The 71545-nt window shown below is 42.8% G+C and overlaps 2 protein-coding genes across 18 annotated transcripts; one reads left to right on the forward strand and one right to left on the reverse strand.

Annotated features, from left to right (window-relative positions):
• Positions 1-6123: 6123 nt before the first annotated feature.
• On the reverse strand, positions 6124-26392 carry ZNF26 (zinc finger protein 26). Of its 4 annotated transcripts, XM_043902244.1 has the most exons (7): positions 26181-26392; positions 25940-25992; positions 25255-25499; positions 13338-13484; positions 10409-10535; positions 10080-10175; positions 6124-8174 (listed from the first exon to the last, which is right to left on the reverse strand). In XM_043902244.1, the coding sequence occupies exons 4-7, from the start codon at positions 13389-13391 to the stop codon at positions 6823-6825; spliced, it is 1629 nt and encodes a 542-aa protein (XP_043758179.1). In that variant the 5' UTR covers positions 13392-13484; positions 25255-25499; positions 25940-25992; positions 26181-26392; the 3' UTR covers positions 6124-6822. The 4 variants fall into 4 exon arrangements, with proteins under 4 accessions (XP_043758179.1, XP_043758181.1, XP_043758182.1 ...); XM_043902246.1 differs by lacking the exons at positions 13338-13484; positions 25255-25499; XM_043902247.1 differs by lacking the exon at positions 13338-13484 and having other exon boundaries at positions 25940-26392.
• Positions 26393-34291: 7899 nt separating this feature from the next.
• On the forward strand, positions 34292-58570 carry ZNF605 (zinc finger protein 605). 14 transcript variants are annotated; one of them, XM_043902262.1, is made up of 9 exons: positions 34400-34579; positions 37260-37292; positions 38890-38964; positions 39066-39187; positions 41077-41241; positions 41342-41444; positions 49740-49860; positions 50098-50190; positions 53533-58570. In XM_043902262.1, exons 7-9 carry the CDS (start codon positions 49827-49829, stop codon positions 55326-55328), a joined length of 1923 nt encoding a protein of 640 aa, XP_043758197.1. In that variant the 5' UTR covers positions 34400-34579; positions 37260-37292; positions 38890-38964; positions 39066-39187; positions 41077-41241; positions 41342-41444; positions 49740-49826; the 3' UTR covers positions 55329-58570. The 14 variants fall into 14 exon arrangements, with proteins under 14 accessions (XP_043758196.1, XP_043758185.1, XP_043758191.1 ...); XM_043902250.1 differs by lacking the exons at positions 34400-34579; positions 41342-41444 and adding an exon at positions 34343-34393; XM_043902251.1 differs by lacking the exon at positions 41342-41444 and having other exon boundaries at positions 34400-34587.
• The last annotated feature ends 12975 nt before the right edge of the window (positions 58571-71545 follow it).

Genomic DNA, 71545 nt, shown 5'->3' on the forward strand with positions numbered 1-71545 from the left:
TTTAATTGAAAATTTTATTGAGATAATTGCAAATTCACCTGCTGTGTAAAAAACAAAAAGAGAGCTCTTATATAATTTCCCAGTTTACTCCAGTGTTAACATTTTGCAAAACTATAGTATAACATCACAGCCAGAGTGTTGACAGTGATACAATCCACAAGACTTAACTGTTTTCCCCAGTTTTACTTAACACTCATTTGTGTGTGTATTAAGTTCTATTTTATCACCTGTGTGCTTATGTAGGGCTTCACAGGGGGCATGAGTGATAAAGAATCCACCTGCAAGACGCAGGAGATGCAGGTTTGATCTCTGAGTTGGGAAAATCCCCTGAAGTAGGAAATGTTTATGTATTAATGACTACAGTCAAGATACAGAGCAGCTCCAACACTGCAAAACTTATTTTGTATTCTGATACTTTTGAAAATTAATTCACTTTATTAAATCCTATTTTATGAAAGTTTTGTGGTGTGTAGAAGTATTAATAGAATTGACTTGGATAATCTGATGTGACATCCAAAGACCTTGCTAAAATCATTCTAACTGTATCATTTACAAATAATTTCATGCTATTAAAAAGTTGAATAAATGCTACAGAAACACAGAATTTAAAAAATGGTAAAGAATTCCTAAATACCTTTTATCTATATTTACCCAGTATTTACATTTGACTGCATCTGCTTTCTCTATGCACGCATGCATGCTAAGTTGCTTCAGTCGTGACCAACTCTGTGCGACTCCATGGAGAGCAGCCCACCAGGTTCCTCTGGCCATAGGACTCTCCAGGCAAGAATACTGGAGTGGGTTGCCATGTCCTTCTCCAGCTTTCTCTATAAAAGAACATATTTTTCTTGAACGGTACTAGCATGAGTTGCAGGTGTGAGTCCTCTGCACTTCCCAAAACTTCAGTGAGTGTCTTCAACAAGGTCGTTCTATTATCTAATGACAGGAAAGTTATAAAATTGAGGAAATTAATGCAAACACAGTACTATTATCTAACCTACAAAACTTATCCAGCTTCCATCAGTTGCCCAGAAAATGTCAAAGAAACAATGTGGGTTCAGTGTGCAGCACCTTTAACTGTTTAAACTGGAGAAGCCTTTCAGTCCCTGTCTTTTACATCCTCAATATTTAAAAAATTGCATGTCATTGTCATGGTAAATGGCCCAAACTTAGTGTTGGCTAGATATTTCCTCATAATTTAGATTGAGGTTATGCATTTTGGGCTGGAATGATGTATAAATGCTGTTGTGCCCTCCTCTGAGAATCACAGCAACCAGTTCCCTGATATTTGATTGTACCAAAAGTTGCAATATTAGCTTTGTTTAATTAAGGTGGTAAATGCCAGATTTCTTGTTTTCCAAATATAAGCAGTAAGCATTTTGTGTAAAGATGTTCTGAAACTAATGAAACTATCTGTCACCTAGTTTTAACATTCATGGATGACTCTTGCCTTAAAGAATCACTGTGCTGGCTACCAAGCTGTGAGTTTCTAATATGTCATTTCCTTTTGTATGTATTGATACTCAACTTTAAAAAAAAGTTTTCCCTTCTTTCCTAGTTGTTTATACATATACAAATATATATCAATACAGATGCAGAGTACATCATGAGAAACGCTGGGCTGGAGGAAGCACAAGCTGGAATCAAGATTGCCAGGAGAAATATCAATAACCTCAGATATACAGATAACACCACCCTTATGATAGAAAGTGAAGAACTAGAGAGCCTCTTGATGTAAGTGAAAGAGGAGAGTGAAAAAGTTGGCTTAAAGCTCAACATTCAGAAAACTAATACCATGGCATCTGGTCCCATCACTTCATGGCAAATAGATGGGGAAACAGTGTCAGACTTTATTTTCTTGGGCTCCAAAATCACTGCAGATGGTGATTGCAGTCATTAAATTAAAAGACACTTACTCCTTGGAGGGAAAGTTATGACCCACCTAGATAGCATATTAAAAAACAGAGACATACTTTGTCAACAAAGGTCCATCTAGTCAAGGCTATGGTTTTTCCAGTGGTCATGTATGGATGTGAGAGTTGGACTATAAAGAAAGCTGAACACCGAAGAATCGATGCTTTTGAACTGTGGTGTTGGAGAAGACTCTTGAGAGCCCCTTGGACTGCAAGGAGATCCAACCAGTCCATCCTAAAGGAGATCAGTCCTGAGTGTTCATTGGAAGGACTGATGTTGAAGCCAAAACTCCATTATTTTGGCCACCTGATGCAAAGAGCTGACTTATTTGAAAAGACCTTGATGCTGGGAAAGACTGAGGGCAGGAGGAGAAGGGGACGACAGAGGATGAGATGGTTGGATGGCATCACCGACTCAATGGACATGGGTTAGGGTAGACTCTGGGAGTTGGTGATGGACAGGGAGGCCTGGCATGCTGCGGTTCATGGGATGGCAAAGAGTTGGACATGACTGAGTGACTGAACTGGAACAGATATATGAATTCTTACTTTATTCTTTGAATTGTAACCTGTTATCATTATTTGGTCCCAGTTTTGACCAAAGCCTTAGAGCTGTTTGTGGTGTCCTTTGGGGCTTGTTCTGTGGCCTAATGTGTAATCTGTGCTGCACAATATTCCACAGTGCTTGGAGAGTATGCATTCTGCTGCAGTGGAGCAGAGTGGCTCACATGTCTGTTAGGTCCAGCTGGTTTGGAGTATTGTTCAAGTTGCCTGTTTCCTTGTGAAGTGTTATAGGTTCAGTTATTTCCCCACAAAAGAGATATGTTGGAGTCCTCACCCCCCACCTCAGAATGTGACCTTAGAGACAGGGTCTTTATAGAGATAATCAAGTTCAAATGGTCATTAGGGTGGGCTCTAAACCAATAAGACTGGTGCATGTTTGTGTGTGTTTTTGTTCAGTTGTGTCCGACTCTGCAACCCCATGGGCTGTAGCCCACCAGGCTCCTCTGTTCATGGAATTTTCCAGGCAGGATCTGGAGTGGGTTGCCATTTCCTTCTCTAATATGACTGATATCCTTATAAAGAGAAAAAATTTGAACACAAATTAGACACACATAGGAGAAAATGATGTGGAGAGACAAAGGGAGAAGATCAATATCTAGAAGTCAAAGAGAGGCCTGGAATGGATTCTTCCCTCAGAATATGCCAACTCTGTTGGCACCTTGACTTCATATTTCTGGCCCCCAGAACTATGAAATATATGAAAAATAAATTTTTGTTGCTTAAACCACTTGTTTTGCAGTACCTTGTTACAGTAGTCTAGCAAATGTATAAAGATTTTGGCTGGAGAATAGGGTGCTGCTTTAGCAAATATGTAAAAATTTGGAAGTGGCTTTGGAATTGGTAACTGATGGAAGTTTTGAGGTACTTCATAGAAAAAGCCCAGATTGCTTTGAAGGCATTACTGGTAGTAATATGAGAATGTTAAGGTACTACTGGTGAGGTGTCAGATAAAAATGAAGGACATGTTATTGGAACTCGGAGAAAAGTGGCAGATAGCTTGACTGACATGTGTTTCAGCGTTTACCAGAGGACAGAACTTGTGAGTGATAAATTGGGATATTTAGCTGGAGAGATTTCTAATCTAGGTGTTGAAGACATGACTTAATTTTTCCTTGATGCTGATATACTAAAATATGAGGACAAAGATAAACTAAGACTGTATTGTTTAGCATAAAGAACTAGATTGCAAAGGTTTGGAAGACTCTCCGCTTACTCATATTGCAAAAGCAAGAAAGCTAGCTCCAGAGACAACATCAAGCATCTGGCCAGACATTGTTTGCTCAAGAGATTATGGGTATGTGACTTATGAATCCAATCAATCATTTCGGCTGAAATGCTACCAACTTGGACTCAAGGGAACAGAGAAAGGTTAAAATGAAGGAACTTTGTCAAACCCCTGAGATTCTACAGGCAGGAAACAGGTTGATAGAGCTATCTAGCTGTGGACACGGACTGAGGGTGGGGCCGCTTTCTTAGTTCCAGAGGGTGAAGCCTCCTTTTCAATTCTAGAGAGCTGCCCCACTATTCAGGATTGAAGAGGCAGGGCCACCATCCTACTGGACTTAAGAGGACAGAGCATTTAGCCACAGAGGATTATTCTCAAACCTTAATGTCTAATGGAATTTACCCTGCTAGTTTTGGTACTTGATTGGGACTCATAATACCCCTTATCCTGACAATTTCTTCCTTTTGGAATGGGAATGTCTATCCCATGCCTATCTGATTATTGTATTTTCGTAGCAGATAACTTTTTTTGGTTTCATAGGTTCACAAATGGAGAGGAATATTGCCCCAGGATGAATCATATCTGAGATTTCACCCATATCTGATTTAGATGAGATTCTGGATTTAGAGTTGATGCTGGAGTAGATTAAGATTTGGGTCAGGGGGAATGTTGGGCAGGGATGAATGCACTTTGCACGTGAGAAGGACATGAATTTGGTGGGGTTGGGGGGAAGGAGGGCAGACTGTTATGGATTGAATTGTATCCTGTCAAAAATATGTTGAATTCCTAACCCCCAGTATCTCAGAATGTGCATTAGAGACAGGGCCTCTACAGAGATAATTAAATTAAAATTAGATCAATAGAATGAAACCTAAGTCAATATGATCAATGTCTTCATAAAAAAGAGTACATTTGGACACAGCTGGTAACTGAGGCATGGGGTACTGGAAGAATAAGCTTCCTCCTACAAAGCATGGTCCACTTTTTTCTGGGAAGGAAGGGCATCTACATCAGGAGTTAGCAGGTTCTGGGGGCAATACTGTCTGCCACAACCACTCAACTCTGCCACTGTAGTGTATAAGCAACGCACAGCCAGATTATGGCTGGCTGTGTTCCAATGAAACTCGACTGATGGACACTGAAATTTTAATTTCAAATAATTTTGTCACTTCATAAAGTAGTTTGGAGCTTTTTAAAACCATTTTAAAATGTTAAAGCTTCTTAGCTTGCCATCCATAAAAGTATCAATAATCTGTATTTGGCCTGTGGTCTGCAGTTTGCAAACATCTAGGCTGTATCCCTGAGTGACAAGCATACAAAGTGTATCATGAGTTTGCTAGGTTGAGTCCTCAGATTCTTCACAAATCTCTCTACTCAAATGATCAATTATCAAGAGACACTTTTTCTAACATGTTTATGTAAGGGATTGGTGCACATTTAAGGTAGATGACTTTGTACTTCAGCAACTGTGTCTTTGATTTCCATCATCTCAACCCTACAACTCTTGAGTAAGCAATTATTTCCACAATGTCAGAGAGCTGCTGACAACACTTCCCTGAGATGAGATTCAGGCCTTCAAGTCTGGCCTTGTGTTTAAGAGCTGACGGAACCAGAACTAGCCATTTCATCTGATGTCCCAGATTTCCTCTTAAGTTTAAAACTTTCTAGGACAATAGATCTTGAGTTTTGCCAGAATCTTACCAATAGAGTCCACAAGGTTCTTGGTGTACATAAGTAAGAACACTATTTCACACTATCAGCTAAAAAGTATCCACTTTGGAATATAAACAGGAATCTGAAAGATTTTCTTCTTGTCTTAGGAATAAACCTAAACCATACACCCCACTTTTCTTTAACAGTTTTCTATCCAACAGTTTACTAACAGTTTACTCCAGCAAAACAACTTACCAATTAAAGCCCTTCAGTTACAAGAAATAGAACTCATTCTTCTTAACATTAGCAGAAAATAATATTTTTATTGCAAATATGAGGCAGCACAGAGAACACCAGACAACCAGGTTCAGAATATCCAAAGTTATTCTGAGAAATTGAAATAGCAGGAACTAATTGATGGTCTTAGTAAAACTGTGGGACAAGAATGAATTCTGATTATTTCCCTTCTGGTTCATGTGAGACTGAATTAGAGACTCAAACTACTGGAAAAGAGGTTACTATGACTCAACCATGACAGAATGCTCACCTATGGCTGGTGGGAAGGACACCCTGAGGGACACACCACAAGGATATGCACAACATAGGAGGGGTATTTCTCCAGAGAATTCCAAGCCACTCTTATCAATCAATGGGGAGCAAACACTGAATTATTAAATACAATCAATCTTCATTACCATGAGCACTCTTGGAAAAGAGTGCTGTAATAACTGACAGACCCATTTACTGAATAAGTAAACTCATTTGGAGTAAGAACAAATCCTTTCATTTATTGAAAGTCACATTATTTTGGTTATATTGCTAAGAAATAAAGAGACAATACTGATACTTAGCATTTAATATGGAGAATATTGGAGGATGTTATTCCACAAATTATCAAATATAACAAGTTACATTTAAAAATAAAATACCAAAATTTTAAAAACTGCTATGCAGTGTTGCTCAGGAAAGTCAAACTCCATGCCCTTGAACCTTCAGAATATGTTCTTTGCTATTTTCCTATTAGTTACATACTAAAAACAAACAAACAAAACCCAACTACTTTATCCTCCACCAAGAAGGACTTTCCTCACTCCAAAACCGCATCAAATTTGGAACATGACTCCCCATGTAACACATCTTCTATGGGAAACTGCTTTCCTGATTTATTAAATTCATACAGACTTAATATGCATTCCCCAAATTAAATCTAATTATGCTACTGTTTATACCATTACTGCTCTTTACTCCTTCAACCATTCTCTTGCGAATAAAAATCTGCATGACTTACTTCTGAAAGTTTTTGCATATTCATTCCAAATATAATTGGTTCCCCTCCCACATAACTAATTTGATTAGAATGTATTTTTAGGTTTTCCTGCTTATATATCCTGCTTCCATTATCATCTGAAGTCTCCTGAGGATCAACTTCTGTGAGAATGCAACCAACATCTACTCTGTTCTGATTTCTCACTTGTGAGTTTTTCGATGTATACGAAGCCCTGAATTCCAACAGAAGGATTTCCCACACTCAGAGCATTTCCATGGTTTCTCTCCTGTATGAACTCTTTGATGTTCACTGAGAGATGACTTCTGAGTGAATGCTTTCCCACACTCACTGCATTTAAACGGCTTTTCTCCTGAATGAGTTTTCTGGTGTATCTGAAGTGATGCCTTCCTGGGATAGGCTTTTTCACATTCGCTGCATTCATAGGGCTTCTCTGTTGAGTGAGTTCTTTGATGTATAATTAGCTGTGATTTCCCACAAAAGGCTCTTTCACAAAAACTACATTCATAGGGTCTTTCTCCTGTGTGTGTTCTCCTGTGTATAACGAGGTATGATTTGCTGCTGAAAGCCTTCCCGCACTCACTGCATCCATAAGGTTTCTCTCCTGCATGCGCTCTCAGATGTGCAGTGAGCTGTTCCTTCCTGCCAAAGGCTTTCCCACATTCACTGCATTGATAAGGATTATTTCCTGTATGAATTCCCTGATGCACAACAAGTTGTGTCTTCATATTGAAGGCTTTGCCACAGTCACTGCATTGATAGGGTTTTTCTCCTGTGTGCATCCTAATGTGAACAAGGAGGTATGACTTACTCCTAAAGGCTTTCCCACATTCACTGCATTTATGGGGTTTCACTCCTGTATGAGTTCTCTGGTGCACAACGAATGGTGACTTCAAACTAAAGGCTTTCCCACATTCACTGCATTCATATGGTTTCACTCCTGTATGGCTTCTCTGGTGTAAAATCAGTTGTGATTTCCAGCTGTAGGCTTTCCCACATTCACTGCAACCGTAAGGTTTCCCTCCTGTGTGAATTTCCTGGTGGACAATGAGTTGTGACCTGAAAGAAAAGACTTTCCCACACTCAATACAGGAGTAGGGCTTTTCTCCTGTATGGACTCTCTGATGAGCATTGAGGTTTGACTTGGCACTGAAGGCTCTTTCACATTTAGTACACTCGTATGGTCTCTCTCCTGTATGAATTCTGAGATGTACAATGAGCTGTGATTTACAACGAAAAGCTTTCCCACATTCATTACATATACAGTTTTTTTCTATACTATGAGTTCTTTGATGCTTAATAAAATATGATTCTTCATACCCATGAAACTGATCAGCATTCTTTCTTAGGCAGCTTGTGGCTGAAGTTAAATTTTGTGTCAAACTTCTTCCATGTGTGTTATATTTAAGGAATCTTTGTCTTGAAGAAATGTGGCTTTTGCTCAGATGAAGTTTTCCAAATGCATTACAAGCATAGCTTCTCTCAACACTTTCAAGTTCATCATGATTTTTCTGGTACCATTCTTCCCAACCATCTAAGAAAAAAAAAAACACACTGTAACTTAAAAATCATAAATAAACCTGATACAGAGCTAAAGTGCTTTAGAACTGCTATGTAATGAGTCTTTTTATTCTGGTCCAGGCCTCTGACACTGGTTCAAAAGAAATACTGGCCAAGTGCATACACACCATATAACCAAGTGAGGGGGCAAAGGGAAGTGAATCAAACCAAAATAAATCCCTCTACAGAAATGGGTAGCTGGTTAGCAGTAATCAGAAGTGTTTTTTAAATAGAAGTTTAAAAAATTTAGCCTGCACTTATTAATAGAAGCCATTGCCAACTATTTATGCCAATTTTATAATTTCAGGAGTTTACTACAAAGGTGAATTAACAGGCACGTAAAAATGTACAACGTTTAGGATGGTACAATGAGATATTAAAACAGGGATTGAGTCATAAGAAAATTAAGGCAAAACATTTTAGACAGAAGCAAGAGAAACTCCTAGATTTGAGACTTGAGAAGCAGGAGGTACTGCTCTTTGAGACTGAAAACACTGGGAGAGAGACATGTTTGGAGAAAGACAAAGGACTTTGTTTTGGATCTTATTATACTGGAGATCTTCATTAAATATTCAAACAGAGAAACAGGTAGACAGTTACACCTAAATTCAGTGCTCAGTAAAAAGCAGGAATCAACAGCACATACAAGGTATTGAATGACATGAGGGATGAGGTCTTCCAGGGCACATGTGCGAATTAAAAGGGATGCCAAAACAGCCCTGGAGAAGGCCACATTTCAGGTCGGACAAGAGATGTAGAGAGAATGGGAAAGTCCATCTGTGAGGCCTGAACACTGTGATGATGAGAGTGATAGAAAGGCAAGGTTAAAGGAAAGCAGCAACAGCAGGGCAAGGTCTCGACAGCCCTCATCAGACACAAGCCTCAGTCACCCTAGGACATGACTGCTGTACTGGGGACCTCAGTTGCTGTCCTGCTTCCTCAGAACTGCTTGCTAAAAACATTTTCTTCCCCAAAGAAGAAAGTGGTGGGAAAACTGAAGAGGAAGAGCAATTTCAGAAGGGTCTTCCAATTTCTGCCACTAAGAAAGCAGAGGAAAGCAGAGTGGCAGACCAAGACCTCTGTCCTGAAGCATATAAAGCTGGGACCAGAGTGCAGGAAGAAGGAGATGGGGAGGTTGGCAGCTCTGCTGTTACAACACTGGGAGGGAAAAGTTTCAATTTTCAGGATGGAAGAGGTCTTCCAGAGTTACAATATAGACAAGAAGCCCAAACTTGGACAACTTGAAAGGGAAGGGAAAGAGGAGTCAGGGAAACAAATTTAAGGTGATAAAAACCACTTACGGCTAGGTTGCAGAGTTCTTTTCTGAAAAGTGCCCAAGGGACTTTCTCAGTGCCCAGGGCTTAAGACTCCATGTTTCCACTGCAGGGGGCATGGGTTCTATCCCTGGTTGAGGAACTAAGATCCCGCAAGCCATGAAGTGTGGCAAAAAAAAAAAAGAAAGAAAAGCGCCCAAGAAGGTAGCAGTTGTAGTTTCCAAATGACTAGTTGAGAAGAGTGAAGGAAGCAATGAAACTTCCTAAGACGGTCAAGAGAAGAGAAGGAAAAGACTGCAGGTAAAGTTGAGGGAATTAACTGCAGAGGCAAAAGGGAAAATAAGGCCCATGACCACAGTAAGGAATGTGTTCAAGGGAAGGAAACTAACCCAGAAAGCAACCTTTGAGCAGTGTGCAGAGAATGGCCCACCAACCTCTTGCAGTCATGGGAGGAAAGTGATAGCCCTCATTTGAGGACTCTTAGGCTCATGCCAAGCTGCTCCAATGGTGCAAGGGGTTAGAGAACAGTTCCCACACATGAAACTGCCTGAATGCCAACCCAGTTTACTCCCCACCTCCCAGCTTCATGGTATCTGCTCACCCACCTGGACAGCTCTGATGGGAAACTTTCGAGTTTATGATCCATGGCTCTTTTCCTTGCTCCAACTTGAAGATTAAATCAGGTTTGTTACCATGATACCCTGTTAAGGGAAAGTCAAAGAGGATGTAGTCAGACTGCTGGAGATTAACGAAGGGGTCAGGAGGGAAGCAGCTTGTTTGCACTTGGGGAAGACGACAGCGAGGAGCTGAGGATTAAGTAGGGGCTAAGAACATGTGATCTCCAGAGGCTTCAGGATAGATAAACAAAAGAAAAGGCAATGGTGACTTATGACTCAGGATCTGGGCTCATACAGGCTCACTAAGCTGTACTTACCTATAGCCACCAGGTTACTATAGTTTTCCAGAGTCACATCCCGGTACAGGTGTTTCTGCACAGAATCCAGCAGCTGCCACTCTTCCCAGCTGAACTGCATAGATATATCCGTGAATGACAACAACCCCTGTAACAACACACACATTACTCAACAGGCTGCAATTACAGTTGGAGACATGGAAAAGACGTAGAGGACCCAGGAAAGGAGAATATCCTCCACAGTCTGCCTCCTGTGCCCAGGCCGCCACTTCTTTTGAGAGAGAATTAAAAACATTACTAATAATTGAGCCTCCATATGCCACACATTGTTTTGGGTTCGGAAGATTTCAGGATGAGTGAAACCCATTCTGGCCTCAAGAAGGTTTTAGTTTTGTAGAGGGAAACAAACATCTACGTTAGGGCTGTGGGGGGTGGGCAGTCAACCAGCAGCCCTATTTTAAGCCTTTTACTATTTTTAAGCTTGATAAGAATAAAAATAAAATACAAAAGAACTATTAAAGTTTTTTAATTGGATAAGCATAATCAAGAAATGAGGAAAAGAAAACTATTACGACCAAGACAGGGTGCATAACTCTACGATAGAGAAGCAATCTTAAAATCTGTAAGTGATCACTATACACAGGCAGTTCTGCTGTAATGTGATATGGATTTACAAAAAAAAAAAAAAAAAAATCACCACTATGAAAAGTCTCAGGCTTATAGGAAGAACAGGGCTGGGATGTAACACCTTTATCACCACACATGAAAAAAAGAAAATAAAAAATCTTAATAAAAACAGTAGAGTTTTATACATGCTTAATGGTTAAGAAATATACAAATACCACCATAAATATGGCACTGTACCTTATAAAAGACCCAATGTTTGTGTCAGAAGCACTCTAGTTTATTATAAAATGGTGAAAAGAGGCCTGCCTGAAATCAGAAAGCTCACAGCATTCCCTAACATATTGAAACAAATTTACATTTTTAAAGCAAACATGACAGCAGAATTGTATTTATACATTTGTTCCAATAAATATGAAAACTTAGAAGAAATAGAAACTTTCCTAGGAAAATGAAAGTAGCCAAAATTTTCCCAGAAAGGATTAGGAAGACAAGATTGATTAGTCCATGATCATAAAATAGTAATGAGAGGTATACCCTCTCCATAAAGTAAACCGCCCCACACTATCTATAAAAGTAAGTTTTATCAATATCTGAGAAACAGAAAATTTCTTCAATTAGATGTAGAGCCAGGAAATGATGAGAAACTCATCATACAAACGTATAATCTCACAGAGAAGGCAGGACAGCACAACTTGCACAATTTCATTGCTTAAAAATACCTAGGGCTACTCTAGGCGACCACTGGTTAAGACTCTGCCTGCCAAAGTAGGGGACACAAGTTTGATCCCTGGTTTGGGAAGACTGACATGCTACAGGGCAACAACTACCGAACCCATACCCTAGAGTCTGTGCTCTGCAACAAGAGAAGCCACCTCAGTGAGAAGTCCAAGCACTGCAATTAAAGAATAGCCTCCAATTGCTGCAACTAGAGAAAGCCCAAGAGCAGCCATGAAGACCTAGCACAGCTAAAAATAAATGAAAAAATAAATCCTAAAAAAAAATCCAAAACCTAGCGGGGACCTCCCTGGTGATCTAGTGGTTACGACTGCACTCCCAATGCAGGGGGCCTTGGTTTGACTCCTGTTCAGGGAACTAGATCCCAGTGGTGCAGGGCTTCAGAGAACAGTTACCACACATAACACTGCCTGAGTGCCAGTGCAGTCAAATAAATAAAATGAATATTTTTAAAAAACCTAGATAAAAATACTAATGAATATTTAGATAAAAACATTAAAATGAATCCTATACGTGCATAAACAATACTCTATGAAGGAAATAGATCTAAAAAATTAAAGAACAGCCCAAATTCTTAAAAAACAAAACTGTAACAAAGAAATAAGTAACATTAGTACATTAATGGAGAACAATCATCTCTATAGATGAAACAAAGTACTATGATGAAATTTAACACTTTCAAAAATCAGAATTCAGTTTGTTACAGGTAAAAGTAATTTCCCTAAGCCTATAAAAAATATCATACTTTGTGTGAAACATTAGAAGTGTTCCCTCTAAAATCAGGAACAATTTGAAATTGTTCTTCAGAAACAAGTTGAAATCTTCGTATCAACTCTACTAGTCAGCGCTGTCCCAAAAGGCCTGGAACAGTGGGAACAAAGCAAAATACCAGTGGTAAACACTAAGCAAGGAGGAAAAACTACTCTCGTTATCTAAAAACATGTGATTTTCTGACTAAAAATCCTAAGAGAAACAGCTGGCATAACATGAGAATCAAAAAGGTTCTACAGGGCAGCAATTTTTTTTTTTTAACAAAATCAATATGCAATAGCTCTTTGATACATCAACAATAACCAACTTGAAAATGTAATAAGAAAAACCACAACACAAATTGACATAGAGTACTCAGGAATAAAGGTTAAAAATAGAGAAAAACCAAACCAAAAATACATTTGATAAAATACATAAATGTAAAGGAAAAGAAAACACAATAGGGAACAAGATAGCAGAGGAGTAGGTGGATGTGGAGTACATCTCTTTCCACAGATACATCAGGAATACACCTTCAGACACAGAAGTGCTTGCAGAACACCAGCTGAAAGTGGACAGGAGTACCTGACCACCAGAAAAGAATATAGAGAACCACGCAAAACTTGGTAGGACAAAAGAACTAGGGGGAGAAACAGGTGTATTAGTAGGATGGGACCTGCCCTCTGTGGGTGGGGGAACTGAAGCAGAGATCCAATCCCCACATCGGGGCAATTGTCTGAGTCAGAGGAGAAACATTTAAAGCTGAAAGTGAAACAGCTGATCTGCGGCAGCTTAAATGAAATGAGAATCAGACAGTCCTTGCCACATCCATACCTACCCCGGACAGGGAAACAGGTCCCCTAGAAGGCACAGTGGCTGGGAGCTGGTGCATAGGATTGTGGAGCAATCCCAGGGCAAGGGCTGCTGTTGACTGCAGAGAGACAGACTGCGGGGACGTGAGGGATGAGATTGCGGTGGGAAATACCTGTGGAAGAAAGCCAGGCAGCCATGGAAGCAAGGCGATACTGCTGAATCATGTGTAGGGGGTGGAGTCATCGCCATAGCCTCTCTCTCCCCACATGCCAGCATTGGCAGCTGAACAATAGAGAGGCTGGCCCATCAAGTGCCTGACGCACTGAACTACAGAGTAGGACCTCACCCAGGGTGCTCCTATAAGGGACTGATGCACCAAACTACAGAGTAGGACCCCAGGCAGGGGGGCCCCTCTATGTGCCTGATGTGCCCAACAACAGAGAAGGACCCCAGGCACGGGAGTCCTGTAAGTGCCTGAACAGGCAGAGCTATGGAGAAAGACTGGCCAAAGAGGCCTTCTGATCACCAGCTATCAGAGGCTCGAAAAAAGACTCTGTAGGGCCAATAACTGCTGCTGCTGAGGCAGTCCGTGTCCCTGCACACTTGGCACCACCAGGGTCCCCATGACCCAAGCAGCTGCGCCACCTTCACGTTCAACCCTCACTGGGGCAGAGCTGCCACAAGCAAAAAGAGTCTTGCATCTATGCATGTGAGATCGCTTTGGCCATGTCCAACTCTTTATGACCCTGTGGACTGTGGCCTGCCAGGCTTCTCTGTCAGAGGCAAGAATATTGGAGTGTATTGGCCAATACTGGTTGCCATACCCTTCTAGAGCACTATATTTCCTGTTGCTCTAGCCGCCAACCCCCCCTGAGTACCTGGTGCTTCCAGAACCCCTGTGACCCAAGCACCTGCACCATCTCCACATCTGGCCCTCACTGGGGCAGACCCAAGCCCCCCAGGGCAGCTTCAGGAGCAAATCCCAGTGGACAACCCACATGCAGAGGTGGAAATAAAACCACAACTGAAACCCAGGAGCAGTGTAGCTAAGGAAGAGGACCCAAACCCCTCCCATCAGCTATACAAGCTGCAGATTAAATCCACATGATCAGCTAGGCAGACACTGTGTCTATGGAATATATAAAAGGACATTGAGAGTTCCCACAAAGAAAACACACTAGTTCTGATAGCTGTGGACATTGGAGACAACAGTACACAGGAGTAGGACCAGATTAGAATCTGAGCTGCCCCCACATCAGGTCCAGAAACCAGTGCAGTGTTGGAAGGCACCCTAGTGGGGTGAGGTGGACTGTTACTCCCAGCAAGGTAAAGAATGCTGGCAGCACTGACTCAAGAAAAATATTTACTATTCTTATGTTTTGACTTGTTCTGTAGTTTCTTTTGTATTTCTTTCTTTTTTTTCCTTCTGTTGTAGCTGTCAATTTTATTAGCACTATGAAATCTAATTAAGCTTTTGAGATTTTTTTTTAATCATACTTTTTATTGTTGTTGTAAAACTGCCTTTACGTTGGTTTTTTGCAGTTCTGCGGTGCTTTCCTTTTATTCTTTTCTTCTTCTTTTTTCTCATTTTAATTTTAAAAGATTTTTAAGCCTATTATTATTTTTTCCACATTTATTCACTATTTGCTTTCCCTATTGTTCTTTTCCCCTTGCAGTTAATCTTTAATGTATATAAATCTTCCTTATCTACCCCTATTTAACTTTACATATCTATTCTTTCTTTTCTTTCCTTTTCTCTTTTCATATTTGTAAGTTTTGGTTTCATTGTTTTATTTCCTACTTGGCACCTTGCTTTAGTTTCGTTTTCAAGTTTGTGCTTTAGTTAGTTTTGCTCTTAACTGGTAGATATCATTTTTGGTTTTCTTTGTTCACTAGGTCAATCTATTGTACTTAATTTTTGTTGGATTGTTTTGATTGTGCTTATGGGTGTATAGGTATGTGTGTATATTCCATTATTTTAATTATTATTTGCCTGATTTTGTAACTGCCATTTGTCTGGGGTTCATCTTTGGTTTCTTGTTTTTGGGTATTTGTTTTAATCTCACTTAATGCCACAACAGGGCTTCTCTGGTGGCTCAGAGGTTAAAGTGTCTGCCCGCAATGCGGGAGACCTGGGTTCGATCCCTGGGTCGGGAAGATCCCCTGGAGAAGGAAATGGCAACCCACTCCAGTATTCTTGCCTGGAGAATCCCATGGACGGAGGAGCCTGGTGGGCTACAGTCCACGGGGTCGCGAAGAGTCAGACACGACTGAGAGACTTCACTTTACTTCACTTAAATGCCATAACAAACCACCTATGGAATCTTCATTCCTGGCCAGAGATCAAACCCCGAGCCTTTGGAGTGGAGCACTGACTCTAAGACACTAGACTACCAGAGAACTCCTAACCCTAGGGAGTATCAAATAGTGAGGACTCACACAAAGGAAACCACTTGAATACAAGACCCAGCATCACCCAACAACCAGTAGCATCCTGTGTGGGATGCCTCATCCAAACAAACAAGACAAAAATACAAACCAAGTCATCAGCAGATAGGATTACCACCTCACTCAGCCCTGGCAAGCAGAGGAAAAAAAAAAACAAAACTGCACAAATGTCACCCTATACGAAGCTTACACATGCCACTGGACCAACCTTAGGAGGGCAGAAACCAAAAGGAAAAAAAAATTCAACCTTGAAGCCTGGAAAAAGGAGAACTCAAGCACAGTAAGTTAAAAAAAAATAATGAAAAGGCAAAGAAATACTACACAAATAAAGGAATAAACTAGAAACACAGAAGTCCAAACAAATAAAGAGGAAAGAGGAAAACTACCTGAAAAAGAATTCAGAAAAATGATAGTAAAGATTATCAAAACTCTGGAAAATAGAGTTGAGAAAATGCAAGAATCAATTAACAAAGACCTAGAAGAATTAAAAAATAAACATACAGAGACAAACACAATTACTGAAATTAAAAATACTCCATAAGGAATCAATAGCAGAATATCTGAAGCAGAAGAACAAATCAGTGAGCTGCAAGATAAAATGGTGGAAATAACTTCTGAAGAACAGAGTAAAGTAATAAAAAAAATGAAAAGAGCTGAGGGTAGTCTCAGAGACCTCTGGGACAATATCAAATGCACTAACATTTGAATTATAGGGCTCCCAGAAGAAGAAGAGAAAAAGAAAGGGTATGAGAAAATTTTTGAAGAAATTATAGCTAAAAATTTCTCCAACATGGAAAAGGAAATAGTCAATCAAGTCCAAGAGGTGCAAAGAGTTCCTTACAGGATAAACCCAAGGAGAAACATGCCAAGACACATACTAATCAAACTAGCAAAGATTAAACACAAAGAAAGAATATTAAAGGCAGCAAGAGAAAAGCAACAAGTAACATACAAGGGAAGCCCTGTACGTTTTAACAGCTGATCTTTCAGCAGAAATTCTGCAGGCCAGAAGGAAATGGCAGGATTTATTTAAAGTACTGAAAGGGAAATACCTACAACCATGACTACTCAACCTGGCAAGTATCTCATTCAAAGTTGATGGAGAAATCAAAAGCTTTTCAGACAAGCAAAAGTTAAGAGAATTCAGTACCACCAAACCAGCTTTACAACAAACGTTAAACAGACTTATACAGTCAAGAAATACAACAGAAGAAAAAAGACCTACAAAATCAACCCCAAACAATTATAAAATGGCAGTAGGAACATATGTATCAATAATTACTTTAAATGTAAACGGATTAAATGCTCCAACCAAAAGACACAGACTGGCTGAATGGATACAAAAACAAGACCCCATATATATGCTGTCTACAAGAAACCCACTTCAGACCTAAAGACACACATAGACTGAAAGTAAGAGGATGGAAAAATATATTCCATGCAAATGGAAAGCAAAATAAAGTTGGAGTAGCAATCCTCATATGAGACAAAATAGACCTTAAAATAAAGAAGATTACAGGAAATAAGAAAGGTCACTATATAATAACCAAGGGATCAATCCAAGAGGAAGACATAACAATTGTAAATATCTATGCACCCAACACAGGAGCACCTCAATACATAAGACAAACACTAACAGACATAAAAGGAGAAACTGATGGTAACACAATAATAGTAGGAGACCTTAACACCCCACTCACACCAATGGGCAGATTATCAAAACAGAAAATTAATAAGGAAACAAAAGTCTTAAATGATATATTAGATGAGGTCGATCTCACTGATATCTTCAGGGCATTCCATCCAAATGCAGAATAATACACCTTCTTCTCAGGTGCACATGGAACATTCTCCAGGATAGACCACATCTTGGGTCACAAATCAAACCTCAGTAAATTTAAGAAAACTGAAATCGTATCATGCATCTTTTCTGACCACAATGCTATGAGAATAGGTATCAATTACAAGAAAAAAACTAACAAACACAAGGACATGGAGATTAAATGATATGTTTCTAAGTAATGAACAGGCTACTGAAGAAACCAAAGGGGAAACAAAAAAGTTCCTAGAAACAAATAACAATGAAAACATGACAACTCAAAACCTATGGGATGTAGCAAAAGCAGTTCTAAGAGGGAAGTTTATAGCAATACAATGTTACCTCAAGAAACAAGAAAAACATCAAATAAACCACCTAAATTTATTCCTAAAACAACTGGAAAAAGAAGAACAACCCCCCCAAAAAAATTAGAAGGAAAGAAATCATAAATATCCGAGCAAAAATAAATGAAAAGGAAATGAAAGAAACAATAGTAAATATTAATAAAACTAAAAGCTGGTTGGTTGAGAAGATAAACAAAATTGACAAACCCTTAGCCAGACTCATTAAGGAAAAAAGAGAGAAGAATCAAATCAACAAAATTAGAAGTGAAAAAGGAGGGATTACAACAGACAATGCAGAAATACAAAGGATTATAAGAGACTATTTTGAACAACTATATGGCAATAAAATGGATAACTTGGAAGAAATGGACAGATTCTTAGAAAAGTTCAATCTTCTAAGACTGAACCAGGAAGAAACAGAAATTAGGAACAACCCAATTACAAGCACTGAAATTGAAGCTGTGATAAAAAAATCTCCCCAGAAACAAAAGCCCAGGACCAGATGGCTTCACAGAATTCTATCCAACATTGAGAGAAAAGCTAATGCCCATCCTTCTAAAACTCTTTCAAAAAATTGCAGAGGAAGGAACACTTCCAAACTCATTCTATGAGGCCATCACCCTGATAACCAAAGCCAGACAAAGACAACACAAGAAAAGAAAACTGCAGGCCAATATCGCTGATGAACACAGATGCAAAAATCTACAAAATTTTAGCAAACAGAATTCAACAACACATTAAAAAGCTCACACACCATGATCAAATTGGGTTTATTCCAGGGATGCAAGGATTGTTCAACATATGCAAATCAATCAATGTGATACACCATATTAACAAGTTGAAGGATAAAAACCATACGACAGTCTCAATAGATGCAAAAAAAGCCTTTGACAAAATTCACCTATTTATGATTAAAACTCTTCAAAAAACGGGCATAGAAGGAAACCACCTCAACATAGTAAAGTCCATATATGATAAGCTCACAGCAAACATTATTCTCAATGGTGAAAAACTGAAAGCATTCCTCCTAAGATCAGGAGCAAGACAAGGGTGTTCACTTTCACCACTATTATTCAACATAGTTCTGGAAGTCCTAGCTACAGCAATCAGAGAAGAAAAAGAAATAAAAGGAATCCAGATTGGAAAAGAAGAAGTAAAGCTCTCACTGTTTGCAGATGACATGATACTGTACATAGAAAACCCAAAAGAGACTATCAGAAAATTACTAGAGCTAATCAGAGAATTTAGCAAAGTTTCAGGATACAAAATCAATACACAGAAATCACTTGCATTCCTATATATCAACAATGAAAAATAAGAGAAATTAAGAAATCAATCCCATTCACCATTGCAACATAAAGAATGAAATATCTAAGAATAAACTTACCTAAGGAGACAAAAGAACTATACACAGAAAATTATAAGACACTGATGAAAGAAATCAAAGACGACATAAACAGAAAACAGATGAAAATATAGTCTGGGTAGGAAGAATCAATATTGTGAAAATGACTATCAATCTACAGATTTAATGCAATCCCTATCAAATTACCAATGGCATTTTTCTCAGAACTAGAGCAAAAAGTTTCACAATTCATATGGAAACACAGAAGACCCTGAATAGCCAAAGCAGTCTTGAGAAAGAAGAATGGAGCTGGAGGAATCAACCTTCCTGAATTCAGATTATACTACAAAGGTACAGTCATCGAGACAGTATGGTACTGGCACAAAAACAGAAAAATAGACCAACGGAACAAGATAGGAAGCCCAGAAATAAACCCATGCACCTATGGGTACCTTATTTTTGACAAAGGAGGCAAGACTATACAATGGGGCAAAGACAGCCTCTTCAATAAGTGGTGCTGGGAAAACTGGATAGCAACATGTAAAAGAATGAAATTAGAACACTTCCTAACACTATACACAAAGATAAACTCAAAACAGGTTAAAGACCTAAATATAAGACCAGAAACTATATAACTCTTAGAGGAAAACACAGGCAGAACACTTGATGACATAAATGAAAGCAAGATCCTCTATGACCCACCTCTTAGAGTAATGGAAATAAAAACAAAACTATACAAGTGGGACCTGATTAAACTTCAAAGCTTTTGCACAGCAAAGAAAACTCTAAGCAAGGTGAAAAGACAACCCTCAGAATGGGAGACAATAATAGCAAATGAAACAACTGACAAAGGATTAATTTCCAAAATATATAAGCAGCTCATACAACTCAATGCCAGAAAAACAAACAACCCAATCAAAAAGTGGGGAAAAGACCTAAACAGACATTTCTCCAAAGAAGATATAGAGATGGTTAACAAACACATGAGAAGATGTTCAACATCACTCATTATTAGAGAAATGCAAATCAAAACTACAATGAGATATCACCTCACACAGGTCAGAATGGCCCTCATCAAAAAGTCTACAAACAACAAATGCTGGAGAGGGTATGGAGCAAAGGGAACACTCTTGCACTGTTGGTGGGAATGTAAATTGATACAGCTACCATGGAAGACAGTATGGAGATTTCTCAGAAAACTAGGAATAAAACCACCACGTGACCCAGCAATTCCCTCTTAGGCATATAACCCGAGGAAATCAAAATTGAAAAAGACACTTGTATCCCATTGTTCATTGCAGCACTATTTATTAATAGCTAGAACATGGAAGCAACTTAGATGCCCATCGAAAGATGAATGGATAAAGAAGTTGGGGTACATATATACAATGGAATATTACTCAGCCATAAAAAGGAATGTGTTTGAGTCAGTTCTAATGAGGTGGATGAACCTAGAGCCTATTATACAGAGTGAAGTGAGTCAGAAAGAGAAAGATAAATATCGTATGCTGCTGCTGCTAAGTTGCTTCAGTCATGTCCAACTCTGTGCAACCCCATATATGGCAGCCCACCAAGCTCCTCTGTCCCTGGGATTCTCCAGGCAAGAGTACTGGAATGGACTGCCATTTCCTTCTCCAAGGCATGCATGCATGCTAAGTTACCTCAGTCGTGTCCGACTCTGTGCAACCCCATGGACAGCAGCCCACCAGGCTCCTCTGTCCACAGGATTCTCCAGGCAAGAATACTGGAGTGGGTTGCCATTTCCCCCTCCAAAATATCCTATACTAACGCATATATAGGGAATCTAGAAAGATGGTACCGAAGAATTTATTTGCAGGGCAGCAATGGAGAAACAGACATAGAGAACAGACTTATGGACATACGGAGAGGGGAGGAGAGGGTGAGGTGTATGGAGCAAGTAACATGGAAACTTACATTACCATATATAAAACAGACAGCCAATGGGAATTTGCTATATGTCTCAGGAAACTCAAACAGGGGCTCTGTATCAATCTAGAGAGGTGGGATGGGGAGGGAGATGGGAGGGCGATTCAAGAGGGAGGGGGCTGATTCATGTAGAGGTTTGACAGAAAACAACAAAATTCTGTAAAGCAGTTATCCTTCAATTAAGAAATAAAAAAAGAAAACACAATAGCCCAGATACAGGAAGCAACGTTGTCTACTGACAGATGAATGGATAAACGTACAACACACATACACACACACACACACACACACACACACACACACACACACGAATATTACTCATCCATTAAAAGAAAACCCAAAGTCTTGTCATCATGATAACACGGATAGAACTAGAGGGTATTACACCATGTGAAATAAATCAGACACAAACACAAATACCATAGGACCTCTCTTACATGTGGAATCTAAAAAATTAAAGGAACAAATAAACAGAACAAAAACAGACACATAAATACAGATACCAAAAAGGTAGTTGCCGGAAGTGGAAGGATGGTGAAACAGGTGAAGGGGATTAAGAGGTACAAACCTCTAGTTACAGAACAAATTAGCCATGGGGATTCAGCATAACAAATAAGGTCAATAATATTGTATGGGGACAGATTACTAAACTTGGGGCAGATATCATTTCATAATGTATGCAAATGTCAAATCACTATGTAGTATATCTGAAAATACCATAATATTGTGTAGCAACTATATTTCAAATATATTCATATTTTTTTAAAAAAAGAAACCAGAAACCAAAGGACCTGAGTAATTCAGTAACATTTATGATATATAGATTCAATATGGTATAAATATATTCTCAACAAATTAATTTTTAATTTCAAAGAATTATCAAAATACAAAGATGTTATATTTTATTTCATCTAATGGTATTTTCTAATACTCATTCACAATAAAATCATACATTTGGACTACAGCTGCTACAACTAGAAATTAATGGTAAATTACAATCCATGAACATCAGAGACCCACGGATGAAAGGAGAACTAAATGAGCCAAATTCCAGAAAGGGGAGAGCTCTTCCCAGATGAGCTAAGAGTGCTTCTGGCTGTTTACTTTACCGAGGGCATTTGTCCAGCCTGAGAACAGGCAGGGCAGGCTCAGGTGAGATAGAGGATGACATCAAAAGAAAGAGAAACCAGTAGAGGCTTTGGTGCCCACCCTGGACAGCAGGCTCTCCCCACCCAGTGTTTGCTGAGTGTGGTCAGTGCAGAAACTGGGCAGGAAAGGCAGACTGATTCTCTCATGGTTTTAAGGCACCAAGGATACAAAGTACGCAAGGAAGGAGCCTGCGATCAGTACACCCCTTGAAAACAAGGTGATCCAAGTTCAACTAAAGCAGCAATCCAGTCCCAAATCAGCGTGATGCCTGTTTAGATGAAATGATCAGTCACTCCCCATCTGCACAACAAAGCAAAGGGGAAACAGGCTCCGGTAGAAAGTAACACTGAACTTTAGTCTCTGTGGTTCCTTTTGTACCAGTTCACAAACACACACATACACAAGTAAAGAAAGAATAACAGAGCTAACTTGGCAAAATAACAATGGGGGAATTTGGGTGAAAGGTGTTTTTCTTTTTTTTAATACAATACAGGAGGTTATTTTATTCTACTTTTGCCACTTCTTTAGTTTTGAAATTATTTCAAAATAAAACATAAAATACAATAAGCTCCTTGGGCTTTCCAGATGATCATTTGCATACTTAAAGGGCCCTTCACAAGCTAGCCCTGCTCTCACATGCTCCCTGTTCTGGCCATATGCCTTCTTTCCACTACACAATGCATCTGCTGGTTCTCACTGCAAGGCCACCAACTTAGCTGTCTCCAAAGCCTGGAATGCTTCATGTACTGTGCCTTCATCTGCCCATGATCATCAAGTTGTCATTCAGATTCTGCTTAAATGCTGCCCCAAGACAAGTAGCCACCCAGCCACTGTCACATGCACCAACACCCACAGTTTTGTTCATGATGTTCCTCTGATATGTCTTATCATCTCCATCTCCCGTATCTTATATGGGGTATGGGTCCCGTCAGTCTTGTTCACCTCTGCAACCCTAAAAAATTACCTGGCATAATAGTCAATGTTTGCTAAATACATGTACTCAGAAATAAGGAAATACTGTTTACATTTGTTAAAGTCTCTTACGTCCTAAGGGCAATAAGAGCACAGGCTCTGAAGACACTCTGTGTGGGTCTGAATCTTAGCTCTGCCACCCTTGTCTCGTTTCCCTTACTAGTTTGGGACTGTGGACAGCCTCCCCAGTTTCCTCAGCTGTACAATGGGGACATACTTGCCTCACAGGGCCCTGAGACTTTAATGATGTCACACACACAAAGTGCCTAGGCCAAGAGTGGTGTCTATTAATGTTATTCAATAGTGGTAAACTCTTCTTTATTAATAGGTCCTGTAGACTTATAATGTTCATTTATTTTATATTCCTTAATTGCTATCACAAATACATTCTCTTATTGTACTTTCTGTATAATTATTGTTTAAAGACAAAAAATTCACTGATTTTTAAGGTTAATTGTATCCCTCAGGCCACTTCAATGAAATCCTTTCCCCCTGACACCAAAACCCTTCCTGTCATACTTGATCACCTAAAAAAATACTATTACTATACTATTACTAATTGCTTCTTTACATCCTGATATCGATGTGCTAAGTCACTTCAGTCACATCTGACTCATTTTGACCCCATGGACTGTGGCCCATCAGGCTCTGTCCATGGGATTTTCCAGGCAAGAATACTGGCGAGGGTTGCCATTTCCTTTTCCAGGGGATCTTCCAGACCCAGGGATCGAACCTGCATCTCTTATGTTTCTTGCACTGGCAGTCAGGTTCTTTACCACTAGTGCCACCTACACTCCTAAAGGAAATCAACCCTGCATATTCACTGGAAAGACTGATGCTGAAGCTGAAGCTCCAATACTTTGGCCACCTGATGTGAAGAGCCGACTCACTGGGAAAGACCCTGATGCTGGGAAAGACTGAGGGCAGGAGAAGGGGGTGACAGAGGATGAGATGGTTGGATGGTATCACGGACTCCATGGACAGGAATTTTGAGCAAACTCTGGGAGGTAGTGAAGGACAGGGAAGCTTGGTGTGCTGTAATTCATGGGGTCGCAAAGAGTCAGACATGACTGAGTAACTGAAGAACAACCACCACCACCTATACTATTACTAATCATTTCTTTACATCCTGCTGTCCACAACCTAATGCAATTCCTTCACCTCTTAGGAAGTGAATATCTGTAGCACACCCAACATTCTGTTTGCTCTGGAAAAACTGCTTAAGACCTATAAATTCTGAAATCCAAGAAGCACCTTTTGGCCTTATGAAATACTTTCAAGACACTTCACATCATGGCTTCTAAGAAGTTCTCTATTCTCAACTTTGTAGGGGAAAAACCACTCTCCAAATGTTCTCTCACCTCTCCTGCACCCCAGCCCTTGTCATTGTCCTGAGGCCTCTACTTGGTCCTTTTGGGGGCTCTACTCCTATACCTATAACTCTGTAGTTAAAGGCACTAACATAGGTGCCTTTAATCGGTACATGTTAGTTGAAAACTCCCACCTGAGCTACAGACTCAACTGTAGGCACCACATATTCAATACCTACAAAGCTACACTCTGAGGTCTAGTGGTTAAAGAATCCACCTGCCACTGCAAGGGACACGGGTTTGATCCCTGGTCCAGGAAGATCCCACATGCCTCAGAGTAACTAATCCCTTGCACCTCAACTACTGAGCCCCTGCTCTAGAGACCAGGGACCATAACTACTAAGCCCACGTGTTGCAACTACTAAAGCCCGCCTGCCCCAGAGCCTGTGCACCACAAGAGAAGCCCAGACACTGCAACTAGAGAGTAGCCCCCACTCACTGCAAATAGAGAAAGCCGGAACAGCAAGAAAGACCTACCCCCCCACCACCACCCCCAGCCACAGGCAAAGATAAATAAATCTTAAAAGAAAAAAAAAAAAGCTACATACACTCTGTCCCTGGATACTTCTTCCAACAGTGTTCTCAAGACTGGACACATCACCGGTGTGCCAACAGCTCAGGAGTTCAGCATTCGCTGTTAAGTCTCCCTCTGGTTCAGTCCTTCAACCACCTGCACGGTCCAGAGGGTCCACTGGCTCTCTCCTGTCACAACACTGCTCCTTCCTGCTTTGAATCCTTAAACTCCTTCCCCGCCATCCTGCCCAACGACTCTGTGCGCCAGACCACAGCTCCTCTAAAACAAGAAACGTACGTGATTTCTTTGCACTGCCAGCATCAATGTCTGGATCCAGCTCACGAGGGTACTCAGTATACAAGCATCTGAACAGCTAATGAACAAAAAGGAGATAAATTTCCCTGCTGATGCCCTGAAAATCTGGACGCGAAGACAACTCAGAACTTGTGCGTGTAAAACCTGAAACGATAGAGGTTCATTTCCTTCACAAGGGCCCTCACTGCCCTAGGAATTCAGGGTCCGCTGTAGACAACAAAGCAGAGTAACTGCCCACGGACAGGGCACCGGACACCAAGTGCCAGAAGACAAGGGACGTTTCTGGAGACTCAGGGGGATGGCGGGGAATATGTGAGTTCAGGCCCTGGTGTGACCGTGAAGGGATGAAGAGGTCCGCCCTCACGGCCAAGTCAGCTTTCTCAAGTGAGAAAGTCCCTACTTACCGAACACGAAGCTGTCGGGAACCCGGTGGCCATCCCGGGCTGTTTCGTGCAGGCTGCGGAGGAGAGAACCGAACTCTGGGGATATCCCTGCTGGTCCCACCCCGCCCACCAAGACGGGGTTCGAGCCCGACGGAGAGGGTCCGCGGGCACCAGGCACCTGCCCGTCCGGGGCTGAGTCCCTCCCTCGTAGGGAAGGGGCCTCCGGGCCCGGGCAGAGGGAACTTGGACAATGAGTTGGTACCGCTCCGCAGCCCTGATGCGGGAGGGACCGAGGCCGGGCTGGCTGCCTCTACGCCGGGATCGACCGTGGGGGCTCAGCTGGTCAAGATCCTGGTTCGCACAGGATGTTCTGGGCCAGGGTAACTTCGCGTCTGAGCTAGCTCCGCTGTCTCTGAAACAGAACGCCCCCGCCCCGCCCCTGAGCACAGAAGCCCTGCCGGATACAGCCCGTTAGGCGCGTATTCCTCTACGGCCGCAGGGCGGCGCAGACGGAAGTACGTCACGTGACGAACAGCGGCTGGCAGAAAACTACATCTCCCAGAACCCTCTGTGGAGGAAGAGGGCTTGGATAGACGGGCGAGGCCTGATGGGAAAGGCGGGCGGGCTGTACTAGAGTCGGTATCGATCTTTTCCTCCGCTGCTCAGGGAAGCGCTAGTGTCTGGGCAGTGGCCAGTGGTTGGGTCTTGAGGCCAAACCAGGTAGAGTACGTAGAGGAAGGCCCAGCAGAGAACGACACCGTGTGAAACTATGAGGTGCAGTGCACAGGGTTATAAAACAGTACTGAATATCAATGCACCAAATAAGTTACCAACTTTATAGAGGAGAAAGTATAGTAGATGAGAAGTAGAAGGACATCATTATTGGGACACACAGACGTGTGGTTGTCCAAGACAGAGCAAACAGTAGTCAACTGGAAAAAAAATGCACAACCTGAAAGTTGAGAGTTCTGTTTTATTCTGTGGGCAAAACTGAGGACTTAAGCCTGGGACATAGCAGCTCAGATAACTCTGAGAGGGGACTGCCCTGAAGAGGCAAGGGGGAAGTCAGGATAGGTAGGAGTTTTTGCAACAAAGATATAGTAGTTGGAACATCAAAAGATTATTGATTAAAGAAAACTAGATAGCCCAAGTTAAGGGATTTACTGCTTTTCCTTCTATGGGAAGATACAAGAGTCTAAGCTTACTGAAATCATTCCTTTGATATGTACCTCAGCTATCTGGGGCCAGTATTCTGTGTTTTCTCATCCTGAGACCCCCTCAAGGCTCACAGTCAGGTGGTTGTAATCTGATGGCTTGAAGGCTGCAACATCCTTTGTTTACTGATATGGTAGGCAATATTTAGCTATAAATTAAAAGCATAATTTAAAAAGCTCTTCCTGTCTGAAAAAAAATTGTTTTTAAAAAGTCTTATCTTCAACTGACAGCAAATGAAATAGGGAAATACAGACAAAACTGTAGACAACACTATGCATTAATTTGTGGGAGAAACTAAGCAATGATGACAGGAAATTTCATAATCTTAAGTAATTATATGGAGTAGGAAATGGCAACCCAATCCAGTATTCTTGCCTAGAGAATCCCATGGACAGAGGAGTCTGGTGGATTATGGTCCATGGGATCGCAAAGAGTTGGACACGACTGAGTTACTAAGCATAGCATAGCATAAGTAATTATAGTAGTTATAACAGTAAAAACAAAACAATAAGAGTTGAATTCTCAAAAAGCTAAAGAACAAAGTAAACCTAGGGCTTCCCTAGTGGTCCAGTGGTTAAGAATCTGCCTTACAATGCAGAGGACATGGGTTAGATCCCTGGTTTCAGGAAGATCCCACATGCCTCGGGGCAACTAAGCCCAGGCGCCAGAACTATTGAGCCTGCACTCCAAAGGAGGCAAGCAGCAACTCCTGCCAACACCTGGGGAAACTACTGAAGCCCAGGCACCTACAGCCGGTGCTCTGCAACAAGAGAAGCTACTGTAATGAGAAACCTGTAAACCACAACTGGAGAAAGCCCCACACAACAATGAAAACCCAGAGCAGCCAAAATAAATAAATATATATATATATTTAAAAACCCCAAACAAGGTAAACCTAAAAAAGGAAATACTAAAGATTAAAGAAAAAAATTATCCAAAATTAGCAAGGACAGGAAAAAAAAGTGAAATAATACTGTGAATCCACTCAAAGTAACTGACATATATAGAACACTGTAACTAAAGATATTAAATATACATAACTTATACATGTGCATGGGGCATTCTCCAAGATAGGTCCTATGTTGGACCACAAAATAAATCTCAGTAAATTTGAAAGGACTGCACCCATAAAAAGTGTATCTTCTGACAATGGTAGAAGTAAATTAGAAATAAACCCTAGAAATATGTAGGAAGTCCCCAGGTTTTTGGAAATTAAAAAACACAGTTTCAAGTAATTGCTAACTCAAGAAATCACAGGAAAAGTAGAAAACACTTTGAACTGAATTGAAGTGAAAATGCAACGTGTTGTAAATGTCTACATCACTAGAAATCCAAATCCTGAGCTTGCTCTTTTATTCCACTTACCTCCAATTTAATCTTCCCTTTCTAGCTGAATCCAGAACTGCTCAGTCCCTATTATGATCTCATAAAATTCCCAAGCAAATTGTATTCTTAACAAATCCTTAACATGCTCTATGCCCTGTTCTCTGATGGAAGGAAACTCAGCACTTAAGATCTTTCTTAGGCTGGTCTCCCATCTGAATTGTCATTTAAGTAAATTTAAATGAATAACCCCTAATCCTACTGTACTTTTTTTTTTTGTGGGGGAAAAAAGCATTTTTAATAGCTTCATCTTATTAGGCTGGGAAATAAACATTGGATTTAAGGCAGCAGGGAGAATAATATCCCATCCTGGCAGGAAAAAAATAAGTACATTTTGATTGGAAGAAAAGAGTTAGTATCTAATTTCCAAGGACATTTGAAACCTACACCTCATTTAGACCTTTGGGAAAAGGAAGATGAATATTAGTGGGCTCACTTTTAGGGCATACAACAATCCCATACTTAAGACAGAGTTCCTTCATATCTTTCAGTCTGAAGAAAATTTGGACATAGGGGATCTCTGTCCATTTCCCTTGTCTTTTGCAGAATAATTCTAATTGCAGGATGGTATTGTAATTTAAAGTCCCATCCTCGGGCCAGTGTTCCTCGTCCCCCAGTGGATACCGTGGTCATGCAGTGGCACAAAAGAATTTCAAACGACGCTTCCTCAGAGCTAGAGGATCGAAAAGCTTCCAGTTGTCAAGGATGCATCTCAAGGGCGTCTGCCGGGAAGTGGATGGGTTATTTCCCATCTGAAAAACAGTCATGTTAGGGAGGAAAAGGAAAAGAAAAAAACTAATAGGCGTTTTGAAGCTTATCCTACCCAGTACTGTCGCAACCTGAGAGCCAGGCGTCCCCGGGTCAGGATGCAGATCTCCAGGCAGGCTGAGGCGTGACAGCCTCCTAGAGATCGAATCCCTGGGCAGGTCGAGGCATGATGGCCTCCCAAGAATTGAGCCCCTGGGCAGGTCGAGGCGTGACGACCTCCTGGGGCCCTTGGGACTAGCGGATCCCGAAAGGCTGAGGCGTGACAACATTTCAAGGACCAGATCCCTAGGCAGGTCAAGGCGTGATGACCTCCTGGGGCCCCTGGACTGGAGTTTGGGCGTCCCCAAGATCTCCAGTGTGACCAATGCTAGGTAGGACTAAGAGGTTGGATATTATACAGTACTTCCCTCCCAAGGCCAGCTATTTTTTGGTTATCCCTCTAGAAGATTGTAGAGGCAACATTGTGGGCCCGGATGGGGCTGAGGAAAGGAGCATGAAACAGGAAGGAAGGGGGGCAGAGTACAACCTTTGGAAGAATGACATAGCATCAGGGCATAACGTAAACCGATTAAAGTCAATTGGGTCAAAAAAAAAAAAAAAGTCAATTGGGTCCATCAGGACAAGTCAAATTCGGGCAAACTTTAATCCCCAATCTGTAAACCAAAAGACACACCCAGAGGTGGCAGAACAGCCCTAAGGCACTGTCAACAGAGGGAGGAGTGGGTGGTTCCCCAATGGCTGGGATGATCCTCCTGCTCATTAGCATATGAATTCGCCCCACTCACTAAACTTAGTTAGGTCACATTCCATGGCTGGTACCCTGTAGAATGGGCGCTTTTCTCTGAATCCTAGCAAATCCACCTCCCACTTATCGCTTTGTTTATCACTGAATTTTTGTAATAAGACCTCAGAGCCTGAGCCGGGCATCCTGGGTTTTGGTCGGGCTCGCATCCCAGGAGAAAGCTGAAGGAAAAGAAGGAAAAGCAGTGGGGAAAATGTGCCAAGGAATCCCCTTCATAGCCTACTGGAAAATTTGCTAGATATCTGGCCGGTGCTCACAGTTTTCATTGGCCTGATTTTTGGCACAAAGAGTAAGAACAGAAGAACCCCCACCGGCTTGGGTAACCGCTACTGGAGCCCAGCAGATAGTGCCTTTGGGACAGACTGAAGAATAGCCTCTCCAGAGTCCCTCAATTGCGCCCACTGCCGCCTGCCTGTACATGGGGAGTTCAAGGAAATGAGAAACGGGAGATTGTAATTGTTAGGCATGTCCTTCCAGCCATAGGAGCGAGGACCTCCTACCTTAACCAGAGGTCTGCTGGAGTCTGAGGCTGAGCTGCTTGGGCTTTCTGCCGAGTTCGTTTTTCACTGCACCGGTTTCCAGCACGACGGACCTTCCCCTGCGCTGGGTTTTCTTCGCGTTCCGCTTCTACCGCAGGAGCTTCTCTGAGTTGGGCTCCTGCTGCGCTTGGCCTCTTCAGCATGGAGGTTGTTTCAGCCAGGTTAAATCCGAGTCACGGCACCATAGATGTCACGCGAGTGTATGCTCCTCAGTTCTTTGTCTCGTCACAACAAAAATTTGGAGTGATGGACATTGAAGCCCCTTGGTGGGTCACAGCTCTCGGAGGACAGACCGTGTTATAGCTCTTAAATAAATCTGTGTTACAGCTCAGTGTTACAGCTCTATTTATTTAGATAATAGCAGGAAAATCCATCTTTGAGGCGTGAGGGCACGTCGACCCAAAGACGCGAAGAGAAGAGCGCCCCATAGACGCGAAGAGAAGAGCGCCCCATCGTGTGGGAGAGAGAGAGGAGAGAGGGGAGAGAGGGGAGAGAGGGGAGAGAGAGAGAGAGAGAGAAACTACTGTACTGTCTTTTGAGATCTTATCATATTGGACCTTAGTCTAATTCTAAGGGGCACTGGATTAATTCCCCTTATTCATAATTTTGAAACTTTTGTTATGATCTAAAACTGCTACTGCCTTAAAACAGTGCAGAACTATTTTTAGGGAAGAGGGTCTAGGATTGATATTGGTTTACAGTGAAATGGCAGGAAGTCTTGGGAAAGTGTGTGACAGAAATAGACAGCTGTAAGAATAATTAATGACAGTGTATAGCAAAGAGGAAACTAGGGAGGACATTAGAGTGTGTAAGGTATGATAGAATAAAACACAGAGATAACCATTCTGTTCATAGAAGATTAGGGACAGTGATGGGGCAACTGCATGCAAAAAGGAAGTAAAACTACAACAATGAATACATGCATACCTATTTGTTTTTATATTTTTCAGCGATTTAGCTTAGGTTTTTGTTATTGTTGTTTGTTTTAATTGGCATGGGAATTGATGCTGAAAATGAAGTAGAAGGTAGATGTGCTACAGGGCTGAGCAGCTGGAATTTGTCAAGCTGAGTAAATTGGAGTTTTGTTTTCCTTGACACTGAAAAGGAAACAGTTAAAGGCAGGAGCCTAACTCTGCTGGAGTAAATAGATAAGACGACCACATCTATCACTTTTGAGATCAAGGAGACCTGCCCTGACCACACATGCATAGAAAGACTCCTCTGGGGTCAAAAAAGAAGGGGGTGCTATCCCATAATAGGCTAAAAGATGCACATGCACATTGGGGATAGCCCTGGTCCAGGTCAGATGGGGAGAAGGAAGCGAGATAACTGGCCAGAGAAAAACAAAGACCCAGAAGAACTATCCTTGGATAAGCTATCACCTGTCTGGCACACTCCTCATTAAGGAGGATGCCCGCCCTCTTCTCTGGGTGCATATTTCTGCCCTATTTTTGTGTTAAATAAATAAAATGCTTCTCTTGTGCTCTCTCACACGTTATGCTGTGTCCCTAATAATAAACTTTGTGCCTGTTTTCAAGTTTTGTCTCCCTGAAACACTTGTTTTCAACAGGGACAAGAGTCAGAGAAGCTTCAAATCTAGCTTCTAGCCTCTGGTAGTTAGAATTCCTGGTTTTCACCCCAGCTATCCCAGGTTCATATCTTGGGCAGAGAACTAAGATTCTGGTTCAAGCCACCACTCACTGCTGTCTTCCTGAGATCAGAAAAACCATGCTTAATTAATGCATTAAAATTTTAATTTAAGATTCGTTTGAATGCAAATGCCAGAAATATAGCTTAGATTAGCTTAAACTAATAGAGAAAATGTATTAGCTCTCATATATAAATGTATATATACATAATATATAAATGTATATGTAATGTATATAAATGTCTTTCCCCCTCACCACCTGGGAAGATATCATAAATGTATATAACATATGTATTATATAATGTATAAATGTGTAAATTATAAAATAAATGTATAGCTCTAATATAATAACTGAAAGGAACAGGCAGTAGGCTTCAGGAATGACTTGACTCAAAACTTCAATCAGCATTACACTACTTTCTCCCTTTCTTCATTCTTTCCAGTTGGCCTCATTTTCAGCCAAGCTTTCATCATGAAGCAGCAGAGGAAACTGACATTTCTTTCATAATAGTTCTGGAAAATATGTGGGGACTGACTCTCAGTCTCCTTTCCCTGAACAACAGTCACCGTGACCAATGATCTAGCCCTTGGCTTATTGTATAAAACCAATACTTCATTGTCTGGACCTCCACTGAAACCACATAGATCAAGCATAGGAGAAAGTTTGTTTCCTAAAGAGAAATTGAGATAAATTATCAGAAGAAAGGGAATGGCTATAAGGAAGGCAAAGATAAAATTTCTTAGGTCCTCTATTTCTAGAATCACTGACTCCCCTGATACATGAATTCACTCTGGGACAGTCACAGCATGAGGAGACACTGTGTCACATTTTCAATGCTCAAGTCATATTGCAAAGCCTCCAAATTCATTTTTGCCTACCCCACTGAATTTTGATCTCACCATATTTATGAACTGTGGTAGGACTTGTAATCTGAACCATATAAATTATTCTTATGGCCTTTATAGAACATGTCATTCTTTGTTTCCTCCTTGCATACCTTTATTATTATTATTTTTTTTCTACTTAAGTTGTAAGCTTTGGGTAAAAAAGTGCTCCTATTTATTTTATTCCCAATCTTGGAAACAGATTCTTTTAGATATTGAATTGGTTGGTTGATTTATATGGAATATGCCTAGAAAAATTAATTCTCCATTTTAAAAATTGTCTTTTTCATAACAATTTCTTCTCAGTCTCAGTTTCCCTGATCCTCCATTCTCTTTCTGTGGTTTTGAAATGGAACAGGACCCCATGGTCCTTACCCACCATGTCCTCTGCCTGCCTTTTGTCTGTGGACAACTTTAGCCAAAGAATAAGTTTAATTGGAGAAATGAGAAATACAGAAATAAAGGAAAACAGTCAAAGGAGGTCAAATAATAATAGTATAGTCATTAAGCATAGTCAAGGACCTTCAGTTCTTTCTCAAGGGCTATAGATAACATTCTGAGTCACATCCTGGGAGCAGTCTTATAGATACCAAAACCACCAGGGTGACCAGATTGTACCCACAACATAATGGGTCCTGTTGCCACAGTTCTGAGAACTGGCCTCAAAGAAATGGGAACAAATGTACCCTGAAACTGAAGACTAACTGTACCTAAAACAACCAATGGAGAAGGCAATGGCAACCCACTCCAGTACTCTTGCCTGGAAAAATCCCAGGGACGGAAAAGCCTGGTAGACTGTTGTCCATGGGGTCACTAAGAGTCAGACACGACTGAGCGACTTCACTTTCCCTTTTCACTTTCATGCACTGGAGAAAAGAAATGGCAACCCAGTCCAGTGTTCTTGCCTGGAGAATTCCATGGACGGAGGAGCCTGGTAGGCTAAAGACCATGGGGTCACAAAGAGTCAGACATGATTGAAGCGTCTTAACACTCACGCATGATCAAAAATGAAAAGGATGCTGCGCAGATTATAAGAGGGAAGCGCCCCCTGTATCCCACAGCCGAGCCACAGAGCATTTTGCAACAGGAAACCTCACACCTGTCCCTTAGGGAGGCGCGCCGCAAGCCCCTCTGGGAAATGTAGTTCTAAAGCGAGTGGGACTCTGGGAAATGTAGTTCTGCGTGGACACTTCCGCGGCCCAGCCGCGTCCGCCTCGGCACTGTGGACCAGAGGGGTAAGGGTGTGGGGGGCGGGACTGCGGGCTGGTGGTAGCCTCTGCGTCCGACTGGGGCCGTGCAGTGACCCCGGCGCAGACTGGCTTGGGGCGACGCCGGCGTGTGTACGAACCAGCTCCGGAGCCGGGTACGGGGGGGAGGCTCGGAAGGACTGTCCTGCTGCGCAGGCGTCGATTCCGGTCCAGGTGCGGGGGTACGTTGCGGGGGGGTGGGGGTGAGGCTGTGGGGGAGGGGCATAGGGCAGCATGGAGTGGGGCGCGGGGTAAGGGCTAGAGGTGGCAGAACAGCGCGGAGGCGGGAGGGAGCGGGATGAGGGGCAGCGTTTGGAGGACTGGGGTCTGTAGGGCTGGGTGTAGGTGGCGGTGGTGTGGGAGTCTGGAGGGAGATTTGGGGGTCCGGGCGAGGCCTCCGGTCGTGGTGGGCGATGAAGGGACTATGAAGGAGACCGTGAAGCTGATTAATTTGGGGGTCACTTGAGGGTTGAGATATTGGAATGTCTGTGGAAATCAATAATTGGGGTTAGGGAGGCGTGAATTGTTGTGAAACCAGTGGAGGGAAGGATTTTTTTTGAGGGGGGAGTGTTTAGCCTTGTGGGTGGCGACATTAGGAGCTGGGAGAGAGCGAGCCCAGAGGTCACCCTCCGGAGTGAATGAAGGGCAGCATGGGGTCATTCATTGTGCACTGGGGAAGTGGATTGAGGGTTTGTAGGAATAGTTAAGGCTCTAGTGATTCATGATATGGGTGCCTTGGATTGGGGATTGGAGCCAAAGGGATGAATGATGAGGCCCTTCAGGGGAGCCTGTTTGGGCAGCATTTAGAGGGCTCCAGGTGGTTGAACTGAGGATTTCGTTGACAGGCCTGTTGGTTGCTGCAGTGTTAGACTTTGTTCCGTGTGCTCCTGGAAAACAGGAAGTTTAAGAAGTGTCCCCCTCTACAGGTTTCAAGGAAACACCTTCTTGCAAAGAACCCTGTTCCCTCCACAGGACTCCCTTGTTTACCGGTGACAAGGCCATAGATAAATACAATACCAACTTCTCTCATCCTTTACCTCATCAATGATTAGCTGAATTGTTTGTCCTCACCCGTCAAAGCACTTATTAACCAAACTTTGGTTCAGCTTCTCTTCCTCCTGCAGTTTCCTGAACTTTGGTGCGCTGCAGCTTGAGCAGCCTTACAGCCCAGACTCACCGCCCGCCCCCCCACCGCCACCCCCACCCCCACAGAGAAGTGGCCAGCCTCTGGTGAAATGTCCTGTCATCTGCCATCTGGTCACCCTGCCCTTTGATCCAGCATCCTGACACCTTGCCGAGATGCTTCTACCTCTTAGGGCCACAGCATTCTCCCTACTTCAGCACCCCGCACCACCCAAGCTAATAAATTCTTGGAGTGAAATATTTCTTTGCCAAGTCTGCATTTTTTAAAAGATTCACTTATTTATTTTGGCTGTGCTGGGTCTTCGTTGCTGCATGCAGGCTTTCTCTAGTTGCGGCGAGTGGGAGCTTCTCTTCAGTTGTGCTCAGGTTTTTCCTTGTGGCTTGTCTTGTTGTGGAGCCTGGGCTCTAGAGCACATGCTTCATTAGTTGCCCTGAGGCATGTGGGATCTTTCCCCACCAGGGATTGAGCTGGTGTCCCCTGAATTGCAAGGCAGACTCTTAACCACTGGACCCCCAGGGAAGCCCTGAATTTGTTTTGACCTGACAGTTTAGTGGTAGCTTTTTCAGTGGAGGGGAGTGACTAGGGTGGCCTGGGCTGGTGAGTGGTCCGGGTCCGTGTTTGGGGATATGGTGACTGAGACGTCAGGTTGGAGGCTGTGTATCAGTGTTGGGGGTCTGTGCTTAAGTTGATGGGTGGCCTGTTGAGGGTTATCAGTGAGTGGAAAACGGGGGTGGTATTTGGCATTGTTGGAGGGGCTGGGGGTGTTGGTGTTTGTGTGGCGCTGGAGGCCCTTGCAGAGTGATGAGCTGTGGGGGTGTCAGCAAGTGGTGGGTGAGCACAGGGTGGACTAGAGAGTGGATATCAAGGAGCTGAGTGGCTGGCAGCCCTATGTGATGAGGGGCTGAGGACCACTGGGGCTTTAGTGATGGGGGCTAGTTTAGGTGGTAGGTGGTGATGGGAGATAGCAAGCCTGCAGGGGATTCTGTGCAAGCACTGATGGGGCACCTGTGAAGGTGAGTGGGTGGGTACCCATAGAAGGGAGTGATGGGAAGTCTGCAGGTGTCCTTTGGGACTCAGCATGTGATATTCCAGTGACAGTTTCTAGTCAACGAGTAGACTGGAGATTGTTGAGTGGGGTTTGGAGGAGCCAGTGATGGTTTTCTTGGTGGCGTTGAGAAACCTGTGGGAATCGGAGGTAAGTGGCTCTGGGGTTGTAGTCAACTAAGGGGTCTGTCGGGATACCTGTGGCTATGTGCAGGGCCGAGTGAGGGAGAGCCTGCTGTGACCAGGAGCAAAGGGTTCAGTACTGTCTGATTGGGGATCGAGCTGTGGTGAGAGACTTTGGGATTCGTTGATTGACATACTTCTGTGGATTGGTTTTGTCACTGATGTTTGGTGGTTGGGAGCTTTGCTAGAAGACTGTTGGCGACCCACAGTGTGTGTAATTGATGGCCCAAACACCCTAGAGGGATGGTGGACACGTTGGGGTCAGTGGTTGTGTGTTCAGTTATTGGGGCTGGGGACTTCTCAGGTGGTCAGTTAGTGTGATTGACGCGGTCTTTGGAACCTGTGTTTGAGAGGCTGTGGGTGTTGGTGATTGCAGGGCCTGTGAGCGTGGTGTTTTGGGGTTTGGATGGATGTGTGTGGGCTCAGGCAAGACTCTCAGGTTGTGACTTCTGTTTGATGACTATGTTGTCTTTTATTCTTTAGCCCTTCTCATCCAGCACGTGCGTGGCTTTGTTGGTGAGTGATAGCTCCTTTTACTTGATGTTTCCTTGTTTAAGAATTCTCAGTGACCCCATTGACTCTGAATCCTCCCACTTGTGTCTGATGCACCTTCACGGGTGTGGTTGGCCTCTGGCCTTCCAAAGGGGGCTCCACCTCCTCAGGGCTCAGCTAAGAGTCATCTCCAAGGAGTATCCTCTATCCACCCGCTTGTCTGTCGCATTTGAAGTTTCTTCTGAGCACTCTGACAGTCAGAAATTATTTTGATGTCTCTTTCCCACCTGAGAGGGCAGGGATCATCTGTCTTATTTCATGGTCTCTCCCATCTGTCCAGAGCAGGGCCCAGTAGTAAGAGACCCTTAAGAAATTGTTGCTTTCCTGGGCCATAAATGAGACTGTGTGTGTATATTCACTGGTGTGTGTGTGTGAGAGAGAGAGTGTGAGCATGAATGTGTGAGAGAGATCTGATGTGGATGTGAGAGCAGAGTGCAGGAGTATGTTGGATCCTGGGGGAGAAACAGAGTGACTGTTTTGGGTGTTAGTACAGTCAGCACGTCCCCTTTTCCAGAGAAGCTGCAGGAGGTCTCCTGTGCATCAACCCAGAAGGGGTTCAGATGAGATAGATGCTTCCAGGGCAGGTGGGCCTGCATCTCAAGGACCACAGGCTTGGAAAGCATTGACTCTGGAGTCTCTTCCCTTGGCCTCCTAGACCACTGGGACCTGCTGTCGCCCAGGAGCCCCAAGGAGCTCCCTGCATGTCCCAGGAGGAGGTGCTTTTCCTTTGGGTGTCACTCTCTGCTCTCCCAGGATGCTTTTCTTGAGAGACCTGTTCTCAAGCACCACGCTTTTCACACTGGACTGAGGAGAGTCCAGTCTCACTGGGGGATGTTGATTTTTGTGTCTGCTGCACCCACACATGGGCAGAACCCATGGCATTACTCTCCTTTCCCACCAGTAGGAGTTCTTCCTGCCCTGGATGCCCTTGCTCTGCCGTCTACCACTGTTTTAGTCAAAATTCAAAATCCAGTCTGTCTTTCCAGCCTGGCTGGTTCTTGACTCACTGCGGGTCCTCTCTGCACCTGGTCCACACTGGGACCTGCCTTCCCTCCCTGGCCCATGTCGTCTCTCGATTCTCTCAAGGCCCTCGATCGATGATGCTGGGAGCTGGTCTGTGGTCTGGCCGGCATTGAGCAGTGTTCCTGGGTTTCCTTTCTTTTTCTCTTGCCAACTGAGCAGTTTGGGGCTCCTGAGCAGGTGGTGATGAAAGCAGACTTCCTTTGTCTGATTCCAGCCCTCAGCCCAACCCTGAGGGTGGCAGGAAGGGCCTCGAAGGGGCCAGTGTTCTCTCCACTCTTGTTAGTGGCCCTGGAGCAAAACCTGGTGGTGTGCTGACACCCAGGCATAACTTTCTGCCCTCATTTGTGGAGGACAAGTCCACACATCTCTCTCTGTTCACCTGAGACACTCAGGATGCCTCCTTCCCCTCCCCGCCATTCTTAGTAGAACAACAGGCTCCTGCTCTGAATCTCCTTTAGGAATTACGCTCTCTTCTTGCTCAGTTTACTTTCTGGAAAAGTGTCCATTGATTGTCCATCATGTCTGGTCTTCCTTGCAGCCTGTCAGCCTGTGGGGACCAAGCCAGGAGCACGAACAGCTCAGGGGGTGCCCAGCAGTCACTCCCAGACCACAGGTTTGGATCACAGCACTGGACAGACCTCAGTTGGGAGGTGGAGCTTGTCCCTCATGTCCCCAGGTTTACCAGGAACTGTGTTTTTGGACACTTCCTTTCAGGTGTACCCTCATGAAGGAAGTCACATCCCTGTGTGACCCCGCCCCCGTGGCGTCCTTGGCTCTGATCCAGTGTCTGCCTGATGTCAGTGACCTGGCTCATGAGCGGTGGAGAAATTGAAAGTGTAAGTATTTGTGTGCACAAAGATGTAGTAGTATTTGTGATCATGCTGATCTTAACTGTTGGTCCATCTGTTCCGATAATTCTGCCTAAGGTGATCTCTGTTATACAGTTTGTGATCTTTTAAAAAGTTTTTAAAGTAGTGGTTGTGTTTATTTATGTGGTTATTTGACTCTTTGTGGATAGAGTTTAACAAAGCAATCCAGAAAACTTCTCTACAAAAATAGAAGAGAAAGAATAGTTTTATTATTGAAAAAAAATTAAACCAGAATGTGATGCCCACTTTAGACAATCTGCTAAAATCATTTCAAGAGACAGGAAGAGATGGTGTTCTTTTCTGTAGCCAGGCAGGTACAACCTGCTAGACAGACCTGCAACACAGTCTCAAGGGATTATTTGTCACACAGAGTTCATCCTAAACTTACCTGGTAGTTGGAGTGGCCACTGTATTAGCTGCTTGCCTTCACCCAAAGGAAAAATACACTTCTCATGTCTTTATGATGGGAGGTAATTTTCCAGCTTGGAACTGGGTGCCGCAGTCAGGCCAGTCAGGCTGCTGTCCTCCCAGAGACCAGGAGATAGGGATGTGTCTTCCTGGATGATTTCAGAGACACCTCCCAGGTCCATAAGAGACCTTGTTGAGACATTGTTGAGTTGTTAAACTTGGTTTTAAAGAAGATTTACGTACATCCCAAAGGGGCAGAGAAAGATTTTGTAATTACACATTTTCTACAGTAAATGCTCTTGAAATAGGGATCTGAGAGGTCTTTTTCTTTTTGTTTGCCCTCACAGGCTCTGAGCTGGATCCCCCTAAAGGTGTTACCTGTCTGCTCTCCTTTTCCAGTAATTGCATTAGAGAAGGGCTGGGACCAGGCCTTGGAAGCAGAGGGGAGGGAAGGGGCCCAGGGCCAGCAGTGTGGACCTCAGAACCACTGGGTAGCCCCATCTCACCCCCTCTGCAAGCAGCTCTTCTGAGCAGGGATCAGAGACCTTAGAAGCAGGCTGTGGAGCAGTTTCTCTGGGGTACATGGGAAGGTGGGAGATGCAAATGTGCCTGAAGGCAGCTGGGATCCTTGCCAGTTCTGTGATGCCTAAACTCAGCAGGGATTTTGATCTGTCTCCTGTCACCCCTTGGAAGCCCGTGGCCTGGGCTGTTGTGCTGGTTTCTGAGGGAGGAGCAGGCAGTGTTTGCCCCAACGTGAGGTGAGAAAGAAAGGATGGTAAAGGTTCCTTTAGGTCTCTCTTCCTGTGGCGTCTACCCTGCGTTGTAACCCTGTGGATCAGCTGCAAACCCACACCCGAGTGTTAGCCTCCCCGAGGCCTGTCTCCCCTTGAGGTCTCACCCCTTCTTTTGGCCATTTCTTTTAGTTCCTCTGATCTATGCTTTCCTTTGGCTCCAAGGCTGATTTTGGAGTAGAGGGCCAACACCCCAGGCTGCTTCACCATCTTGATCTAAAAGCCCTTTCCTGTCCCCTGTCCTGCCTGGAAGTGAGTTGCATTTTATTCTGTAGCACCTGTGCCAGGCATTTCATTTAAATGCCCCCGGGAAATGATGCTGCGGGGTCAGTGAGCCAGGACTGTCTTTCCAGGCTTTGTTGCTGCCCCTGCAGAGTGGTTTGAGGTGTTAGGCTCCCCTGGGGCCTTTGGTTGAACCAAGAAGCAGGTGGCTCCCATCAGGCATTCCCAGGTGGGAGCTGGGCTGCAGAGCACAACGTGTGCTGCAGGCCTGGCCTGGCCGTGGTTGGCTCGACGGACATGTGCCAGTAGCTCACTCTCCATCTTGTCCCTTAGCACTAGCAGACAGCCCGTCTGAGTTCCCCGTTATAGAGAACCAAGATTGAGGTCCCCAAATGAACGACATCATCTGAAATAAGATTCCCATTGCATCTCTAGGCCATGGGTCTCAGGAACAAGAAGACTTGCGTGAGATAAGAAAGAAGAGGCCTCAGGACTTGGGGTGCATTCACATCTTTGACCAGAGGTTCAGAGCATCAGGACAGAGAGAAGTCACAGAGAGAGCAGATTTCCCAGGACTGGGGGAAGATGATCAAGTCACAGGTAAGTTGTTTGTCCTCCAGTTGTTTTATCTGTGGGTGTGATGAGGCTTCCAGGCATTTCTACAATCAACAGGAAAGGTTTAAATACATTTAAATTGCAGCCAGAGAAAACGTAAACCTGGAAAGGAAGATGGTCAAAAGAAACACAAGGTGGACCATAGAATCATACAGAAGTCTTGAAGCTGGGACACAGACATGTGAGAAGTAAGGCCCTGCACTGCTGGAATTGAGCTGCAAGCCTCCTTAGGTGTCCCCAGAAGCCTCCATAGAAAGAAAAACAGGAATAGCTGCGTGGTTTCCTCTGTCAGAAAGCAGACCATTATTGACTTAGCAGAAGCAAACGTTTCCTGATGATTACATGTAAAGAAAACACTTGGGTAACTGTTTATGTAGATGGCGTGGTGAATGACGTCCCGGAATGGGTGAACTTATTTCCGAGGGCTATTCCTTGCGGGGATCCTCAGTGTAGGTGGAGGACGTGGGAGCGGGCAGCGGGCCTGGGCACACACCCTACTTGTGTTCTGCTTCTAGGGAAGAAAACCTGAATCATCTTGCAGAATTGGTTGTTACAAAACCTTCAAGTGGCCTCCATAAATATTCTCTCGGTTGGAAAAAAAATTATTTACTTATTTATTTATTTTTGGCTGTGCTGGGTCTTCACTGTTGCACAGGCTTTTCTCTAGTTGTGGAGAGCGGGGGCTAGTCTCTAGTTGTGATGCACAGGTCTCTCACTGCAGTAGCTTCTCTTGTTGAGGAGAAGTGGAGTGGCTACTATATTAGCTATTTGCCTTCACCCAAAGAAAAAATACACTTCTTATATCTTTATGATGGGAGGTAATTTTCCAGTGTGGAACTGGGTGCCCCAGTCAGGCCAGTCAGGCTGCTGTTCTCCCAGAGAACAGGAGACAGAGATGTGTCTTCCTGGATGATTTCAGAGACACCTCCCAGGTCTATAAGAAAGACATTCTTGAGTTGTTAAACTTGGTTTTAGAAAAGATTTGGTTGTTAACAAAAAAAAGGTCTGGGGCATGCGGGCTTCAGCTGTTGTGGCACATGGACTCAGGAGTCGTGGCTCCCAGGCTCTAGAGCATAGGCTCAGTAGTTGGGGCACATGGGCTTAGCTGCTCCGCAGCACGTGGGATTTTCCCGGATCAGGGATCAAACTGATGTCTCTTGCATTGGCAGGCGGATTCTTTACCACTGAGCCACCAGAGCCCTCAGTCCATCTTAGCTAGGAGTTTTTTGGCTTCTGTTGGCAAAAGCTGGACAGGAAGATGTCTGGTTTTAGCTCCTTTTCCTGGCTTTTTTTGATCTGTGTATATGTGATTTACAGTGTTGTGTTAGTTTCTTCTGTACACCAAAGTGAGTCAGTTACACATTTATATATGTGTGTGTGTGTGTATGTGTATGTATGTGTGCTAAGTCGCTTCAGTCGTGTCTGACTCTCTGTGACCCTGTGGACTATTGCTTGCCAGTCTCCTTTGTCCATGGGATTCTCTAGGCAAGAATACTGGAGTAGGTTGCCATGCCCACCTCCAGGGGATCTTCCTGGTGCAGGGATAGAAACTGTGTCTCTTACATCTCCTGCACTGGCAGGCAGATACTTTACCACCAGCACCACCTGGGAAGTGCACGTGTGCACACACACGCACACACATTTTTCATATTCTTTTCCATTATGGTTTATCACAGGATATTGAATATAGTTCCTTGTGCTAATCAGTAGGGCCTTGTGGTTTATCTATCTTATATATATAAGATATGTATATATAGATATCTGTCTATCTATCTATATATACATATGTAATAGCTTGCATTTGCTAATCCAAAACGCTAACTTCATCCCTCCCCACCCCTTCTTCCTGACTTTGTTGACTCAAGAAACAGGACTGCAGTGTCCCTTCAAAGCGATTCCTATCCAGCTAGCTAACCTCCATGCTCTTTTCCTCCCTCCCTTTCTTTCTTTTAAAAATTCTGTTGTTTAAACCACTGTAGGCTTTTCTCTGTTCCTGCTGTGTTCTGAGTCAGGAGTTCAACAGAGCTGAGAGGGGTGAGCTGCTGATAACCGCAGTACCAGGGTGATGGTACCAAAGCCTCTAATCACTGTGATGGCACAGGTGAGAACCAGATGCTGAGGAAAGTGCCAGCTTCCCGTTACCTTTTCCTGAGGAGTGAATGGTGCCTTGGCCATGCGTGGGTAGCTCAGCACGGTTGTGGAGGTGTCTTGTCCTCACTGCCCGGGGAGCCGTGAACAAAAGCTTCTGGCAGGTTTATGGACTTGGGGGTTGGAAGGAGGGGAAGAGGAGGTGGAAGTGGAAAGTACAGGATCCTGGGTCAGAGTAGGGACAGTGTGTTCAGGTTCCCTGCCCCCCCCCATCCCACTTTGCCCTGCCACCACACGGGGATTTTAGTGAGGTACCCAAGAAAGGCTTGTGCCAAAGGCTCCAGGTAGAGACATAGGACGCCCCTCACCCCTCGAGTCTGTGGGGAGAGCACAGGTTGTGCTTCAGGTCTGGAGGTGGAGGTGGGGGCAGCATCACCCAGGAGGCCTGGGGATAACCCCTTGTGACCTGTGGTGAGACCTGAGCTTTCACATGTAGGTTTTTAACTAGGAGCCAGACTCTTCAGTTCCACTGCTGGATTTTTCCCACCTGTGTGAGAAACAGGCTCCCCCATCATGTACCTGAACAGGTCAGACTTGGAAGGACTGAGACAGGAACCAGGGAATTAACCTGGGGCAGCAGCAGACAGGGCCCTGAGGAAGACCCTGGAGCAGGGTGGTCGGGACTGCCTCCCAGCTGGTCTCAGCTGTTTCTGAATCAGGAAGCCTTGTCTCAGTCCATCAGGAGGCTTCTTGAGTTGCTTTGTGAGTCTTTTGTGATCTGGCACAGGACAGCGGTTCACTTAGTACAGCCCGGGAAGCAGGTGGAAGCTGGCTGGAATGCCTGCCTGCCGGGGCTGAGACAGTGGCTTTCCCACGGCTCGGGGTACACACCAGGAGTGCAATCCCAGAGTCCCCAAGCAGGATACATTTTCATCAGGCAGTGAGGTTAAACAGGGCCTTTCTGTGGGCCTCCCAGGACATCAGCCTTGTCTGAATAATTTAGTTCAGTCCTTGGTTTGTGAGGGACTGTCTGGGGTGCTTAGTTCCAAACTGTTTGTCCCAGACCCACCACCTCTTGGGGTGCCAACCGTGCCCAGGCTGTGGTGTCTGGGAAGTGCGGGGGCCAAGGTCAACCTGTGCGGCTGGCCAGCAGCCCCATCAGGACAGGAAGGCCAGGAAGGTGTCAGTCTGCATCCAGACAGAGCAACACAGGAGTTGTTTCTTTGTTTTTTTCCCCAGGAGGAAGGAAAAGCTCTAGGAGCAAGTCTGAAAAACAAAGATCATTAATATCCTTCTCCCGCCCCTGTGCCTCTCCTGGTGCTGGGCTTTATTTTCTTTTTTCTGTTATCAGTGTGTCCCATTTGATAATCAAAACTTTAAAAGAAATCATCTTCTGTTTTCATCCAGACTCTGTCTGGAAAGACCCTGTGTCCCTACACCGAGGGGCAGATATTTTTATATAATTTAACTGGAGTGATCATGTTTAAGAATTGGTTAGCAGAAACTCCTTTGGCCACAGCAGTCAGAGGAGAAAAAGAAGTAAAAGGAATCCAGATAGGAAAGGAAGAAGTGAAACTCTCGCTGTTTGCAGATGACATGATCCTCTACATAGAAAACCCTAAAGACTCTACCAGAAAATTACTAGAGCTAATCAACGAATATAGTAAAGTTGCAGGATATAAAATTAACACACTGAGATTTTAAAAGATTTAAAAATGGTTTTACATGGGTACTTCCCTGGCAGTCCAGGGGTTAAGACTTCATGCACCCAATGTAGGGGGGGCACAGGTTTGATGCCTGGTCAGGGAACTGCTAAGATCTCACATACTGCACAACATGGCATACATTTTTTTAAATAATGTAAATTAAAAAAAAATTAAATAAAATGGTGTTACATGATCTCCCACTTGTTGAGCCTTCCGGACAGCGTGGTAGGGAGTGGAAGGTGCTCACAGTGGCTCCCACAGAGCCTGAGGTATCAGTGACTGTGAAAGGAGGACGGTGATTGCAGACGGCCTTTCCAGGCATCCGGCACAGTGAGAAGGGCCCTCGTGGGAGCTGGGACACTGGGTCCCAGGCTGCACTTCTGAGCTCTGTGCTCCAGACTGGGGTTACCTTGACTTCTCCCGTCAGCCCCTTAAGTCTCTCCTTAAACTGTTTATTAAGACACTCACTGAACCCCACAGCAAATCTGGGGCTGTGATCAGATGCAGTGAATTTGAAACCCAAAAAGGAAGTAAACTTGGTAAGGTGGAGCCTGAGTGTGTGACTTGCATTGGGGGAACCCATGAGGATGGCCAGACCAGACCCCAAGAAAGTGTCAGGGTCCAGTGAAACCCTCTGGATGGGATGAGAAGCCCAGGGAGATTCACCTGTTGAGTACATCCTGGCACAGGAGCCTGTCCTGGGCAGTGTTTTCTACCTTGTCCAGCATCTGGAAGGCGGGACAGCTTTCCTCAGTATTTCGGCCCCTTCTGACAACATGGCAGCACATGCATGTGGGCCCAGCCTGGGACAGTGTCAGTCTCCACAGCATCCTGTCCTGGATCCGGAAGGGGTTGAGCATGTCTCTTGCTTTGGACGGGGACAGTTCCAGACTCTTTTTGGTGAGCATCCGCACAGCTGACATCAGTCTTATTAGGAACAGAACTTGGTTCCGTCCAAATGTGTCACCCCCATGGGGGGCTTGTTTTATATGTTTGAAGCTTGCTGCGGGGTCAACTGTAGTTCATGAGGTGAGAGACTCAGCGTCCTCAACATGCCTCTGTGTTCCAGCCCTGACCGTGGCAGTCTCCACAATCTCCATCATGGCTGGGGGTGGAGGCCAGCAGGGGCACACAGACACTGCATCAGTGCCAGTTGCATACTCAGTAATGGGGCCCAGGATAGTTGTCTTTGGAGCTGGTGGCACCCTTAAGGCTGGGTGTCGGGTTTGGGGTGGGAGGGCAACTTCCGCCCTATGACCTGTCAGGTAGAGCCTTTGTAATTGCTTGTGGTTAAGCCTGAAAAATTCTGAGCCAGAGTTCTTACACGAGTTTTAAAACATGTATAAATTCATGTAATTAACCTCACAGTCAGGACTCAGAATAGTTCTCTCTCTCCCGAAAGAGTCTTGGGTGTCACCTTCCTGCATCCCTAACCTCTGGCAATAACTGATCTGTTCTCTGTCTCCATAGTCTTGCCTTTGCCAGAATGTTAGATAATGTAACCATGAGTGTATAACCTTTCATACTGACTTTTTTGCTCATTCTTCAGTAGTTTGTCCCTTTTTCAAAAGATGCAAACTCCCTGATGGATTTCAGGGAAAAGCTCTTTTTTTTTCTTTTAGCTGTGCTGGGTCTTCGTTGCTGCAAGGCTTTTCTCTAGTTGTGGAAAGTGGGGGCTACTCTCTAGTTGCAGGGCAAAGACTTCTCACTGTGGTGGCTCAGAGCACAGGCTCTAGGCGCACAGGCTTTAGCAGTGGCAGCTCCCAGGCTCTAGAGCACAGGCTCTGTAGTTATGGTGCACGGATTTAATTGCTCCTTGGCATATGGGATCTTCCTGGATCAGGGATCGAACCTGTGTCTCGTGCATTAGCAGGCAGGTTCCTTACCACTGAGCCACCAGGGAAGCCTGAGTTTGTCCCCTTTCATTGCTCAGTGGCTTCACACAGTAGGGCCCATGTGTGGAGACCCTGGTTTCCTTCTCTGTTCACTGGTGCACGACATCCTGGTTGCCTCCAGTTCTTAGTAGGCTGTGTTCATCTGCATATAGGTTTGAACATAAGTTTTTGGGTGAGCATAAGTTTTCAGTTTGTTTGGGTAAATACCTACGAATGGTCTTGCTGGGTTATGCGGTAGGTCTACGTTCAGCTTTATGAGAAGCTGTGAAAGTGCCAGGGTCCCTGCCCTGTGTTCCCACAGCATGAGCGGGAGTTGCTGTAGCTCTGCGTCCTCACTGTCATTTGTCAGTTCTGTTCTGTTACTTTTTCATTTTAGCCATTCTGATAGGAATGTCATAGCAACTCAGTGTTATTTTAATTTGCATTTCCCTATTGACAGATGATATTGAACATTTTTTCATGTATTTTCCATCTTACATCTTTTTTGGTGAAGCATGTGGTAAGATCTTTTGCCCATTTTTTAAATGATGTTGCAGTTTTAGTGCTGTTAAGTCCCGTTAACATGCTTTCTCAGATAAGTGATTTGCAACCATTTTCACCTAGTGTGCGCCTTGTCTTTCCTTTCTCTTAACAGTGCCTTTCATAGAGAAAAAAATACTAATTTTGAAACAGTTCAGTTTTATTAATTATTTCTTAAATGGACCATGTGTATTCAGTGTTATATCTAAAAACTCATTGCCAAATCCAGTCACCCAGTTTGTCTGTTGTTTTCTCCTAGAAATTTCATTGTTTTGTGTTTCACATTTAGGTCTGTGTTCCTTTTTAAAAAAATCTGTTTATTTGTTTTGGACCATGCTGGGTCTTTGTTGTTGTGTGGGCTTTTTTCTAATTGTGTTGAGTTGGGGCTACTGTGTAGTTATGGTGCATGGGCCTCTCATTGCGGTGGCTTCTCGTATTACTGAGTACAAGCCCTAGGGCTTGTAGGCTTCATAGTCTTAGCACGTGGGCTCAGTAGTTTCAGCTCCTGGGATCTAGAGTACAGGCTTTATATTTGTGGCACACAGGGTAGGCTGCCCCATGGCATGTGGAATCTTCCTGGATCAGGGATTGAACCCATGTCTCTTGCATTGGCAGGCAGATTCTTTATCACTGAGCCACCAGGGAAGCCCTGTGATTCTTTTTGAGTTGATTTTTTGATAAGGTGTAGTGTGTGTCAAGGTTTGTTCTTTTGCTTGTGGGTATCCACTTACTTTAGCTCACGTGCTGAAAACTCCTTGCTCTGAGGAATTGTATGTGCACCTCTCAAAAGCCAGGGAGCTTGCCCGTGGGGGTCTGCTTCTGGGATTTCCATTCTTTTCTGGTCACCTACATCTGTAACCTCTCACTGATACCACCTTGTTATTGTGTGCATTTATAGGAAGTCCTGAAACCAGGTAATGTGAGTCCTGCAATGCTGCTGTTCTGTTTCCAAATTGTTTTGGATATTCTGGTTCCTTTGCCTTTTATCCTCATACCCTGAATGTACTTGTATCATGGCCTCTGTAATGCCTTATTGCCTCTGGCCAGGAAAGACTGAAAAGTATAGGAGAATATGATGTTTTTCTCCTTATCTTTATATTTCTAGCACCTGTCATAGTTCCAGGCCCCTTAATTGCTGAAAAAACATGCATTCTAAAGTATAGCTAGTTCCTACTTCAGACCAGAACTGCTCAAAGGGAGGAGAGTGTTCTAGAAAGGTAGATGTGGTTTTGGTTCTGACAGTGACTGAGAACCATTCCTGTCACTTAGCAGGTAGTGAGCTGGCATACTGTGAAGGCCTTGCAGCATATGGGGCAGATGTGCTCAGCCAAGTGGTTTAGTCGCTTAGTCGCTCAGTCTTGTCCAAGTCTTTGTGACCCCATGGACTGTAGCCCACTAGGCTCCTCTGTCCGCTGGAGTGGTTTGCCATTTCCTTCTCCAGGTAATCTTCTCGACCCAGGGATCAAACCCACATCTCCTGTGTCTCCTGCATTGCAGGTGGATTCTTTACCCATTGAGCTCTTGGGGAAGCCCTTGCTCAGCTAAGAATTGTTCCCAAATCCCAGTGGCACTTTCTTTGAGAAACACTGCTTGTTTAAAAACAGCCTATTCCAACTTCTTATCCTATGGGTAGATGGATGGATAAGTTTATGAATTCATAATGATGAATATTTTAATAACTCTTTTGTTTTCTCTCAAAGTATGATAATGCAAGATTAGGATATCATTTTACTGTGTCAAGAAAATTATCCCAAATCTCAGTAGCTGAAATTTAAACATTTATCTCAGTTTCTGTGAGTTAGGAATCTGCTGGTGGCTCACCCATTTGGTTCTAGTGGAGAATCTCACATGACCCTGTCTTCAAAATGTTGAGAAGGGCTGTGGTATGAAGGTGACATCCTCCAAGCTCACTCACATGGGTGTTGGCAGACCTCTGGTCCTTGCCATGTAGGCTTGTCCACAGAACTGCCTCACCATGTGGCCCCTGGACTTCCCCAAAGAGAGCAGGAGAGTGTTCCCAAGGTAGAAATCACGTTCTCTTACAACCTGGTCTTGGAAGGGAGATCCCTTACTTCCACCCTATTCTATTCAGTGGAATTGAGTTGATAAATCCAGCCCATATTCAGGACAGGGGCAGTGTGGATTAAACAAAAGCACAATTCCAGGAGCTGGAGATCATGGGTCCAGCTTTCAGGCCACCTGTTGCTATAGAAAAGAAAGCCTACATTCAGCAAAGAGAATGACTTCAGATTTAACAGGGATTATGCTTTTTTAGATATCATTTGAAGATGTGGCTGTGAATTTCACATTGGAGGAGTGGCAGCTGCTTAATCCTACTCAGAAGACCTTGTACAGAGACGTGATGTTGGAGAACTATAGCAATCTAGTTTTATTGGGTAAGAACATTCTTACGTAGTACAGTGTGTACCTGGTAACTGGATATGCACATACCTCTAAAATATTACTGACTTTGGATTTAAGTTTCAGATGTCAAAGAGTCTTTGATTTTGACACCCAAGTGAAAGGTTTTTATTTGCTTGCTTTGTTTTATAGCCTCTGAGGTGAAATAGTCTTCATATTTAAGAGTCCCCTCAGCCCAAGCGATTGGGACTCTCTGTGTTTCCAATTGACAGGTTATCAAGTTATCAAACCTGAGATGATCTTCAAGCTGGAGCAAGAAAATCCATGGTTATTAGATGAAGAAATCCTAAGTCAGAACTTCTCAGGTGAGAAATAATCAGCTTAGTGGCAGAAAGAGAAAATTAAATCTCAGGTTTTTGATGATACGTTGGTACTTTTGAAATGTTATTTGTAAAACTCCGGTTAAAGCTTCTCCATCTTTGGAGTTGACTCAGGACTCTGTGTCCTGGTCTCCACATCAGGATGTGTCCCCTTTGGTGGAGCTGGTCATGAAATGTGCTTGCATTCTTGATCAGACCTTTCTTTGAGTTTCCCCAGTTGACTTTTTCTTCTCTCCTGCCCCAGTCCCACCTGCAGAGGTAGGCTTCTTTTCTCCTCTTTAAGAATTCATAATTTTTTTCCTGTTTTAGATGATGCTGTTACCTTTGAATTTCCTTTATTGTTTTTCTTTTCTCTCCCTAATTTATCAAATTTCTGTTTCAAACCCACATAGAGTAGACGGTGAATCCATGGACAGAGGATAGAAGTCTAATGCCTAAAAGCATTCTTCTTGCCTCCTTGCAGATAAGAACTTCAGGGTCAGTGTCCAGGGCGTCTTTCTGGTGCCTTTGGTATTTAGCTTCTAAAGCTTCTTGTTTATCCCTTCAAATGGTCTGTGGGGGTTTAAGACTTGCTGTGTGATATTTTGCCTCCATTTGAGTTGAGGACCCTCACAGTATGGCAGCATCTTATCTGTGCAGTTTTTTCCTGTGCCCAGAGGTCACAGTTGACTCCAGTTGAAGAAATTCCTTCCTTGTGTCTTTCACATATGTTTCTCTGAATGTAGGCTTTTGTGCGCACTTTTTCAATTAGACACCCTCCCCCTCTTTAAGCTCTATTTTTTCACTTCTGTGGGGTTTCTTGACTCCCACCCTTTTCTGAAATCTCTACCTACTGAGCAGTATTGTAGGAACCTGGGCCTGATCACACAATATCTATAATTTCTTAACTAATTAGGTCTTGAGGTTTTTTTCCTACATAGAAAGATGGTAACTAACTTATTATTCTCAGTTCTCTATGACATTTATGCTGTGTAATTACTAAATATTTCATTAATTGGTTGTTGTGAGGCCAGGTAAAGCAGGGTCCTACTTATTTATCAAATAATTTCTTTAGTACAAAGGTTTTCATCTAAGTAAGTGTTTCAGCTTATTTGGGAAAATACTTCAAATTACAGATGTCTGGGCACCATTCATATGGATAATTAGGGCTGGATAGGCATAGTTTGGAAAAGCTGTCAAGATAGACTTTATGTTCCTCCATTAATTTAGAACCACTGCTGTTTTGTGAAATGAGAGGAGTTGAGATAAAGTATGAGTCATGAAATAACATTGCAGGACCAGGGAATTTTAATTTAGAAGAAAATACAAAATAATTCATTGTTTGAACATGATGCATTTGTGTCAAAATGCAAAGTTAATTATCAGGATTAACTATATAGAAAGGAATTGCTTTAGAAGTTTAATAATAAGTGAATAAGGTTGTATTGAGGGCTTGTTATATACTATGTAGTGGGAGTACATCAGTGAAAAACTCAAGTCTGTTCCCTACCTTCATTACATTCCAGTGGGAGAGACAGAAGTACCTATCTGATAAGTGCTATGAAGAGAACAAATAGAGTGTTTGTTAGTGTGCCCTTAAAATGATATGAAACAGGCATACTGGAAGCTGGGCAGGGAGAGGCTTTCGGGGTCAGTGGGGCAGGGAGGAGCTCAGTGTTGTGAGAGGAAGTTGAGGGCTAGAAGGAGTCAGGCATGCAGGGGTGTGTATGCTGTGTTAATAGCACAGATTTATCAAAGGTTTTTAAGCAAGAGGTTTAAGCAAAAGGTCAGAGTACATTTTCTAAAGATTGCTGTGTGGAGACTAGAATTGGGAGGGCATGAGCCTGGAAGTGGGAATATCAACTGAAAAATAGGATTAAATGAAGGCTGAATGGATCAGAGTGTAATGGAAACAGAGATATGGGGAAACAGACCTGTACCCTACCAAGGGTGATACTAGTAAAACATGGTCTATGTGTTTACCAAAGTGCCAAGATTTCTAAAAAATTTCTTTAATGTTTTTTTGGTACAGTTTAACCTCAGTATGGTTTTATATCATTTAACTTATTAATTTGGATATATATCTTAATCTTATTTCTTGATTTGAATTAAAATTTATTTTTCTTTACTCTTACATTTCATGAAACAATTTTTTATAAACTCTTCAAGAGTGTCTCACACTTACATGTCTGTGAGACATATAAGTGTCTCACACTTATATGAGATACTTATACAAGTGGTATCTAACTTCCCTCTCTAGTCTTTAAAATGCCCATGAACAGTGTTATCATCTTGTACTCACTGAAGCTCAAAACGTTGAATCTTTTTTTTCTCCTCCATATCCACAGCTCTAGTTAGCTCTTCTTCTGAAATTCTGATATATCTGAGAGTTGTTAGATGGGGCTTTTTCCCTCCCCAGAGAAATTATCCTACAAAAAAGGAGTGATTGCTTTATATTTGAGATCTTGCCATATTTTTTTCATCTTGAGAGTATTACCTCGCAATTCCTAGTAAAGAATATCATAAAGTAAACAGGCTTAAAAGATCATTAAGGGAGATCACAGATAACTGTACTTACAGGGTAAAAAAGAAAACTGTCCTAATGTTATGCAAAGCATACTTGTGGTTTCAAGTAATTTACATCATATACAGATTCAGTGTATAGATGACGATTCATTTAAAGTATCAGAAACCTTAATAAAGGTGTTGATGGTGAGCTCTGGAGAACTCTTAGATAATTCCAAAAAGTAGTTCTCATGATGGTGAAATTAACAGATATCAGTGATTTGGGTGATGATTTTGAATGAGGATGCTTTTTGAATGTGCTGGTAGTACAGAAAACTAACATATCTCACCTTTTAGACATGAAAGTTGATATCCTGTGTTTGCTGTCATTGTATTCAGTGTTTCTTCCTGTGTGACATTCAGCACTATGTACTAATCTTGCTTTTCTCTGTCCTGTGATACTCAGTCTTCTCTCATGGGAGTACCTACTTGCCTTTTTCTGATTTCTGCTAATAATGTCTGGGCGTGTAGAAGATAATCAGGTTATTGTGGAATGAGTACAGTGTTTGATTAGAAATTGCTTGTCTTTTTTATCTCATCATGATCACTTGAATATATTTCACCTTTGTTTTAAAGTTTGTGTTTATAAACATTTGTAATTTCAAAATCTGTTTTCATTTCTATTAAAAAGTTCAATGCCTAATAAGTAGATATTGTATTTGGGAGAATTTTTTTTTTTTTTTTTTAATGGACTGGGCTCTTAGGTTCCATTTCCGAAGATTTGTTCAATAAGCTTAATGATTAGGGAAATTTACACAATATGGTTCATTTTTTCCTTTTTAGAAAAAGTCTGGCTAGATAATGATCTCAAAATGTGGCACCAGGATAATCAAGACAAGCTTAAAAGTTTGGAGAGAGGCCATGAATATGACATCTTTGAGAGAATGTTTCATTTAGGCATTAACTTTGATCATTTAGGAATGAGATCCCATAAATGTGGCACAGGCGAAAAAAGTTTGAAACATCCTTTTGATTTTCTTATTCCAAAAAGTAACTGTGAAAGAAAGAAACTTGATGAACTTAATAGGAAATTATTATTTTGTATTAAACCTGCCAGAATTTATGGTGGAATAAAATACTCTGATGGCAATACATGTACAACAGTCATCAGTAAAGAGCCAGGACTCATTATGAACCATATACCACTCACAGGAGTCTGTTTGTGCCTGGAATGTGGCAAGGTTTTTAATAAAAAGTCACAGCTCATTATACATCAAAGAACTCATACAGGAGAGAAGCCCTATGGATGCCAGGACTGTGGGAAAGCTTTCTCCCAGAAGTCATTGCTCACTATTCATCAAAGGACGCATTCAGGAGAAAAACCATATGGGTGTGGGGAATGTCAGAAAGCTTTCAGTAGGAAGTCACTGCTCATTTTACATCAGAGAACTCACACAGGAGAGAAGCCCTATGGCTGTGGTGACTGCGGGAAAGCCTTCAGCAGGAAGTCACAGCTTAAAAGACATCAGATAACCCATACGATAGAGAAACCCTATGGCTGCAGTGAGTGTGGGAAAGTCTTCTCCCAGAAATTAAAGCTCATTACACATCAGAGGACACACACAGGAGAGAAGCCCTACAGATGTAGTGATTGTGGAAAAGCCTTCTTTTGGAAGTCACAGCTTATTACTCATCAGAGGGTTCATACGGGGAAGAAGCCATATGCATGTAGTGAGTGTAAAAAAGCCTTCAGCAGGAACTCACTCCTCATTAGGCATCAGAGGATCCATACAGGAGAGAAACCCTATGAATGCAGTGAATGTGGTGAAGCCTTCATCAGAAAACCACAACTTGTTAAACATCAAATGACTCATACAGGAGAGAAGAACTATCAGTGCAGTAATTGTGAGGAAGCCTTCTTTAAGAAGTCAGAACTAATTAAACATCAAAAAGTTCATTTAGGAGAAAAACCCTATGGATGTGTTGAATGTGGAAAAACTTTCTTTGGAAAGTCACAGCTCCTGACACATCAAAGAACTCACACTGGAGAGAAACCTTATGAATGTAGTGCCTGTGGGAAAGCCTTCACCCAGAAGTCCAGCCTGGTGTCCCATCAGAGGACACATACAGGGGAGAAACCTTATGAATGCAGTGAATGTGGGAAAACCTTCAGTGAGAAATCAAGTCTCATTCACCATCAGAGAACCCATACTGGAGAAAAACCGTTTGAATGTGGTGAGTGTAGGAAAGCTTTTGCCTGGAAGCCACAGCTTCTTAGGCATCAGAGAATTCATACAGGGGAGAAACCCTATGAATGCAGTGAATGTGGAAAGGCATTTGTTCAGAAAGTACAGCTCATTAAACATCAGAGAAATCATACAGGAGAGAAGACCTATGGATGCAACGATTGTGCAAAAGCTTTCTTTGAGAAGGCACAGCTCATTATACATCAGAGAATTCATACAGGAGAGAGACCCTATAAATGTGAGGAATGTGGGAAGTCTTTCACTAGGAAGTCACACCTTATGAGGCATCAGAGGATCCATACAGGGGATAAGTACTATGGATGCAGTGAATGTGGGACTCTCTTCCACAGAAAGGCTCAGCTCCTGATTCATCAGAGAAGTCATGTGCTGTAGACATGGGGTGAGTGTGGGGAGTCTGCCATCAGATGGCAGGCCCCTGACACTCCAAGGACATGTATGGGAGAGAAACTCTGTCACTGCAGTGATAGTCTCACCACATAGAGTTTAGAAAGAGAACCTTTTTTTGTTAAGTAGATGATATAGGAAAGTCTCCTCCCAGGAAACACAACTTGTGACTTATCAATGGCTCCTCAGTGTGGAACTCTTATCAGTATTGTGATAAGTATAGACCTTTCAGTCAAAAGTGCTGGGCTATTAAATTTTAGAAGACTGAAACAGGAGAAAAACTCAATTCTTGTAACAAGTGAGTGAAAATTTCATTGGGAAATGGTAGCTCAGAATACACTAGAGAATACATACCCAAAGGAAATAACTGAGTATTATATACTAGAGGTCTCATGCAGAGGAGTAGTCCTAGTACTTTGAAGAATTTGATAAGCATGATCCCTGTTGAAATAATTCTTTAAGGAGGTTATGTTTACTGTATGTAAGTTATTGTAAGAAAATAGGCATTTTAAAGTGGTAGCTGTGTTTGAAGTGTGAAGACTTCTGCTTTCTGCTAGGGTGGTAAAATAAGAACCACATAAACTCTCCTGCTTTAAACAGCTAGAAACTACCATTTATGAAATAGTGGTTTTTAGACGTATGTCAAGTGCAAGTTTATGATCCCTGGCAGGAGGTGGACAAAGTGAGGACAGCCCCATGACTGCCCGGCCTACTCCCTGGGGGCATTGTCAAGGCTGCAGGTCAGGGAGTTGAATGAACATGCTCTTGCTGAACTGAAGAGGGTTTCTGAGTTGGCATTTGAGGAGCCTCGGTAGCTAGAACTTGCAGATGAAGGGTGCTGGGTAAGAAGGAGCTTCCCAGAGAGGAGGCTGCATAAATCCTCAGTGAGTCCCTCTTGAGTATTTGGCTTTAGTCCTTATTTGCCTGTGTGTGGAAGAAAACTGAGACTCTGAGAGCAGCTGCGCAGCAGGGAGCTGAACAAGCCCTGGGGCTTAGCATAGGCTGGCACAGTCTGTGTTCCCACCAGCCACTTGGAGGCAGCGTTTTGTACAGGGTCATCAAGGGGAGTTCCCAGAACAGTGTTGTCTTGGGGAGGGTGGAGAGTCACTTAACCTAGATTAAAAGCTACTCTGGACCCGCAGTGTCTGACATTCAGAAACTTACCTGGCGCACCAAGAGGCGGGAACATATGACTTGTAACTACAAGAAAAATCAGTCAATATAAAGAGGAAAGACTGAATTGATGGGAATTAGTAGACAAGTATGTTCACATAGCTATTGTAAGTATAAAGTAGAAGAAAACATGAATTTGATGAAACCCGAAGTGTAAGATATACTTTTAAAAGCTCAAATGGAACTTCTCAGGTTGAAAACAACTCTGAAAAATAAAAAAAACAAAAAAACCCAAATGGAATTAAGAACATATTAGACATAGAAGAAGGAAAGAAATCAATGGATTTGAAGAGTAAGAATGAAAATTATCAAATGATATACACAGAGAAAAACACTGTGGGGGGAAAAGGAGCACAGGAAATTAGTTAAAGTGGTGTAATATACATGTAATGGAAGGTCTAGAGGAGAGACGTGAGAGGGGGCAGAAAAGGGATTTGAATAAATGACGGCTGAAAAATACCCACATATGATGAAAAGTATAAACGCACATATTCAAGAAGTTCAAAGAACCCAACACAGAAGAAACATAAAGATGCCAATGAACATCACAGTCAGTTGATGAAAACTGGAGTTAAAGAGAACAATTGTTGGGAATTCCCTGGTGGCCCAGTGGCTGGGAGTCTGCCTTCCAATTCAGGGAGTGAAGTTTCGATCCCTTGTCGGGAAACTGAGATCCCCCATGATGTGTGGCACAGTCAAAAAAAAATTTTTTTTTAATTGAGCAATTGTAAAATGCCTGGGGTAAAAAGGACAAGACACACCCACAGAGCAAAGAATAACAATATACTTCTGGTCAGAAACTATGCAAACCTATAGGACAGCAGAGTGACACTGTTAAATTACAAAAGAAAATAAAGAACCTTCCCTGCCCCACAGCCTGGAGTTCATTTGCCTGTCAAAAACATCTTTCAAAAATGAAAGCAAAAAGGACTTCAAAAAAGCAAAATCAGAGAGTTCCTGCCTTCAGGAAACACTGAAGGAAGTTTGGGGACAGCAGGAGAACACTCTGGAAATGAAAGGTTCTGGAAATGGTGAAGGCATGGGTGAATATGAAAGATTTTTTTCTTTACTTTAAAATTCTTTAAAAAGGTAATGAACTGCTTAAAAACCAAAGTAATGACAGCGTACTTTGGGTTAAGATCTACTTAGAAGTAAAGTGCTATAGTAGTACTTAAGTACGAATCTATAAAGATAGTTGAAGAGACTTGTGTTGTCTGAGTCAGAGATGTGGGATGACTTGTATCTATAGCAGCTACATGATGAAAAGTGTCTGTATTATGGATCTGTACATGTGCTCATGTTCTGAGTGTGCTCCATGTCCACACCATTTTCCTCCTTTCTCTGTGTGCCCAGAGGGAGTGCACTGCTTCCTAGGATTTCTGCTTAGGTTTGGACAGGCGAGGTCTGTGTCACCCCTGCCTCTCTCCTGCTGGCACACATCTGGGGGTGTCTGTCCATGTGGCCGAAGCTCCCATGTTCACCACAGACCCTCCCCCTGCTCATCAGACATAAGGGTGTTAACTCTTCTGGGGGCTTCACCATCCCTGGTTGATTTTCTTAATTCTGGACACAATTCTGTAAATAGTCTGTTTATTAAATACTCTTGAGTTAATAATTTTGAGTATAATGTTTGTTACAAATGATGAACGTTTGACCACATTTTGAGTATCAGTTACTGGTCCATGGGGCATAGGCTGACATCTGTTGAGATTTCTCACACTCAAGATCAGTATTTTCTCTTTGTGTTTTAATAATTCAGTAAAAATTATGAATTCTTTATGTGTTTTGTTTTGCTGCAAACATTAATGACTCTGGAGATTGTTACCATCTGCTCCACATGCTGGTGGTCTTGCAGCGATAGACTGAAACATCATGAGGTCTTTGTGCTACCTCTGGGTTGGTTGAGCTTACAAGAAAGCATTATTATTTTTGTTAAATATGTATGGACAGGAAAAAGGTAACCCATTACTGAGTGAAGAAAGAAAGGAATGATGTACTATACTTCCCTGTACTCATTTAAAAAACTTGTGCTGTGCAATTAAAATACTCTTATTCCATATTTGGCTTTTTTTTTTTATTATGTATAATTCACATAGTCTGTCATCTGTACACATGATTTCCCATTTCAGGATTCAGAATCATCACCCCCAGAGAACCTCTTCAAAGGCTCCATACTAGATTCCATCACAGACACCATGCCAAATTGAAAATCAACTTTTCTAAGATTAAAAGAGAGGTTCTTCAGGTATAGATTCATGTGTTCGTGTGTATGTGTGTGTATGTGTGTGTGTGCACACACGCATGTGTGCGCATGCTCAGGTGTGAATCTTTGTGACCCCATGAACTGTAGCCTCCCCAGGCTCCTCTGTCTGTGGGATTTCCCAGGCAAGAAAACTGGAGTGGGTTGCCATTTTCTTTTCCAGGGGATCTTACCAACCCAGGGAGTGAACTGGCATCTCCTGCATAGGCAGATGGATTCTTTATCACTGAGCCACTTGGTAAGCCCTACATGAAGCATAATAAATTAGGCTGAAGTAGACTGTTAAAGAGGCCAGCATAGACCCAATGTAGCACCCTCCCTGTCATTTATCAGATATCCTTTTTCGCTCAGTCATTCTCTCCTACTGCACACAAATGGCTTGTCTGTAATAGTGCTCTGTAATCTGTTTATGATAGTGAAATGGTTTCCCCCATTGAGATTCTCTCCTGACCCCTATTGGCCACATAGTGAAGGGAAAAGCCCTTCTCACTCTGATTATCTTAGAAAATTCTGTCTCCTGATGTCTGTCTATAACTTAGAAGCAGGCAGTGTGACCTTGATATGTCATGAGTAGTTCAGAAGAATGAAATGTAAGTTAAAGTATGCTTTTCTTCCACATGGCATGGATTCCTCCCAACACTGCAAGCTCAATCTCCATATCAAGTCACCTTGGTAAGTACTGGATTTGTTCCAGGGCCAAGTCTGCAGATTTGGTGATGCTATATGATTATTCTTTATTTTCTCTGTGGGCTCTTTGTAGCTTTTTTCACAGTTATTACACAATTCATCCAGGCAGTCTTGACATCTTATTATCAAGACTCTTAAAATGCTAAGATGAAATACACTAGGAACAAATTTACTTAATGCCTGAATACCTACATCATTATATTTAGATATTTGTGCATGTGTGCTCAGTTGCTCAGTCGAGTCTGACTCTTTGTGACCCCATGGACTGTAGCCCTCCAGGCTCTTCTGTTCATGGGGTTATCCAGGCAAGAATACTGGAGTAGGTTTCCATTTCCTCCTCCAGGGCATCTTCCCGACACAGGGATAAAACCCGTATCTCCTGCATTGGCAGGTGGATTCTTTACCCCTGAGCCACCTGGGAAGCCCCCAAATCATTAAAGGTGCCCGGCAAAGATAATGTTGCTGTGAAGCAGTGACTGGTGAGATGAAAAGGAGAGAGAAACACAAGTGAGGTGATGTTTGTAAATTGAGGGTCCCAACTAAAGCACTACTGTCATTTAAATTGTTCATTAAAAAAACACATCAAGCTCAGACTCACAAAAAGATGTGCAAAGTGGATTAACTTTCATATGCTTGTTAGAGACCATGTGAAGGGAACAATGAAACCAGAGATGCCGGCACTGCAGCCATCCAAAGTGGTATGGATGTGTCCCCAAACCGTGACATCACCAGACAGTTCTGAGTGCCAAAGCAAATCGTATACTTTTGTCCTCCTGGGTATCACAGATGAGTAGAAAGCAGAGTGCATCCAGTGATGGTGATGTCTACAGTCAGGACCGTGTGCTCCGGTGTGAGGGGGGGGTCAGTGGTTGATGATGAAGCCAGGCCGCTGCCCCTTGTTGAGGAGCAGGCTCTGCCCTGACTTGGGGCATCCAGAGATCAGGGCACATGGCTTTGTCAAATCATGCCTGCTGCTGACACTTCCTCAGTGCTGCATTTGAAAGGAAAACATCTGTACCCATATATATACTGAGTAAACAGTTTGATGAATTAATATGTGTGAGTGTGATCATTGGGAACAGTAAACTCTAGTTTCCTTGCCAACGAGGTATTCCAAACAGTCTGAACTTGCACCACTTTCAAACCTGTCATGATGCGGATACACTTGTCACAGAGAAAAAGCAGTTGGTAGTGATGGTACGAGTTCATACTCTGCCCAGAGCTTAGCTCACCTGCGTGGGACCTGGGGTCTGTACAGAGGAAAATAGTCTTTCTTTCTTCCTTCTTCCTTTTTTTAAAAATAGTCTTCCTTTTACAAACTAATCTGGGACTCCTCTAATCCTCTGAGTTTTAAAAGAGAAGGATAGGGCTTCCCTGGTTTGTTAGTGGTAAAGAATCTGCCTGCCCATGCAGGAAACATGGGTTTGATCCCTGATCCTGAAAGATTCCACCTGCCATGGAGCAAAACCTGTGTGCCACAACTATCGAGCCTGTGTTATAGGAGCTTGGGAACCACAACAAGAGAAGCCACTGAAATGAGAAGCCCCCACTTGCTGCAACTAGAGAAAAGTCCAAGCAGCAACAAAGATGCAGAGCAGCCAAAAATAAATATTTTTTTAAACAAGCTTAGAGCTTAGCCATTCCAAGAGCATAACTTTCAAGAAAAAAGAGATGAGACATATATAAGAAGGTTCACCCACACCTACCCTCCACCTTCTGAAGAGGACGGTCTGGATAGGGCCATAGACAATGCAAGTTGGAAACTCATCAGATGCCAAATCCACATCCCCACTAAATATAGGGTAGTCTTGCCAGAGATGTCATAGCTAGGCCCAGATCCCACATCCCACATCTGGTGCTGTCCTGTCTTAATTTCCTTGCTAAATGCAAAAAGGCAAAATGGTTGTCTGAGGAGACTGTACAAATAGCTGAGAAAAGAAGTGAAAGGCAAAGGAGAAAAGGGAAGATGTGTCCATCTGATGGCAGAGTTCCAAAAAATAGCAAGAAGAGATGAGAAAGCCTTCCCAAGTGATCAATGCAAAGAAATGGAAACAATAGAATGGGAATAACTAGGGATCTATTCAAGAAAATTAGAGATACCAAGGGAATATTTTATGCAAAGATGGGCACAATAAAGGACAGAAACAGTATGGGCCTAACAGAAGCAGAAGATATTAAGAAGAGGTGGCCAGAACACACAGAAGAACTATACAAAAAATGATCTTAATGACCCAGAGAACCATGATGGTGTGATCACTCACCTACAGCCAGATATACTGGAGTGTGAAGTTAAGTGGGCCTTGGCAAGCATCACTGTGAACAAAGCTAGTGGAGGTGATGGAATTCCAACTGAGCTATTTCAAATCCTAAAAGATGATGCTGTGAAAGTGCTGCACTCAATATGCCAGCAAATTTGAAAAACTCGGTAGTGGCCACAGGACTGGAGTCAATTTTCATTCTAATTCCAAGGAAGGGCAATGCCAAAGAATGTTCAAACGACCACACAATTGCACTCATCTCACATGCTAGCAAAGTAATGTTCAAAATTCTCCAAGACAGGCTTCAATAGTACGTGAACCGAGAACTTCCAGATGTTCAAGCTGGATTTAGAAAAGGCAGAGGAATCAGAGATCAAATTGCCAACATCCATTGGATCATAGAAAAAGCAAGAGGATTTTGGAAAAACATCTACATCTGCTTCATTGCCTACGCTAAAGCCTATGACTATATGGATCATGACAAACTGGAAAATTTTAAAGAGATGGGAATACTATACCACCTTACCTGCCTCCTGTGAAACCTGTATGCAGTTCAAGAAGCAACTGTTAGAATTGGACATGGAACAGTGGACTGGTTCCAGATTGGGAAAGGAGTACATCAAGGATGTATATTGTCACCCTGCTTATTTAACTTATATGCAGAGTATATCATGTGAAATGCCAGACTAGATGAAGCACAAGCTGGAATCAAGATTGCTGGGGTACATATCAATAAACTCAAATATGCAGATAACACCATCCTTATGGCAGAAAGTGTAGAGGAACTAAAGAGCCTGTTGATGAAAGGAAAGAGGAGAGTGAAAAAGGTGGCTTAAAACTCAGCATTCAAAAAACTAACATCATGGCATCTGATCTCATCACTTCATGGCAAAGAGATGGGGAAACAGTGGAAACAGTGAGAGACTTTATTTTCTTGGGCTCCAAAATCACTGCAGATGGTGACTGCAGCCATGAAATTAAAAGATGCTTGCTCCTTGGAAGAAAAGCTATGACCAACCTAGACAGCAGAGACATTAAAACAGCAGCAGAGACATTACTGCCAACAATGGTCCATATAGTCAAGCTATGGTTTTTCTAGTAGTCTTGTATGGATGTGAGAATTGGACCATAAAGAAAGCTGAGCACTGAAGAATTGATGCTTTTGAACTATGGTGTTGGAGAAGATTCTTGAGAGTCCCTTGGACTGCAAGGAGATCAACCCAGTCCATCCTAAAGGAAATCAGTCCTGAATATTCACTGAAAGTACTGATGCTGAAGCTGAAACTCAAATACTTTGGCCACCTGATGTGAAGGACTGACTAATTGAAAAAGAGACTGATACTAGGAAAGATTGAAGACAGGAGGAAAAGGGGATGATAGAGGATGAGATGGTTGGTTGACATCACCAACTCGATGGACATGAGTTTGAGCAAGCTCCAGGAGTTGGCAATGGACAGGGAAGCCTGGTGTGCTCCAGCCCATGGGGTCACAAAGACTAGGACACGACTAAGAGACTGGACTGAACTGAACATCAGTTAGGTCCCATCTTTTGAGTCATGCCTGAGTATGGGTGTTATATGTCACTCATTTGCCTTGTTGAGAGCTTTCCTGATGGAAGCAATGAGAAACCACCTACTCTGGCGCAGTCAGTGTTGTGCTGGTGACAGGTGAGCTGTGTCTGGTGCCTCCCTTGTGTCTTCTATGTCTATCTATTTAGCATTCTGCTCCACACTCGCTCTAAGCTATTTTGAGACCACAGTCCCACCAGGTGGCAGGATTGGGTGTGAACTCCTCCATCTCCCTAGACATGAAGTGCTCTCTGTTATACTACTGTTAATTATGCTGTTTTCATCCCTGTATAAGTCAGCTAATTTATTCAGATACCTCAAAGTCCTTACTGGCATTTGTCACAAACTAATGCTGGAAAGGGTGAGGTCTGAAAAAATTAAGATCACAAAAGGTGGATCTCATTTGGATTATTAGCCATTTTACTATTGCATCAGTTCAGTTCAGTCGCTCAGTTGTGTCCAGCTCTTTGCATATTGCATAGTTTTTGACAAATTAAACTTTTTTGAGCTTCAGTTTCCTATCTATAAATTAAAATGGGGTTGTGGAGTCTTGCAGTGTGTGTCCAGTCCATTCATCCTATTCTGGGGCCTGGAATCCTGGCACACTCTAGTTACCTTTGGGCAGCACTCTGGCTTGCCTGGCTGCAGCCGTATTCTATTCCAGTGGCCAGTGACTGCCCAGGTTTTGGGCAGGTGACTCAAGAAGTGTATTTACCAAAACCAGATAAACAGGTGCTGAGAAGTGACCTCTCTCTCTGAGGGCAGAGCTGCTCTTATCCATCCCCTCTCCTTGCAGGGAGATTGAGCCATCAGCCGGGATGGAGAGTTCTAAGACTTAAAATGAAGCAGAGCGCTTCCCTGGTGTCTTAGTGGTAAAGAATCTGCCTGCCAATGCAGGAAACACGGGTGAGATCCCTGATTCAGGAAGATCCCACATGTCATGGAGCAACTAAGCCCATGTGGCACAACTATTGAGCCTGTGCCCTAGAGCTTGTGAGCCACAACAAGAGAAGCTACTGCAGTAAGAAGCCCACACACTGAAACTAGAGAGTAGCCCCCACTCACCGTAGGTAGAGAAAAGCCCACTAGCAAAGCCAAATAAATAAACAAGTAAAATTATTAACAAGAAGGAAGCAGAGATGTGACTCTAGGGAAAGTCCCTACAGTCATTTGAGGTTTGGACCCACTTTTCCCTGAGGTAGCTACACTCCAATTCTCTGTTTCCTAAGTTTCTTTTCTGCTTTAGTTGCATTTTGTCTCTTGCAATCAAGAGAGTTTTGACTAAAATAGGTATCACACCTGCTTTCACTATTTCCAAGATTCTTCATAAGACTGAGGTAAAAAATAAATAGTGCATAGACCTCTTACTTTTTTATGTGTAAAAACTGTGCTAACATACATACAATATAAAATGTACCACCCTAACTATTTTAAGTCTGAGTGTGGAAGAATTGATGCTTTCAAATTGTGATGCTGGCGAAGACCCTTGAGAGTCTTTTGGACTGCAAGGAGATCACACCAATCAATCCTAAAGGAAATCAATTCTGAATATTCATTGGAAAGACTGATGCTGAAGCTCCAATACTTTGGTCATCTGATGTGAAGAGCCGACTCCTTGGAAAAGACCCTGATGCTGGTAAAGACTGAGGGCAGGAGGAGAAGGGGTGACAGAGGATGAGATGGTTAGATAGTATCTCTGACTCAATGGACATGAATTTGAGCAAACTCCAAGAGATAGTGGAGGACAGGGAAGCCTTGCATGCTGCAGTCCATGGAGTTGCAAAGGGTTGGACATGACTTAGTGGTGAAAGTGAAAAGTGAAAGTGAAGTCGCTCAGTTGCTCAGTTGTGTCCGACTCTTTGCAACCCCGTGGACTGTAGCCTACCAGGCTCCTCCGTCCATGGGACAGTGATGCCACAACAACAATTCCAGTGTGTTAAGTATATTCATAATATTGTGAATATAGTACCACCATTCATCTCAATAGCTCTTATCATCTTGCAAAACTAAACTTCTGTACCCATTAAATGTCCCAAGTCCCTTTCCACCAGCCTCTGGTTACCACCCCTCTACTTTCTACATTAGGTAACATTCAAGTGAAATGGTACAGTATTTGTCCTTATGTGACTGCCTTATTTCACTGAACAGTGTCCTCAAGGTTTATCCATGTTGTAGCAAATGTCAGAATTCCCTTTCTTTTAAGGCTGGATAATATTCAATTGTATATATACATCCCATATTGCTTATCCATTCATCCATTGATGGACACTTGGGCTGTTTACCCATTTTAGCTGTTGTGAATGATGTCAGTGTTAACATGGGTGTACAGATGTTGCTTTCAGGCCCTGCTTTTATTTATTTATTTTTTGGCTGTGCTGGGTCTTTGTTACTGCATGGGCTTTTCTTTAGTTGTGGCAAATGAGGACTACTTTCTAGTTGTGGTGCATGGGCTTCTCATTATGGTGGCTTTTCTTGTTGTGGAACACAGACTCTAGGGCACATGGGCTTCAGTGGTTGAAGCTACTGGGCTCTAGAGCACAGGCTTAGTAGTTGTGGTACATGAGCTTAGCTTCTCTGAGGCACATGGCATCCTCCTGGATCAAGGATTGAACCGGTATCTCCTGCATTGGCAGGTGGATTCTTTACCACTGAGTCACCAGGGAAGCCTCTTGAATGTTGAGTTTTAAGCCAGCTTTTTCACCATTGTCTTTCATCCTCATCAAGAGACTCTTTAGTTCCTCTTCACCTTCTGCCATTAGAGTGATATCATCTGCATATCTTTGTTGATATTTCTTCAGGCAGTCCTGGTTCCAGCTTGTAATTCATCCAGCCCAGCATTTCGAATGGTGTACTCTATGTAGCAGTTAAATAATCAGGGTGACAATATCCAGCATTGTCATACTTCTTTCTCAATTTTGAACCAGTCTGTTGTTCCATGTCTAGTTGTAACTGTTGCTTCTTGACCTGTGTACAGGTTTCTTAGGAGACAGGTAAGGTGGTCTGGTATTCCTATCTCTTTAAGAATTTTCCACAGTGTGTTTTGATCCACACAGTCAAAGGCTTTCATGTGGTCCATGAAGCAGAAGTACATGTTTTTCTAAAATTCCCTTGCTTTCTCTGTGATCCAGTGTATGTTGACAATTAGATCTCTGGTTCCTCTGCGTTTTCTGAACCCAGCTTGTACATCTGGAAATTCTCAGTTCATTTACTGCTGAAGCCTTGCTTGGAGAATTTTGAGCATAGTCTTGCTAGTATGTGAAATGAGTGTAATTATACAGTAGTTTGAACATTCTTTGGCATCGCCCTTCTTTGGGATTGGAATGAAAACTGACCTTTTCTAGTTCTGTGGCCACTGCTAAGTTTTCCAAACTTGCTGGCATGTTGAGTGCAGCACTTTAACAGCGTCATCTTTAGGATTTGAAATAGCTCAGTTGGAATTCCATCACCTTCATTAGCTTTGTTTATGGTAGTGCTTCCTAAGGCCCACTTAACTTCACACTCCTGGATGTTTGGCTCTAGGTGAGTGACCACACCATCATGGTTATCCAGGTCATTCAGACTTTTTTGTATAGTTTTTCTGTGTATTGTTGCCACCTCTTCTTAATATCTTCTGCTTCTGTTACTGTTAGGTCCTTACTATTTCTGCCCTTTATCATGCCAATTCTTACATGAAATGTTTCCTTGATATCTCTAATTTTCTTGAAGAGATTTCTAGTCTTTCCCATTCTGTTTTTTCCCCTCTATTTCTTTGCATAATTCACTTAAGAAGGCTGTCTTATTTCTCCTTGCTATTGTCTGGAACTCTGCATTCAGTTGGGTATATCTTTCCCTTTCTCCCTTGCTTTTTGCTTCTCTTCTTTTCTCAGCTATTTGTAAAGGCTCCTCAGACAACTACTTTACCTTCTTGCATTTTTCCCCCCTGTGGGATAGTTTTGGTCACCACCTCCCATGCAGTGTTACGAACCTCTGTCCACAGGTTTCCAGGCACTATGTCTACCAGATTTAATCCATTGAATCTATTTGTCACCTCCACTGCATAATTATAAGGGATTTGATTTAGGACATACCTCAGTGGCCTACTGGTTTTCCCTCCTATCTTCAACTTAAGCCTGGAAAAAGAAAAAGAAAAAATTAAGTCTGAATTTTGCAATAGGGAACTGTGGGCTTTAATAATAATAAATATATCAATATTAGTGCATCAAAGGTAGCAAATATACCACAGTAATTGTTGACTGTTGTTGTGTGTTGTTTAGTCACTAAGGCTTGTCTGATTCTAAACAACCACATGGACTGTAATCTGGCAGACTTTTCTGTCCATGGGATTTCCCAGGCAAGAATACTGAAGTAGGGTGCCTTTCCTTCTCCAGGGGATCCTCTCTACCCAGGTACTGAACCTGCATCTCTTGCATTGGCAGGCAGATTCTTACCTCTGAGCCACCAGGGAAGCCCTATATTTCAGTAATATAAAAGTGTAAATATAGGGGACACTGTCTGAAGATGGGGGGTGGGGGATGGGTTATAAAGGAGCTCTTTGTACTTTATAATCAATTTTTATGTAAAACTGACACTGCTGTAAAAAATGGTCTAATGATAAAAAAAATACTACACATGGACCTTAAAAAAAGAATTTTACAAGTTTGCCTTTGTCATGGATATTTATTTTTAAATCCTCAAATGTGAACAGAAATTGATCAGGCAATACACATGTGATTTTATATGTACACAATAGACACTTTTATGTACTTGCATAAATATATATTAAATAAATAACATATTAAATAAAGACTTTCTGTAAGCCTATAAGCAAAAGTCAGATAACCATATAAGCAAAAGTTCTTCACAGAATGTGTGAACATTGGACTAATGGGAGCTCTTATCCATTGCTGGTAAATATACATCTTTATTTAATATATTTAATATTAATATCCCTGGATACTAATTCTGTGTAATTATTGTAAATTCCTTCTGGTGTGTTGCTAGTCTTTCCATTTTGCTTATGCTGGTTTTTTCCTGGTGAATACACATCCATGGACTTCCCTGGTGGCTCAGATGGTTAAAGAACCTTCCTGCAATGCAGGAGAATGCAGGAGACCAGGGTTCAATTCCTGGATCAGGAAGATCGCTGGAGAAGGCAATATTCTTGCCTGGAGAATTCCATGGACACAGTAGCCTGGAGGCCTACAGTTCATGGGGTTGCAAAGAATCAGACACGACTGAGTGACTAATACACACAGAGACACACACACATCTACAGGAGGATAAGGAAATGTGTAAGATTGTTCCTGGAAACAGTGTTGAATCAGTTGCAAAAGTAAAATTTAGAACAAGATGGTGGAGGAGTAGGTGGACATGGGGTACATCTCTTTCCATGGATACATCAGGAATACACCTTTAGACACAGAAGTGCATGCAGAACACCAGCTGAGAGTGGATAGGAGTACCTGACCAGTGGAAAAGAATATATAGAGCCACGCAAAACTTGGTAGGACGAAGGAACTAGGGAGAAAAACAGGAGTGTTAGTAGGACTGGACCTGCCCTTGGCGGGTGGGGGAACTGAAGCAGGGGTCTGATCCCCACAGCAGGGCAGTTGTCTGAGTCAGAGGAGAAACGTTTAAGGCTGAGAGTGAAACAGCTGATCTGTGGCAGCCTAAATGGAATGAGAATCAGACAATCCTTGCTAAAGCCATACATATGCCGGGCAGGAACACAGGTCTCCTGGAAGGGGCAGTGGCTAGGAGCTGGAGTTTGAGATTGTGGTGTAATCCCAGGGCGAGGGCCGCTGTTGTCTGCAGAGAGAGAGAGATTGAGGGGATGTGAGGGAGGAGACTGTGGTGGGAAATGCCTGTGGAGGACAGCCAGGCAGCCATGGAAGCAAGGTGATACTCCTGAGTCACACATAGAGGATGGAGCCATCACCATGGCCTCTATCCATATGCCGGCATCAGCAGCTGAACAATAGAGAGGCTGGCCCATCAAACGCCTGACGCGCTGAACTACAGAGTAGGACCCCACCTAGGGTCCCCCTTTAAGTGCCTGGTGTGCTGATCTACAGAGTAGGACCCCAGTCAGGGGGCCCCTCTATGTGCCTGATGTGCCGAACAACAGAGAAGGACCCCAGGCAAGGGAGCCCTCTAAGTGCCTGAACAGGTGGAGCTGCGGAGAAAGACTGGCCAGAGAGGCCTTCTGATGGCCAGCTACGAGAGGCTCGAAAAAAGACTGGTAGGGCCGTAACTCCTGCCAGAGAGGCAGTCTGTGTCCCTGCACACTTGGCACCGCCAGGGTCCCCACACGCCAAGCAGCTGTGCCACCTTCATGCTCAACTCTCACTGGGGCAGAGCTGCCAAAGGCCAAAAAAAAAAAAAAAAAAATTTGTGTTTATGTGCGCAGGGTCGATTCTGCCCTGTCCGACTCTTTGCGACCCTGTAGACTGTGGCCTGCCAGGCCTCTCTGTCAGAGAGGGGGTTTTCCAGGCAAGAATACTGGAGTGTATTGGCCCATACTGGTTGTCATGCCCTTCTAGAACACTATATTTCCAACTACCCTAGTCACCAATCCTCATGAGTACCTGGTGCTGCCAGAACCCCTGCAACCCAAGCAGCTGCACCACTTCCACACCTGGCCCTCTCAGGGACAAACCCAAGCCCTCCAGGGTAGCCTCAGGAGCTAAACCGCAGTGGACGACCCACATGTAGAGGTGGAAATAAAACCACAATTGAATCCCAGGGGCAGTGTGGCTAAGGAAGAAGACCCAAAACCTTCCCACCAGCTGACAAGCTGCAGATTAAATCTACATGATCAACTAAGCAGACTTTGTGTCTATGGAATATATAAAGGGCCATTGAGAGCTCCCACAAAAGAAAACACACTAGCTTTGATAGCTGTGGACACTGGAGGCAAGAGCACACAGGAGGAGGACCAGATTAGAATCTGAGCTGCCCCCACAGCAGGTCCAGAGATCAGCACAGTGTTGGAGGGCATCCTAGGGAGGTGAGGTGGACTGTGAGTCCCAGCGAGGGAGAGGACTCTGACAGCAGCGACTCAAGAAAAACATTTATTATTCTTATTTTTTGACTTGTTCTGTAGATTCTCTTGGATTGTTTTTCTTTTTCTCCCCCTCCCCCATTGTTGATTTTATTGGCACTAAGAAATCCAATTAAGCTTTTGAGCTTTCTTTTCCTTCTTCCTCAGTCACATTTTTATTGTTGTCATAAACCTCTGCCTCAACGTTGGGCTTTTGCATTTCTGTGGAGCTTTCCTCTTCTTTTTTCTTTTCTCTTTTTATAATTTTAATTTTTAAAACCTATTATTTTTTTCTACATCTATTCCTTTGTTTGCTTTTCCTACTGTTCTTTTCCCCTTGCAGTTAATCTTTAACATATATAAATTTTCTTTATCTACCTCTATTTAACTTTGCATATCTATTCTTTCTTTTCTTTCTCTCCTTTCCTCTCAATATATTTGGTAGTTTTATTTTCATTGCTTTATTCCCCAGTTGGCACCTTGCTTTAGTTTTGTATTCCAGTTTGTGTTTTAATTAGTTTTGTTCTGGTAGATATAAGTTTTGGTTCCCTTTGTTTGCTGGCTCAATCTATTGTACTTAATTTTTGTTGGACTGTTTTGATTTTGCTTCTGGGTGTATATGTGTATATCCAGTCACACTTTCTGTTGTTATTATAAATCTCTGCCTCTACATTGGGCTTTTGCAGTTCTGTGGAGTTTTCGTTTTTTGTTTCATCTTCTGTTTTTTTCTCTTTTCTCTTTTTTATTATTTTAATTTTTTAAAACATTATTTTTTTTCTACATTCATTCCTTTGTTTGGCTTTCCTACTGTTCTTTTCCCCTTACAGTTAATCTTTAATGTATATAAATCTTCTTAAACTACCTCTATTTAACTTTGCATATCTATTCATTCATTCTTTCTTTTCTTTCTTTCCTTTCCTTTCAACGTATTTGTTAGTTTTGTTTTCATTGCTTTATTCCCCATTTGGCACCTTGCTTTAGTTTTGTTTTCCAGTTTGTGCTTAAGTTAGTTTTGTTCTTAACTGGTAAATATAATTTTTGGTTTCCTTTGTTCGCCCGGTCTATCTACTGTACTTTATTTTTGTTGGACTGTTTTCACTTTGCTCACGGGTGTATATGTATAAGTGTATATTCCATTATTTTAATTATTACTTGCCTGATTTTGTAACTGCCATCTGTCTGGGGTTCATCTTTGGTTTCTTGTTCTTGGATATTTGTTTTAATCCCACATAATGCCA

Source organism: Cervus elaphus, chromosome 5 (assembly GCF_910594005.1).
Source record: "Cervus elaphus chromosome 5, mCerEla1.1, whole genome shotgun sequence".
In the NCBI taxonomy this organism is placed as follows: domain Eukaryota; kingdom Metazoa; phylum Chordata; class Mammalia; order Artiodactyla; family Cervidae; genus Cervus; species Cervus elaphus.

Coding starts and splice junctions, on each gene's coding strand:
- ZNF26 (XM_043902244.1), bottom strand. CDS start 13,391: ATGCACCAGCTCCCAGCCACTGTGCCTTCTAGGGGACCTGTTTCCCTG. Junction 10,176..10,408: donor TAGTAACCTGGTGGCTATAG/GTAAGTACAGCT, acceptor TTCCCTTAACAG/GGTATCATGGTAACAAACCT. Junction 8,175..10,079: donor TTCCCATCAGAGCTGTCCAG/GTGGGTGAGCAG, acceptor TTTTTTTCTTAG/ATGGTTGGGAAGAATGGTAC.
- ZNF605 (XM_043902261.1), top strand. Junction 49,861..50,097: donor TAGCAATCTAGTTTTATTGG/GTAAGAACATTC, acceptor TCCAATTGACAG/GTTATCAAGTTATCAAACCT. Junction 50,191..53,532: donor CCTAAGTCAGAACTTCTCAG/GTGAGAAATAAT, acceptor TTTCCTTTTTAG/AAAAAGTCTGGCTAGATAAT.